Raw genomic sequence first — 64,736 nt, 5'->3', positions numbered from 1 at the left:
TGGACATCCTCCCAATCCTGCAGTTTCAGATTGTACAATTTGAAAAAGTGAGAATTTGCAGGTTTACCCATGAAAATTTCTGAATGAGGGGGTTTCAAACATGGTTCAGGTCCTGTTTCAGGAACCCCCAATTCACAAAATCAGGGCATTGCAGGTGCCCTGCCAATTTTACCCAAAAAACATACAGAAATAATCTGGAAATTCATTTTGCAGGAACTTTTTTTTCCTGAATTGGGGTTCCTCAACTGGGACCTGCACCATGTTTGAAACCCCCTATTGTTGTTGAGAAGCTGCTTAATGACCTGTTTTGATTTTACTTGCATTTAGTTATCAGCTTTGTTGGGGCAGAACAACAGGATTAATTTGGTAGATTGAGGCTGACCCTCCTGCCCTCATAAGCTCGCTGTAAACTGTTGTACGCGATATTCCATTGGATACCATATCCCGAACTTAGCTAAGTCCCTCGATTGGAGGCGCGGTGTGGAACTCTCAAGCAAGGCGTAAGCAGAGCTTGGAGGGGAAATGCAAAATATCACAGAAATGACAAATTACACAAGTGCTTGAAGGGCTGCCCTTCTGTAAATAAGCTCTAGGAGATACACTATTAATTTAGTGTGGCACAATCTTCCTGAATTAAGCTATTTAAGTCTTGTTACTATTTTAAACCTTGTAATATGTAATTTTGATGTAATGTTATAATTTAGAAGAGTTTGGCGTGATGAGTACTCTGTGAGATTCCTGAGCTTAAATTAACTAGAGTCCAAGGCGGCTGCGCCACTGCAACCCCCCAGAGCATGCTTTCACAGTTTGATTTTTATTTTAGCTAGGTAAATTATTGTATCTTGTTGTTTGAAACAACTCAATTTCTACTCCTGATCTGTCAAACAAAAAATTCATGGAAAATGAATTAATCTGGATGTGTTAGTGTTGTCACTTTGGATTCTCAAAGTTGAAAACATATAAACTTCTCACATTGTGGCATAATCCTAATGTAATCACTTTCTCTGCAGGAAAGTAAACAGATTAAATAAGCAGATAGTTTACAGTTGCTAAAAAGAAGATCTTTTTTTTTGAAATGTGCTTGTATTGATGAGCTAAACTCAGACTGATGGAAGCGGGCACGAGGCGATGGTGAGTGACGATGAGTGTGAAAGGATGATGATCATTGAGCACATGAAGAGAAGAAGAAAAAGGACAAAAGAAAAGAAAAAGAAAGAAACAAAGAAAGGACTCTACCTGATGGAAGCGGGCACGAGGCAATGGTGAGTGACGATGAGTGTGAAAGGATGAGGGAGAAGTCCTTCCACGCCCGCTGCATCAGGTAGACTAACTACAATGTGTGAAATGTGAGTGACATGGAGACAACATGTATGAAGCAGAAAAAGAGAAGGAAATGTAGACAACATTGACTAGCTCAACATGTATGTCAAAACTTTGAAAAACCCTAACTTTAAGGTACTTGACCTGTCAAATGGTTTCTTCAACGAACTGCATGGATTTATCACATTCAACAGATTGCTTCCAACACCATTTTATCAATCATATTCATTCACAGTCTTGTGCAGATACAAGGCTTTTTGTGGGTACTCAGTCTTGTGCTGCAGTGGAGCATTCAAAATTTGATCAGTAGCAGCGTCAATATGGTTAGATCCATATTGAATTTTTGGGAATGGATGGCTTGTGGCAGCCTACAATGTGTTTGTTACTTCTACTCAGATATAAAACAAGAGGAATCTACCTTTGCGGGGCCGCCATGATCCACCAAAGGGAAATACAACCAGCAAAGTAACAGAGAAAAAACCCACATAAAAATACATCTGAGGGTAGGGATGCAGAGATCATACAAAACACGGGCTGTGTATAGCATTTGGCACGAGATGGTGTTGTTTTTTGGAGGGAGGAAGGGGGGACTATGTGATGAGTCTGATGGAGGACCTATTGAGGGACAGCAGCGGGGAAGAGTCAGAGCCAGACAATTGTATTCTGACAATCCTTCATCCATCCATTTCGTGACCTGGATAGACATGAGGAGAAAGGGATTCCTCTGAGTATTAGATGGTGAGGAGGTAGATGGAAGAGTAAGGCATTGCTTACCTGGGCAATCAGCAGCGGCAACGGTGTGTAGTTACGGTACATTTATTGGTAAACTACCGATATTGTAACAGTTTTTCTCTTTTTACTGTTACCGTTAACCGTAACGGAAGTGCATTACAATATCACACACCCAGGATGTTTGAAATTTGACATCCGTTACAATATCTGCCCGCACGGAGGGGCAGATATTGGACTGAATATGATCCAGAGGGGGCCATTTGCCCCTCTTTATCTTGTTAACCGGTGGTTAACGTGTTACGCTACTAGTAACGCGAGTAACACACCAAAAAAATCAGGCCCGTTGCGATATGGGCCCGGGGTTACAACTGGTTGTTACTATTAGCGCTAACGCCTGAGCGCAGTAACGGCAAGCGTTACGCTATGCAGATAACGGCGGTTATTGTAGCGTATTGCAACTACCCACCGCTGGCAGCGGGTAGTGGGCAATTCTCCTCTACATAGGCTGGAGCAATTAATGCTTGAATTCGAGGCCCTTAACTTTGAGACCATTGAGCCGGTCAAAGACGGAGATTCGGAGTCTCAAGTTGGCAAGGGAGTGCCTGGGTGCCGGCCGTCTGGGCCTGGCAGCCCTCCAGCGCGCTCACAAAGGGCTTCCCAAACAGCACAATCTCCTCGATCAACGTTTGCAAAGATGATCGGCACCCCCCGCACGCCAATCAGCAGCTCAAGCTCCCGGTAAAACACTTACGAGAGGATCTTGTAGATGTCGACGAAGTCCACCTCTGTCTGGATCAGATTGTATATCGCTTCCTGGCGGTTCTGCTCCTTCTCGGAATATGTAGAGCAACCAGGCAGATCCATCAAGCTAGACGAAGTCTGATCATTAGGTCCACAGAAGGTACAGGTAGGTTTATTAGTCTTGGGGAGGTGTGGATGGTTGGGCCAAGGAGTGAGGAGGACACTATCTTGAGAGCCGTAGTGCTGGATCTTCTATAAAACAGGCTTTGACTTGCTTGTTTGGGTCCCCCAGGGGGTCCTCTGCCGCTGTACTTGCAGCATGTGGTTTGTCCTCAACCCCCTCCGCTGTTGCACTTGCACAGTTTGAGGGGCTAAATAGTTGGCCCCCCCGGGTTCTGCAGCCTTTGCTGCGGGATGGGGGCCTTCAACGCCCTTCCTTTTTGACCTTTGCGCTTGTCGCGGGCTGGAGGTTGGCCCAGACACAACAGCCATTGCTGTTCACAACACCTTTGGTGTTGTTTGGGGGCATTTGAGATTTCTTTTTTTTCAGTTCTGTTGTATGTGTATGAAACCTTGTATTTTTTTTTTGTTTTATAATAAGGGGAAACCCTTGATGTTTTTTTCCCTATTTTGACAAAATGTAAGGGGAAACCCTTGATTTTTTTTTTTCAACTTTTTACAAAGCTGTGTCTTTAATAAACTTGAATAAGTCAGATTTTCAAGTCAAAGTGAGATGTGAGGCAATTTTTGATAAGGGGCAACTTTATAAGACAATGTTGGATGGGGGCAATTTTTCAAGTGATGTCTGCTGAATAATATCAATTATCATTCACTAGTGCAAGCATGAGGGGGAAATAAAACAAGAAGGGGCAAGAGAGGCCTCCTTTTATAGGAAAAATCATGTCTGAGAATGATTTACAATGTAGTGAAATAAATGTACTAATGGAGAAAGCTGTACAATATAATGTGAAATAAACGTACCTTTTGGGAATGATGTACACTTGTAATGAAATAATTTACCCCTTTGGGTTATGATCACTTGACTTATTCTAAATTGGGAAAGAAAATCACGCCTGAGAAGGAATTCAATATGTGTGATTGTAAATCAAAGTGGGGAAATTTCCTATTGGGGAAAACTTGGCCCAATACAGGTGATTGCCAAGACATAAGTGATTTCTAAGTGTATTTGTGATAAAAGAAACACTGTGCAAAAACAAAAATGTATACATGTGATTTCAAGGGTGTTCAGCGCTTTTGAGCACATTAAGATAAACAGTTCTTGTGTATTTTGTATGTAATAGCCTTATAAATTTTAAACTAGATTCATCCATGCTTTTTGATGGTGTGTACATGAATTCAATGTATGTAAAATGTATTTTAACCTATTTTCAAGGGTTTTGGTTTTGATTGGTCTTACCACAGCGGGAGCGCTGTCGCGAAGCAACCCTCTGAAGGAGGGACTTACACCCTACCTCGCAAAAGAGTAGGCAGCAGAAATCCAATTTGGCTGGGGAAAACTTTCAAAATTTTCAACTCTTTATATCTTGACTCAGCTATAGACTATCAAAATTCTGAGTAGACAGCTTTGTCTGCCTACATCAGCACTTGCACCTGCCACCTTCCTGAGGTTGGATCCCTCCAAAACCTCTCTTGAATCCCAAATGAAACAAAAAGGGGTTCATGGGTTTTGGGAGGGCATTGTTCAAACAGGCCTTGGTCAAAGCCATACTTTTGATGCCTGAACTTAGCAGCTCTTAATTTTTTTTTAAAAAATCAAGTTCAACTGTTACAGATAAAAGAAATATACCAGCAGAGAGCCATGCTTCTTGGCTATCTCTTGAAGCAGCTGACTTGGCACCACCTGTCCTTGCGTAGCTTCAACTGTGGGACAAGCAAAAAAGGCTGAAAACAGATGTCTGCTGCCTACTCTTTTGCGAGGTAGGGCGTAAGTCCCTCCTTTGGAGGATCACTTCGCAACAGCGCTCCCGCGCCTCTGATTGAGGGACTTACAGTGCCTCCCACGACTTCTTGACTACCCCTCCCCCGCAAAAAACATGGAACTTTGAACAATGAGTTCAAAGTCACCAGACATGTAACCTTTGTAAACTACATATTTTTGAGCCCTACAGAAGTAGGAGAACTCAAAAGTATATACTTGAGGTCTGTAAAATGCCTCAAAAAAGAGTTTCCTTTGTTTTGAGGCATTGTACAGACCTCAAGTATATATTTTTGAGTTCTCCTACTTCTGTAGGTGTCAGCCACTGAGACAATTGTCCATGTGTCTACAATGATATTTACAAGTCATGTAACCCAATGGTTAAAGGCTACCTTGAGGTTGATTGTGATCTTGTGTAAGATCCTGAGTTCAACCCCTCCTGTTGTCTTGTAATATTACTTTTGTTGCAATCATTGATTTATATGTACTAAACTATATGATTTCACATTTATTATGTGTTTACCTTGATTCAGAATAATAATGTACCAATGAAGTATATCTCTCTATGGATTTACCATACATAGAGAGATTACATAATTATTCATGTAATTCCTCCTCTGAATTCCGTAGACCTCTTCCCCCTCCTTGGAGTTAAGGATCCCTCTGGGGCCTTGACTCAAAGGAGGATCAGGTCCCTGTAATAGGGGGGTTCACAATAGGATAAAAATAAAACTTGAGAGCTAATTTTAAGGCCTTTATGAACAATTTTTTTAAAAATGAAGAACTTGCACTGGTTCTCAGGGGACACCCAGTCCTGTACAACTTGCCAGATTTTTAGAAATTTGTTGATAAAGGCCTTAAAATTGACTCTAAAATTTTATTTTTATCCTATTGTGAACCCCCCTAACATAAAAGGGTGGGATCTTTCCCCCAAGATTATTACTATACAAACCCGTGCACCTTACTAGAATCATAGTGATTGGGGTTTTACAATAATCAACTAACCTTTCTTCTTTTACAGCCTCAGTCCCTTTCGTGTATTTTCCTAGGTACAGGTGGGTGTTATAACACCTGTAACCTAGAAGATAAGAAGCTCATTCCTTATAAGCTACGGCGCCTGGCTCGAGTTATCGCCGTGTCCCCTTACATTTGTAAGGGAGCTAGCCCCTCCGCTGTTCAGTGTTGAGGTGTGGTTTCTTCCCATTGGCCTTTAAGGTTATAGTGTGGCCCATCCTTCCACTGGCCGCTACTCAGCCACTACAGCGCGCATAAAAACTCATCAACTTCGTGTCACCTAAGAGACCGGAGCTGACAGTAGGGCTCAAAAATATGTAGTTTACATATGATACATGTCTGGTGACTTTGAACACATTGTTCAAAGTTCCATGTTTTTTGCGGGGGAGGGGTAGTCAAGAAGTCGTGGGGGGCACTGTAGCTAAGCTTGACCATATCCTCCAATGAGACCACGGCCTTTGAAGCCCAACTTCAATGCCCATAACTTCCACTCCGCTTGCTTTTGCAGCAACGATGAAATTCTGCAACAGATGTAGTCAATCTAGGAGTTTGGGAAATTCAGTGTTGCTTTTGTGTATTGCCAACGGTGCAACAAGTACAATACATATAATTGTATTTCACTGTATTGTATTGGAAAAATATCAAAATAAATGTATCTGTATCGTAATTTTTTCCAAAAACTGTACATATGTATCATTGGAATTGTTTGGTGAAACCAATACAAAACGTATTTATTGTAATTGAATGTATCTGCATGAAAATACAATACAATGTATAGCCTATACAATACATGTATCGTAATTGTTGCAGCATTGGTATTGCAGAAGATTGTAGAAGTGGGACAGGCAGATTGAAGTAACTGTTAGGGGTTAGGGGTTAGGGCAGTTTTTTTAAAAAAAACTTGGCAAGGTGTATAGTACACTGTATTGGATATGTATTGGTATGTATTGGATACGTATTGGATACGTATTGGTATGTATCGGTATGTATCAGATGTGTATTGGTATGTATTGGATACGTACCAAATTCAAACTTATTTTTATGTATTGGATACGTATCAGATATGTATCAGATACATATTGCTATGTATTGGATACATATCGCTATGTATTGGATATGTATTGGTAACTAGCGGATACGTATTGGTATGTAAATTGTATTGGTATGTTTCAGCACCAGCTCCAGTGGAGCTGGCCCGGCCAGCTCCACTGTCCTTTGGCTTTTAGCCGAAGAAAAATGCATTATTTTCTTTGGCTAATAGCCAAAGGAAAAAAGGGACAAAACTCATGTAACAGTTTTTAAGCCGTTATCGTTACAGTTAATTGTAACAGTGGTGTGCTACGTTATGGCGCCACTGCTCGCACCATTTTTTTCTGCTTGTTACGTTATCGGGGCCCGCGGCGCGCCAGATAATGCGCTGATTTCAGCGCCAAAACAGCCCTTAAGGGCTCGTTATTGCGTTATCCAAGCAATAACGTAGTGTAACGGCGTCGGAAAAAGACCCGTTACGCTAACCATATGGCGCTTAAAAAGGCCCGTTGCTCGTAACGTAACGGGGCGCGGTGGATAACGGAGGTAGTTACGTTACGCAAATAGCGCGGATAACGCAACGTAACGTAACTACCCACCGTTGGACTACAGGCCCTAAATTTAGGGGCAGGCTAAATTCACACCAAAGATTTAGGCCCCGTTTGGCAGCAGTGATTGTTGTAGCTCGGTTACGTAATCTTAGGTACAGATTACGTCTCGCTACAGTATACGTCATGACCGACGCATACAATGGTCTCGACGAGACGTCCGACATTCTCACGTCTCTCATTTCCCATGTTTTCCTTTCTTTTTTCTTACATAATGTGACCTATAAATACCTTGTATTTCCAGCCACATTATGCTTTTCTCTCTATGCAATCTACCGATTATGGTTTGTCATCCTCGTACTACGTACTCGTGCCTCTACAGGTTATGAGCCTTTCTCGTTCTTTTCTTCAGTTTCTTGGTACGAGTCTTTTTATTTATCTCCATTTTTTCTGGACTATTAGTTTGCAAGACCTAGTTTTTTCTCTCAAGTATCAAGTCGTGTCGTGTTGTGAAGTCCCGTGTGTAGGGCAGTTTCTCTGTTATCATGAAGTCCTGCGTGTTGGGCAATTTCTCTCTAGTCTACGGAAGTCCTGTGTGTCAGGCAAGTTTCTCTCTACTCTACGGAAGTCCCATGTGTTGGGCAATTTTCTCTACTCTACGGAAGTCCTGTGTGTCAGGCAATTTTCTCTCTGATCTACGGAAGTCCCATGTGTTGGGCAATTTTTTTTCTCTTCTCTACGGAAGTCCCGGGTGTCGGGCAATTTTCTCTGTTATCGTGAAGACCCGTGTGTAGGGTGTATTTTTTTGCAAGTTTTGGTCTCCGCGTTTCCCTCCTGTCTTATTGCTTGGCGACATCCGGTACCGGCCTCCTCCGCTCACACTCCTTTCCGGTCTCAACCCATCACCTTTTCCTGACCAAAACTGCAGATCCGTAACTCCACTCCGTTCCTTGCGATCAGCGCCTCACATCTTGCTGCCCTGAACCCCGGTGACCAGCTTTGTCCTCTCTGCCAAACGGATTCGTGCGCTGACTCCTTGTGCCCAGCGGATGGATGCTGAAAACAACTTTCTCAAAATGGTTCAATAACCTGCGGCGACCGGGATGTTGTTTCTATCCCAAAGGGACCGTTTCTTGTCCCACTCTGGTCTCACATCTTAACTATGTCTGGTACCGGCCTCCGTCCGGCTTTCACTCATTTTTCATCCAACTCAAACCTTTTCAAAAAACACTCTTGGCCTTTTTAATGGAAGCTATTGGCATAGACTCAACTCGATTAGCACAGACGTCTTTGCTCTATCGGCTGCTTCCTCTGCTATCGCCAAACGCCGCTGGAGTATTCTGGCTGTTTTGGTGCTTATTTCGGGACATAGGTCTTGGCGACATCTGGACGACCCCGCCTGCGGTCCCAAACCTGCTAGAACACGCGGACGGCTCCGGCATACTTGCAACATTCTTGGAGAGGGATTTATGTGTCCTGTTGGGTCCAACCACCACGATACGTCAAACAGCACAGGCGAGACCAACAGCAGTGGACAACACCTTACATTGTTTCCTTGGGCGTATACCATATTGACATCTTTGAATAACGAATGCCTTTGAGGTTCTGGTCTGGGTTCTGCTGTTGTGATGTCTTTTTGTGCCCCGGGACATCAATTTTTTGTCGACATCTGGGCAGCCTCGCCTGTTCATTTTTTGCTGCTTCAATCGCCCTCCGCGTCACATTTCGGCGAAAATCGGAGCATCACCTGGTCCGCTTGTGCTTCTTGGACTAAGGACGGACTTCATCTGGCTGTCTGCGACCTGGTTTTTTTTCGGCGATGTTCATGATCTGCCCTTTGGCGCCTGATTCGACCTCTGTCACGGGGTTATGCAGACAGCAACGGTCTGAAGAATACCCGGACCCATTGCTTAACACAATCTAATCCAATTGGCGAGATCTTGATTTCTAGCCACTCCATCACATCGCGTCTTTGCAGCAACTCCCTAGCCCTGGACCGAGGCCGAGCTGAGGAAGCTAAAGCATTATACTGGGTCCTTACCACCGCAATCAGATGCACCCAATTATTTTCTCGCCGTCTCGAACCTTTGATCCCTTAAAGGTTATCTTTTGTGTCCATATTTCAACTCGGCCTGACCGATACCGGACATCCCAGCGTTGCAATTCAGGCTTATAATTCACAATCACGAGGCTGATATAACTTTGAACGCCTCCTGCTGCTCGGTCACTTCAACTGAGGCTTGCGTACAACACTCGAGATTGTCCCCTCCCATCAAATTACCACCAAAGCTCGAAATCATTGGATCTGGGGGGGTTTGGCATGTATCACCGAGTGCCCCTTCTTTGTCTTGTAACCATCAACAAATCCGGTCTCACAAGGTACCGCAATCGGATATTCGCAGTGCTCCTAGTTTCCTGTTTGCTCTTGATAGACACATGCACCGGCTTGATTCTTTGGCCGCCACCGTTCACCCTTTGTATATCATTTGTGGACATTGGTTCAGCAGGGCCCCCGAACTCCTATTCCGTCTTTTCTGTGCAGTTTACGGTCTCGTCGAGTGGGGGGGTGTTGTAGCTCGGTTACGTAATCTTAGGTACAGATTACGTCTCGCTACAGTATACGTCATGACCGACGCATACAATGGTCTCGACGAGACGTCCGACATTCTCACGTCTCTCATTTCCCATGTTTTCCTTTCTTTTTTCTTACATAATGTGACCTATAAATACCTTGTATTTCCAGCCACATTATGCTTTTCTCTCTATGCAATCTACCGATTATGGTTTGTCATCCTCGTACTACGTACTCGTGCCTCTACAGTGATGTTATGTAATAACTACTGCTTTTCTATAACCGGGCCTCACTGAGGCCCAAATCATATCACTCGCGCGTTTGGCAGATTTGAGAAGTGATGAAGGTCATCACGACTTTCGTCATCACCACTCATCATCCCCGCCATTTCCCACATAGTACCCCTGGGGGTGTATTTGGGATGATATTGGCACACTTACACAACACATCCCCAACCATACCCTCCCACCAGTACATTTGTTCCGGTACTCCCCTCAATGGCCGGTACAGACTTTGTACCGGCCATCGAACTTAGTCCACACTCCACTCCCATTGATTCCAACACACCCGCTCATCAAGAGAATATGCCCCCTGCAAGGTTGGATCTACCAACCATCCTCGTTAGCGACCAACTGTATCGGCCATTATCGGGAGTGGATGATCCCTTGATGACCGATACAGTCATTCATCAAAGGGAGATGACCTTGTATTCCCTTTGGTGACCAATTCTATCGTTCATCAAAGAGTCTACATGTATGTATATGTACTCCCTGATCTCAATGAACGATCAAGTTGGTCATTGAAACGACCTTGAACTTGCCTCGATGAGCATTTCTACCGGCCATTGAATACACAATCCAATGGCCGGTATGTACCGGCCATGCAGCTTGTTATGTAGATCAAAGTACATGACTCGAGTGTCTGCCAAACACTCGAGTTATGTAGAAATATATGAAATACACAAGTGATGTGTATCACATTAGGTAAGTGCATGTCATCACATGACATTACTGCTGCCAAACGGGGCCTTACTTCATGCACACCAAAAATGGAGTGAACAGTAGTTCACACCAAAATTTTTGGTGTGCACATGTGTCCCCTCCAAAATTTTTGGGGTGGATGATGGTACACTCCAAAAATCCCCAAAAATTGGAGTGCCCAACCATGCACTCCAAAATTTTTGGAGTGAACACCGTGGCACTCCAAAACCAGCACTCCTCCCATCATGAATGGCCGGTCTGGACTCTGCGCCGCCCACAGAGGGCAGTACATATCCCTCTCAATGACCGGCACAGACCGGTCATCAAGAGGACACACCCCTCTCAATGACCGGCACAGACCGGTCATCAAGAGGACAGACAAAGCAATCTCAATGACCGGGAAAGACCGGCCATTGAGAGGACACACCCCTCTCAATGACCGGGACTGAACGGTCATCAAGAGGGGTTGTGTCCTCTTGCTCGATGGCCGGTCCGTCTGTGGGCGGCGCAGAGTCCAGACCGGCCATTCATGATGGGAGGAGTGCTGGTTTTGGAGTGCCCCGGTGTTCACTCCAAAAATTTTGGAGTGCATGGTTGGGCACTCCAATTTTTGGGGATTTTTGGAGTATACCATCATCCACCCCAAAAATTTTGGAGGGGACACATGTGCACACCAAAAATTTTGGAGTGAACTTACTGTTCACTCCATTTTTGATGTGCATGAAGTAAATCTTTGGTGTGCATTTAGCCTGCCCCTATATTTTGAACACCATATTTGTAGTTAAGTTTGGACCTGACCTGATATGATGACCCGGAAGAGAGGCCGGGGGATGACATCATGTCAGAGCCCGAGACATCAGTGTTGGATATCCAATGATCCAATACTTCGTGAACAACAACTTCGGAGAAGAAGAAGACTTGCAGTCGAAGAAAACCACAACCAAACGGAAAACTGGGTTCAACAACAACAAAACCACCCAACCTGTCACATCAACGAGGCTCGACTTCGACTCGATCAGGTTCCCAAAGCCGAAGGTCCGTTGTCATTTGATTGCTGCAAGACCCAAAACTGATGTCCACAGATTGAAATACGCAGACCCGTATTACCCCCACTTATCATGGCCTCCACGATCTTCCCAAACTCGAACCACCAGCCAAGGGTACACCCGTACTCTCCTTCGAAGAGGGACACATTCGCATTCCACTCGGTCACCACCCGCTGGCCGAAGATACTCACTCAGGTCATCGATCATCTGGTCGACCAAAACAACCAACTACTAGATCGACTGGCCTCCGATCCTGATTCCCCATCGCTCAAACCCAAACTGTCCCAGGGTAAAGCTATCATCAGTCTGATTTCAGAACTCAAGTATGAGGCAGCCAGAGATAAAGAGCTATCGTCAGTCCCTCATTCATCCACATGACACACTCCTTCTTGCTTAACTGACTTGCTTCATATTACTTGTCCGATCAACCCGATCATCAGCCCCTTGCAATCCAACCAAGATTTTACCCAACAAGAAAATCAGATCATTAATCTATACAACCAAGAGCTCTCAAAATCTAAAGCGGCCGGTAAATCAACTTGGTTCTCCGCATCTTGGCTTGTTAAGTCGCCCCTATACTCATTTTTACGAATATCTTTTTTCAAAAAAAATGCTGTAATCCCAAGCTTTCATCTTATCTGGCATGGTGTGGCTAACATTTCGCCGTGTACACTCTGTTTTTTGTTACTGGTTCGCAGTTAACCGAATGCTATTTGTAAGTGGCCAATTAATGATTTTGGAGGGAGTGTAAAGACTGACCTGACCTGATATATCAAGATATCAGCGATTACATGGTTTCTTTAATCAACATGAACACTGGAGAAACTTCGATCCATTCGAGCACCAAAAACTATCTAGCTTCCGATCCTCTTGGAGTGCGGTGTCGAACCTCTGTTTAATCCTGGATCGGCTTACCCAACAAAAACAGCAATCCTCTTCCACCGGAAATGATGTTCTTGAGCTCCGGGCTCAGTTTAACGAGCTGTTGAGTGCTTGTCTGTGGGGTAACGCAACTGTAAGAAACACGCTTATCATGTCTCTCGAAGTACTATCCCTATCCAAACTCACCTTTCCTTTGAGCTGATCCTCAACTTCATCGTTATGTCTATCCAGGACCTGTCTTTACTTCCCAACATGACCCACGAAGAAATCCAACATCTTCAAACTAGCGGATCAAGGAAGCCGGAATCGGTCCTCCGAGATGACTCTGCTCAAGTTTGGCAAACTTGTTTCGACTATAGCAGCAGTGAGCCCGGCCAGACACGGCCTTGCCCCAGTAGAATCGACTTCGTCTTAGATAATGCAGGGTTCGAGTTGTTCACTGATCTAGTGTTGGCTGACTGTCAGTACATTTTACTTGTACTTATAAGACAACCCCGTCAATTGTTTTATCGTAATCGCCAAAGCCTGATTGCATTTGATCTTTTGCAGGGATGATTTCAAACTCCAAAGCTACCCAAATAGTCTTCCATCCAAAGTTGATCCCTTGGTAAGTTTTACGATGATCCATAAACCTCATCCAGACCTCAAAAGTTTATATCTGCATCATCCACCGGTTGATTCTTGACGTGTGCTGATAAAACTCTCGGGTTCATTAATTGTTACAACAAATTTAGGTTTGTAAGCGATGTGATGAAAAAAGATATTGTCCAACTGCTTGATTCGATGCTCGACCCTCGCAAGTTCTTTACCCCGACGGACCCCGACCCATCATTGACTACCGCAGATCAGGATCCTTCGACTTCTTCCTCAGATCAAACACTCGATTCACATTTTCTCGTTGTTCAGCAGATCGGCACCAGGTGGAAGAGTTACTTCGACTCCGGTGTGTGGAAAGTCATGGATTCGTCACTCTTATCCTGTTGAGTTTCAGCTCTTCTTCATCGCCTTAATCCTGTTTGCTTCTTGACAGGTTTTTTTATATTTTGCTATCCACTTCCCAAATATGATTTTTCTGACCATTTCGCTATTGACAATCGATCTGCTGCGTGGCTTTTGGGTGCATAGTTTGGACCAATCCGTTACCGTTTTGGGATATTCCATCTCGAGATCGAAACTTATTAGAGGAGCTACAAGCGGCTGACCTAGTGATTTTCAAGGTGGATGTCTGATCCTCCTTCTCTCAGTCGGATCTGGAAGCTCAAAGACTTGTGTTTTCTTATGGGACTAGGGCGACTTAAATTACCGAAAGTTGACGGGCGATGCTCAGTGGGAAACAGAGACAAAGATTGAAGAAGCGGTCGGACCCTTAAACGGGTTGTTCAATCTTCTCTCGCTTAGGTTCGCTTCATTTCTCTCTCATAACTCTCTTTGTCTCGATCACCTCTCCGTCTTCTTCTCCTGATCACCCACATCGCCCCGTTTCCTCATCTCTTTCTTTCTTTGTAGGACTTGCAAAGCAGATGTCTGTGCCGGATTGCCCGCTGGCAAAGAGGCATGGGTGTCTCAGATTGATCAGGATTGGAGAATCAACGGAAAGTACGTCGGCTGTGTTTTCTGTATGTCATGAGAATAGGTGTCCTTATTGACCATTCTTCTTCCTCACCCCTACTTGTTTGGATATCTTTGTTTCTAAAACATAAGATTTGGCTTGATCACATTTGTACCTAAAATGCAAAACCCATAACTTGTTTGACTCTTTTGCCATGTAAAACCCGTTGAATATGCAGATTTCTTGTTGGTTGTCAATGTGATGAATAGCTGGTTCCTAGATACTCTTTTGGTCATTTGGATAGTACATAGAGAGTTCCGTTGGGTCATTATTGTTGTCAGCTTGGTTTTTTGGTACTGAGACAGAAAAAACACACGGGAGTTCTGGGACTTTGTACAGATTTGGGATGTTCAAGGTTGATATTGGAGGACTTCCCGTCAACTTTGAATAAATCTGGAATTCCAGATTTCGCAGGGGAATCTGGAATCTGGAACTCTGGATCCCTTCGGGGAGCTTCGGGGACCAAGATTTCCCTGCGAAATCTGAAATCTGGCGGCTCAGATCTGGATTTCCAGATCGACGGGAAGTCCTCCATTAGAACCATTTTCTGCATAAAATCATAAAATCTGCATATCTGAAAATATCATATAGTGAAAGGTGAGAGTTTTCTTCATCTTGAACACCTCTCAAAACTTTGTTAAATCGTATGGTTTTAAGTAAATTGATGTTCAAAAGTCAATTTTGAACACCCTACATATTTGCATATTTGTCCAACTTCAACAAAATTGGAAATTGTACTTTTTTGGTGGGGTTGATCATTATTTGGGCCTAAACTGCTGGGATATATGTTGCATAGACGTGTGACTAGGGAGTCGGGTTGGGCTGTTGATTGCTCCTGTTGTGAATACATGGAACTTTTGGTTGACTGAAGGAAGTTGGACCACATTTTGATGTTTATAAATTAGATCAACAGATTTTCAACATTGAAAGTGGGTTAAAGAAGAGCTTGAGAGCATTCCTCCTGTAATGACATCCTACAAGTCAACTTGGTAATATAATGTCTGCTTTTGGAGAAACTTATGCTTCCTTCCCCCCCGCCTGCTTTTTCATCATGTACTTTGCGCGTAGTCTGCATAAAGTAGCCTAGATACAAGCAATCTATCACCATTGGTCTTTCTCCTTCTTTGCCCACCCTTGAGCTAATCCGGTGATTATCTCACTCCTCCTGTTCACTCTTTCTTTTGCTTTCCTCTTTGATATCTATGCCTAAAGAACAACTGGGTTTGACAGATTCTAGGCTAAGAAATTTAAAACCTGTTGGTATTCTCAAGATAGCTTTCTATCTCGTGATAGGCGGATAAATTGGTAGTGGTACATATATGTACGTGTAACTGGTTATTGGATGTAGCCAGGCCGGGGAGAATAGCCTCAAGTGGCAACATGTTTACTGTGTGTAAAAAACATATACCTTTTAAGTTTTTACTAGGCCATTTATGGTATTCAAAATTGCATAAGATTTTTTTACATAAAATCATAAACTGCAATTTTGGCTGGGAGATGTCAGTTTAAGTTTTATGCACGCTGACATCTCCCAGCCAAAATGGGCTTTATGATTTTATGTAAACAGTGGCATATGCAATTTTGAATACCATAATTCTTTGCTAAGACAGAAGTATTTTTTTTCCTACTGCGGATTGAGGGTTTTGGGAGGCTGAAAATGTAGGTGAGAACAAGATGAAGCTGATGGACCAGACCAGCTTGCGCATGCTTTCAGATCTGCGGACTTGAAGTTTCCGAATGGTGCTCTTAAAAAGACTTGGTGTGAGGCTCTGTACAGGGCACGATGAAGCCAGTGCAGTTTTTTGCTATTTTCTGTAGAGGAAGAAGTGCATAAATATGTTTGTCGTGGGCGTGACCCGGCTGAGACGACCAATCGCCGGTCTTAGCAGGTCAGCAGCCGATGCTTACCTAAACCCATCTGCTGTGTCCGCTTGCTGCATATCTCGCCCCGCCACCTCTGTTCTACCACTCACCTCTTCTCCTTGCCACCTTCTCACTCAAACAGACACAGAACACCCACCCAACGCAAATCGACAGACTCAAGATGGTGGAAGAAGCTGGCTCGGGCTCTCTTCCCTCAGGTTCTGCCCCGCCGATCGGAAATAGCATCTCTCCTGGTGGCCCTGGATTCGTCATGGCAGTCAGTTCTTCCCCAGAGCGTAATTCATATGCAATAGATATCTGATCTTGTTTCTTTTCAATATGCAATCGTATCAACAAAACCCGCATCCCCAATTAGGACTTCGCAAAACTCTCGATCTTTGTAAGCGTTCCCCTATCCGTGTTTTCGAGACCGGCCGGATATATCACTCATCTCTGCCGGGGGGTTTCAACATACATCGATTGTAGGGCACTGTTTTCGAGGTCACGACAAGGTATACTGACCTTCAACCGGTGGGAATGGGCGCATTCGGATTGGTGTGTTCGGCCAATGACCAGTTAACAGCTACAAATGTGGCGATCAAGAAGATCATGAAACCATTCTCAACGTAAATATATACATCAACCGATAGCCTGCCTCATCATCATCATCAGCGCTCGGTCGACCCAAGAATAATTAAAGAACTGACCAATGGTTTCATTTTTCTCTCTATACTCCACAACAGGCCCGTCTTGGCTAAAAGAACCTATAGGGAATTGAAGTTATTAAAGCATATCAGACACGAAAATATCATCAGTCTCTCAGATATCTTTATTTCCCCCTTGGAAGATATCTACTTCGTCACCGAGTTATTAGGTACCGATCTGCATAGGTTGTTAACCTCTCGCCCCTTGGAAAAACAGTTCATTCAATATTTTCTTTACCAAATCTTGGTCGGTCCATCCTTCCTAGTTCCTACTCTAGATTGATCAGTTTATTAGGATGGCAAGAGAAGATTACAATCCTCATCGTTACTGACTTCGCCTCTCTTTATTCCAAACCATACTCCAATTGACCGGTGAAATAACCCATCTATTCATATCTTCAGCGTGGCTTAAAATACGTCCATTCAGCCGGCGTAGTTCATCGTGACTTGGTATGTCTGATTTCGACTTGCCAAATCGGCCAACTGTCGCATCCCTAGCCCGCTTAAGTTCTGAACAATGCGCTTTGTCTGTAACCAACACCCTTTAAAAAAAAGAAACCATCCAACATATTAGTCAACGAAAACTGCGATCTGAAGATATGCGATTTTGGATTGGCAAGATTACAAGATCCTCAGATGACTGGATATGTTTCGACACGATATTATCGCGCGCCTGAGATCATGCTGACCTGGCAGAAATACGACGTAGCTGGTTAGTGCTTTTATAATCAAATCACCCGATTCAGAACAATCTGAAGTAAGAATTGATCTGGTCTTTTTCTCACATTTAGTCGATATATGGAGTGCTGGTTGCATTTTTGCTGAAATGTTGGAAGGCAAACCTCTATTCCCTGGGAAAGATCGTCAGTTTTTTTGTTCTAATTTTCATTCCAAGCGGGATTATACCCACAGCCCGTTCACCTCCTTCCTGACAATCGGTGAAGTAAGCTCATTACGCCAATCGTTTTTTCCCGTTGGTCAATAGATGTTAATCAATTCTCTATCATTACCGAGTTGCTTGGAACTCCTCCTGATGACGTCATTGCCACAATCTGTTCAGAAAATGTTTGTATATCCCCTTTTAAAAACTCAAAATCAAGCAATCTGGATTTGACCGATCTTAATGAGATCATCGAACCGCAAACATGCACTGACCAGTCGAACGATATGTAGACGCTTCGATTTGTTCAATCATTACCAAAGCGAGACCGGATCCCATTCAGCAGCAAGTTCAAGAACGCCGATCCGCTTGCGTTGGACTTGCTTGAAAGGATGCTGGTATTTGATCCCCGAAAGCGGATCAATGCCACCGAGGCTTTAGCCAACGAATACTTATCTCCCTATCATGATCCGACTGATGAGCCCATCGCCAATGAGCCTTTTGACTGGTCCTTCAACGATGCTGATTTGCCCGTCGACACTTGGCGGGTCATGATGTATTCCGAGATTTTAGGTCGGTTCCCTCTATTTTAACTTATTCATACATCTTCTTTAGCCCCCTAATTATGTTTTGATGATGGCTCTTTTTTTGGATTTTTTAACCTTAAGACTTCCATGATGTCAAAGAACCGCCAGCAGGACATGAACAAGTTCAGCCAGCTCATGAACAAGCGCAACCCATTGAAACCAATTGAGGCCTGATTCTCGGAACCTTTCTCTTACTCGCACATCATCAATCCACAAATATTGCCGTTAAGTCCAAACAGAAACAAAACATTAACACCTTTTATTTTGTAACTTGTCTTGCTTTCTTTTCTTCTTCCTAGTTTGAGTGTGTTAAGTTTAAAAGAGTACTGATCATCAAATAGATAAATGCACATTCATCTTCCGCTATTGTTTCTGAAAAACTCTTATATGTGTTGTAATATGATCTATTTACTCATTCCATAGATACGATCATCATCTTTCAAAAAGTACTGTAATATATCTTTATTTATATTTACACTGTCCTGCCCTGCCTCCTCTTTTTTCCTTTGAAAAGAGCCACATTTCCTTCAGCTTTTGATTTATTAATTTCCTCTTCTTGTTGAATACCAATCATTTGGAGCCGAGGAAAAATCTGAAAATTTGTTTCATTGTTTAACAGACATTTTGGCTGCTTGACTTGAGAAATTTCATCCTCTTCTTTTTGCTCACTGTCTTGTGAGCTTGGCTTTTGTTCTCTTATAAAAGTGTAGTGGTACTGGCATTTGCCAGGTATATTGTCATTGAGCTGGCATTTGAGGGTGATTTTCAAGAATTGATTTGAGCCTCCCAATTTGATTGCCTAGGCTGGCAAGCATCTAAGCACCTTCAGGTGTGGATGGGGAGCACCAGTGGCAAGGGGCTGAGGCAGGCCATGTGTAGAGACAGCAGAGGCAGAAGTGTCAGTGAAGATGTCACCATGTGCATACGGCAGACCAGGGCTGGGTGGGAACATACCTAGTGGTGGCATGTGGAAACTGTGGTCAACTTGTACTATGTGTACAACAGGGGCTGGGGCCAAGCAATAAGCAATATATAGCGTCTGTGTGTATGATGTACAAAGGGCTGAAGACAGGTGCTCAAGGACTCATAATGGGGGAGGGGGGGATTGTGTGATACCATTTGGTATATACAGGTTTATGAGGGATTTCCAAATTAGTTATCATCATTATTTGACTCATTTGTCAGGATCTGTTTGAACACACCATCAAGGTAGGTGTTATATTGCAAAAATCATTAAATTTAACAAAAAAACTATTCAAAATGTGGTACCTTTTTTTGGGTCTGCCTTTTTTGCACACCAAAACATTCCCCCGCGCACCCCAAAAAAGGTGTGCACTCCAAGGTTTTTTGGAGTACACAAGGGTGCACTCCAGCATTTCTTAGAGTGACAATAGTTCACTCCAAAAAGGAGTGGTTTTGGAGTAAACCATTTTCACTCCAGGAAATATTGGAGTGTGCAGAAGCGCACTCCAAAAAGCCTTCTAGTGAACCCTGCCACACTCCCCCCTTGATGGCTGGTGCAGACCAGCCATCAAGGGCAGCACATCAATACATACATACAAAGACCATTCATCAGGCAGAAACAGCCTCAACAACCACTCAGTGCCAATCATTGAGAGAATAGAAGCATACACTAAGTATATGGCTCCTCCCCAGCCTCTTCACAGGTATGTACCATGTCTGCATTGTGTGAACTCTTTTCATTTAGAGAGCTCTGGATGCACTTCTAAATCCCAAACTAACACTTCTGTTAAAAAAGAAGGACATATTTTCCTTTTCAAGTAGCAATATCTGCCAGGGCATAAATCACACCTTGGGCATGAACCTTAGCAAGCAGGTGATGAAACTGGGGTGCATGTGATGACCTAAATTTAGCACCCAAGGTGGACATTCTCTTAGTTTGCCACAATTCTGGTCTCTGGTCTACATGTATCTTGTCAAATGGATGGAAGGGGGCTTTTGTGGTGCAAAAGTGCATGTAGCCTAAATGTAGCAGAGAAAGAGGGTTTTTGTGCTGCACTTTGTTTTTTTGGCAGCAAAAGGGGGGATTTTTCAGCTGAGCTCCCCTTTTCTTTGCCTGGGGAAAAACATGCATCTGTTGCTGTTGCCAGTGCCCACTCAGGCTGTACCAGGTACAGCTTTTTGATATAGTGGGTAATTGGTGCCAAACCCCCCTCTCCCCCCAGTAAAACAACCTGAGAAACACCAGAGACAGCTGTGAGCTTAAGGAGGCTGGATGGGAGGCCAACAAGAAACACAAAGAAGGAAAGAAACAACAAAGTACCTAGTTAGGTGCAAGGAAGATAATGAAAAGATGAATGTAGAAAAAGAAGACAGAGAAGAAAGAGAGAAGCAGAAATACAATGAAGTGATAGACTATGACTAGGTACAAGATCTAAACCTAAACTAATGATACACTGTTTCATCTGGTCCTTGCCCTTCTCACCTGCCTTGCCGCAGTCAATCTCCTTTTCTGCCCTGATGCACCACATACCCTTGTAGTTATGTCTCTTCAATCTCAGAGCAGAATGGACCCATTTTTATCATGTCACATTTTCACTCTCACTTGGGTGCACACTTCCCAATCACACTGGGGGATCTCAAGATAGGCATGTGAGTGTTCCAAATTATACCACATTTTGTTTCGCAGTTGATAGACATTTTGGGATGAAGATAGGTAGCACTGGGCAGCTACAATCTTTGAAAAAAGTGTTCGCGTATCAGCAGGTTTTCTATTGACCGCTAAGCCCATGGTGTTAGCAGCACCGAGCTAGCGCATTCTCGCCAACTTGCGCTGCAGCATGTTTAGCAGGGAAACACCGACAAGCTAGGCCTCAACACAGTGTGCCAGCTACATGTTATAAGCCTGTTTGAGTAGGGGTAGCGTAAAACAGTACAAAGCAGCTAACAGCTGACAGTTAGCTGTTAGCGGAATTGCGCTACGCCGACTCTCAAGTTAGCATGGCTGCTCCAGCATTGAGAGGGAGAGGTTGGAAGTCAGACGAAATATAAGTAAAAATGTAGCTGTTAACTCTGGGTTTTTCAGCCAATCATTGCTGATGAATAGAAGCTACAGATGATGCAACACTTAACGCCACCGGCCTACGCGAGCACTGGCGTATGCGCAGCTGTTGGTGAATCGTCCGAAATATCACTTTATAACGTCCAGCAAAGATGTTGTATTTCGTTCGGGCTCAGCCAAACGAAGTGGAACCAATGGTCACATGGAGGTGTTTACAGATCAAATATTTTATTCAATTAACTCGATTGTGGTGGGGTCTTAGTTACAAATTATCACAAGCCATTGTAGTCGAATAATGTCATCGAAAGCTCGAGAGCTTTGGGGTCTCTAGTTCTTGGCCTTTTGCTGAAGTAAGTGAAGCAGTTACAGATGAAAAGTCAGTATCGAGTGTCTAGCAAACAAGAAGAAAAAGGACAAACCTTGTTAACTTCGGCAGAAGCGCTGTCAGTCATTTCGCCGACTTTGTCACCGATAGCGTCCTGCAAACAAATGAGCACAATTTAGCATGCATGTACCTCAGCAGCGGAAAGTGGGGTGGCGGCGTACCTTGGCGGCGGTTGCTCGAGTGCTAATGCTGGCGTCGGAGTCCTTGGCAACAGTCTTGTTGGCCTCCTTGGAAGTGGCGTTAGTTAGCTCAGAGGCTTTGTCGGAAACGTACTACATCACAAGAAATCAATGCGTCAGACGCCTGTAACACTGGGGAAATAGCTGGGCAGCGTGGACAAAAACTGACGTTAACGGCGTCTTTGGCGGTTTGCATTTTGGAGTGTTCTTATAAGGGTTTTGGACGATTGGCTAGAAGGAAGAATTACAAAGAATAATACTCGGTCAGTTTTTAAGTGACGAAAAAGGGTTGGGTCGCGACAGAGAGACGCTTGAGTCGCGAGGGGAAGGCGATGTCTCAGGGGTAGGGGAAGGGGAAGGGGAAGGGGAAGGGGAACGTACGATTAGTGGAGTAAAATGCTTTTTTTTTGTTAACCTTTCAGATGAGTGATGGCTGGTGGGGGGGAGCGATACGACGAGAGGACAGATGCTCTTATGTTGCGTTCAGACGATACGGCAGCTGCATGGCTGGCTGAGCCACAGGCCATGAAAATTAACTTTCCGAACGGTTTTGGCAGATTCAAGCGCCTCGCTAAGGCTATTGCGGGCATGAAAATTGATGGATCGCTTGCAAGAGAGCGACATTGGTTGATTCCGCGGTTGGGTCTCAGTCTGCTGACTTACCCGGAAGCTGGAATTGCAGGAATCGGAGGTGCGCGTACCAATCGCGAGAAGAGTGCTCGGGTTGTTTTGTTTGTGTTTGCTTAATCCGAGAGCAGCTTTGTAGTGCTTAATTGATCGCATAAGGGAATTTCAGTGATTGACCCGGATACAGAAAGTCAGCAGTGTAGAAATTAACCCTCCACAGCCGAGGCTAAGCTTAAGCGGAACAACAAACCGTGCGGGGCCAGCGGCTCCACCTGTTCGACCTAGCCCAACGGATATGGCTGCGAGTCCAATCATCAATGTGGAGCGACACACTGCTCGCAGAAAAGAGTTCAACACATTGGATACGCAGAACAGAGTCAGTTCCTGAATTATTAGTGCTTGAACTCAACACAAGTCCCTCCTCCGGGAAGCGTAGCGACCTCCAAAAGTGCGCCACGAGCAACTTTGTCGAGTTCCTTGATATACCCGTAGTTGCTACAGCTTGTACATACCTTGAGTCACATAAGGAAAAGAATCCGGTGCCGAAGCGTGCCACTGGGAGATTGACTGGTGGCGAAGCCACCCTGGGGCGGCACTCTGCTCACCACTCACCCCACAGAGGGACTTTCTTGAGTTAGTAAATTAACATCCACAGTGTGCGTTGAACTATACTCATACGCGCTGAGACGCGCTGTTCTCTCCAACGCTTCCAGTGCTTAAATTTATTGGCATATCTCAAAAATGGATGTTCATGGATTCATCTGACGGAGATCATAAAGCAAGGCAGTGACTATTCTCCTACACTCGCTACATTTATATGATCTTGGTACTCTGGTCGAGACATGCGGCAGCTTGATTGCTTGAAACAAGCATTATAAGGGGTAAATAATGCTAACTGAGCCAATTGCCTCCTCCTCGGGGGAGCGAAGCGACCTCCGATGGAGGTCCCTTCACTCCCCGGAGGGTCCCATCGGGGCGGCGTCCCCCCCCACAAAGAGAGGAACTGTAAGTTAGAAATATGTAACTAGAAAACCAAGTGAGCTATCCGCAAATAGTTTGATGATTGCCCTCGGCTGGTTACAAGAGACCCGACCGGAATAATTGGGTTTGAGCACAAATCAAGTCCCTGGCAGCTGCTGCGGGCGTGTGTCGCACGAAGTCACACGCCCGCAGCAGGTTTGAGCTGAACTTGCACTGCCATGTCGGAGGGTCGCTTCGCGACAACGCTCGCGCGCCTCCGATGGATGGACTTGGCCAAGGTCGTGTCGAACCCTCAAGGCACACGGTACGACATGAAACGGTCTGTAATGAGCTTGTGAAGAATTGCCGCACGCTCACCGCACAGAAAATCAAGAGCGATCACGGGCGACAAAACCAGTCGCCCGTGAGACAAGTACTTTGAACGCAGATTCGGATCAAATTCTTATGATCACTATTTGCGATAACGAGTATGATGAGCTACAACAGATGGGATGCTGCATTGTGCAGAGGCTCCGAGTCTCGACAAAGCAATCTTACCCCAGGAGATGGCTTTTTTAGTGCTGAGCCTTTTGCTGAATGTCAGAAAAAGATATCGAAGTCAGCATAGACAAGCGAGAAATACAGGCGATGGCAAGGCAAACTGCACAAACCTTGTGGGCTTCAGCAGACGCGCCGTCTTTCATCTCACTGGCCTTGTCGCCCAACGCGTCCTACAGATGATTGAGAAAGTAAGCATAAAATTACTCTGGTGGGTTGGATCTACGTGATAATCTACCACTTACTTTAGCAGCACCAGCCCGAGAAGAGAGACTGGCATCCGAGTCCTTCGCGACATCCTTGTTGGCTTCCTTGGAGGCTGTGTTGGTGAGCTCAGAGGCCTTTTCTTGGACGTACTGTGGCGGTAAGAGAGACGGCACGTCAACAACTGCTAACTTTTCGAACGGAACACAATCAATTGGTAATAGGTATCGATATTACTCACGGTCATGGCGTCTTTGGCAGTTTGCATTTTGGAGTTTTACGGATGGGACTGGTACGCAAACTGCTGGATTGAGAACGATTGATCAAGTCAACAGAGTCAGGCTACTATCCCTTCATAGCGACACAGAATTATGAATGCACAGAAGTGTTAAGGGAAGAGCTACTAAGTGGTCGAGATAGTCGAGACAATAAGGGGATGCATGTCGCTACTTGGACAGGCGAGAGGTGGAAGGTTCGCAGAACGCTCGGCAGTGTTGGCAATGGCCGCAGGCAGAGGAAGGGGAACTTACGATGGGTGCTGAATGTTTTAGATGAGCTGTCGAGTTGAGATTTGCTGATGGCTGGAGGAGGAGGAAAAGGGACCTTGGGTTGGGAGAGATGAGTTTTTGTAGACGAGCGGCCAGGAGAACAGCACGAAGAGTCATCGATCCAGGTCGTGCATCGGCATACGGCTGGGGCTGATGACGACTATGACGTATGTGAAAATCATTAAATGGATCATTTCTTGTCTTTCACATTAATCCCTGAAATCATTGGTTCCTGGCCGTGGCTTACACGCTCTTGCAGGGTCACCCATCAGTAAGCCGTTTTTTTTTTTTTTTTTTTTTTTTTTTTTTTTCGATTCAGTGGAAAATCCGCTTTGACCGATCAGCTTGACTGGCATATCGCGATCTCATAACCGGTATAATCAAACTTGAATCAAACAGAGGCAGCGGTGACCTGCATGTGGTCATCACGAGGTTGCTCTGAAATTGAGCCAAGGCACCCGATGGTTTTCCTCGCATGACGTGGTTCAAAAAAAATGCGCATGTTTATCGGCCGGGTCAGGAACAACTGCCGTAGAATGCCGTCGGCTTGGCTTGCCGCCGCTCCCCTTCCGGAGCAGGATGACCCGCGGCCATGCCCCAGCGGTGGAGGCTCTGCAGTTATTACGTCAAGTCCCGGGCTCGGGGGCTCCATTCGCGATGGGACTTGTGCCGGCTGGCTGAGTGGGCTTGGTCGACTTCGTTCACCGGAGGAGGGAGTCCGGCAGGGACTTGGTTAGTTGATGCCATCAAGCAGCCACAACATAGTGCAGGGATAGATGGAAGAGCCTTTGCTATTACCCAGAGGCATCCAAGCGGATGAAACGAGGAAAAGTGACAAGGTGATTTTACAAAAAAACAAACCAAACGATTTCATGTTGGTATTTTCTATACATATGTAGGTATCTTGTTCGCCTCGGCTGGCTAGCGCTCTTGGCATTGTCAATGGAGAGCTTCAATCAAGATGTTCTTATCTCATCCACCTAGAACCTCCTTGATGGCCATGGGCGAGGATTCCAGCCCTTAGGAAAAACCAAAAAAGGAGTCAACGAGGGGGCAGGATTCTTGTGATCACCGTAAAGAAATCCATCATAATTAGAAAACCTTTCCGTGTCCAGCATGACGGTGGGTTTGGCATGGTGGTCGTGGAATGAAGCCAGTCGAGATGGCCACCCGTTGGGCATCAATCATACCCCAGTATCGTCAATTTTGTCAACACATTAACTCCTCTACAGAAAAACAGCAAATGAAGTTGTTTTGCATGTAAAAGAAAACAGCCAAACACAATGCTGGTATGTTAAACGTACAAAGGATAACAAACGGGCAAGGAGGAATGAAAATACAGTATTGATATGCAGAAAGAAAAACAAGATACATCGGGCGAGTGAGAATGAGGCAAAAAAAATGTTGCACTATCTGTGTATAAACAAACATGCTATCTCTCTCTATCCTTTCCGAACAAAAAAAAGCCCTTCCCAATAGAATCAAGAAGATGATCTAACTGTCACCGAAGTTCAAGCAACCTTTAAGCAAGTCGTCTAATTTCTTCTTTTGAATCTGATTGATTTCAAGGGAATTCAACTGAGATTCAAGTTCTTTCCATTTAGATTTTTCGACAAATGTGAACTGATTGAGTTGAGGGAGACTCTCGTGATTATTATTAAGTTGACGGCCGAAGATATTATTACTACTATTGGTATCCTGTAGGTGTTGGTCGACAAGACTAGAGGAGGTGGTACTAGGCGGGAAGAGTTCCGAAAATTTCGAGCTGAGCATCGTGGGAGTTGAGGTCGAGGTCGGCAGGGCGTGAGTTTCAGCAGGGGCGTAAGAGATCACCGGGCTCCCGTTGACACTCAACAGACTCTCGTTCCGTCGGGCCAATCTGACCGGCTTAAATTCCGACATCTGCGGTGTCAAGGGTAGTCTAGGATTCAAATCGGTCGGCTCGAGCGACGAGTTGGACTGTTTCCTTGCTTGTCCTCCTTGGTTCGAACGTGATGTCGGTGGTTTCGAGCGCGATAGTGGACGCCCAGTACTTGTTCCGCCGGACGGGTCTTGTGGATCTATCAAAAAAAAAAAAAACCCCCGATCATCTTGGTCAGAGCATTTAAATAAAAAAAAAAGTGATTGCGGGTATATATCTTAGCGGTGGTACTCACCGACGGTTTGTTTGCTCGATTTGGAGGATATAGATCCGGTGTTATCTGTCAGCTGCCGTTGACTGGAAGGAAACGAGCGAGAGGTGGATGAGTGACGAATGGAATAGGATGATCTGATAGATTTTCTGGGCACCGTTTACGATGATGGCTTTTCTCCTTCTCGTCCCAGATTTGTTCTTGCTGACTCTGACTGCGTTTCATACCGATCGAGATGGTCTTCTGCTCGATAGCCAGACGAGCGACGTGTTCCATCGTATGTCTCAAGAAGCCTTGATCACGCTGATGGTAGTCAAGCGCCGTGACGTGGGCGATGCTTGGAGTGATTCGAGATAGTTCGAAGTCTAGTCGCCGTCTTAATGCCGGTCTGAAGTGTGCTTGGATCCGATTTCGTAGGAGATTGGTTCGTGTCGAGGCTGAATCCGATACAAAAAAAAACAAGTCTGAAATGAGAACATTTTCGCGGTGTATCTGGCGACGATTGACTTTACTTTCGAGAAGATAGTTTTCCATGATTGCTTTGCATTGTTCATCGCCAAGGGGGTCTTCCTCTTCGCTTTCAGTTACAACTTCTTGCTCGGTCTCCTCTTCACCTTGATCATCTTCATCCTCCTCCTGCGCCGAATCCGATTCTTCTTCTGATTCGGTATGCTGATGATCTTGAGGCGATGGTGGAGAGATCTCCTTGGATGGACTGGTGATTTGCATGGGAAATTTCATGAATAATCCGAATAGCCTCCCCGACATTTCTTGAGTGGGTGCGGGTAATGGACTGGATGGTTCAGTGACTGTTGTTGTGGAGTGAGCTCAGAAGAATCAAAAGGATGGCTATTGGGCGGGCTCGGGCCGCCCGTGGGCCGGCCCGCTCTAGCCCGCGAAGTTAGCGGACAGGCAGTGCAGCTAAAAATGCTGCCCGGCCCAAACCCGTTTACTAAACGGGTGGGTCGCGGGCACGGGCTTTTGTCTTGTGGGCCGCCCGCGGGCCGCCTGCTTGCCCACCTACAATTTCAGCAGTCATGTTGCAACAACTTTTCAGGGGGAACGGATTGGCCCACCCAGTAACAACAGTGGAAAAGTGATATTTTAAGAGAAAGAGGACCTGTCCTTGGCCCTGGATGCTTTGATCCAAGCGCACAACAAAGCGTCCACTGTCTTGTCCATTTGATAATTGTCCAGCACACATCCACTAGTAGAGGATGCCGACTTGGACACCACAGATGTCATCGGAATCATGAGCATGATTCTTGCAAACTTGGACAATGATGGGAATCAAGCTGCATTTCCCTCCCACCAGCCAAGAATGTTGAACTGATTGTTGTTGCTATAATCTATTGGGGTTGCAGATGATGTTTTGTTCTTTGAGATATAAATCCAATTTGGCTGCAGGAGCATTGAATTGATATCCAGACATGGTACCAGCCATGTATTTGTTGAACCCCCATAGATCTTCCTTCAATCTTCTTGACCTTGACAGTTGGGGTGGCTTGAGTGGATTGTTTGGAGACAGGTGATTGAGGGGGTACATATTGGTTCCAGAGTGATAGGATGGCAGGCCTAACCTGTCCCAAGAAAGTGTCAATCTCAGATGGTGGGAGGTGGGATTGCTGCTCAAGGCTGTAGCGGAGATAGCAAATCTTATATTGGTGGTCTAGAGCAAGTCCAATAGCAACAAGCTCCTTTGCCGGATCCCAGTACTTATTGAAATTCTCAATCATTGGCTTGACCACATCAAAGAGGCAAACTTCTACTTCACTTGGGCTGGTGCAAGGTTTGGCGTAATAAGCAAGTTTCTTCTGAATGGTGGTCATTGCACGGTTGGCATGGTTGATGGTTGGATACTTTTTTCCACTTAAGACAACAGTAGAGAAATTAGACAAGTCAGCAATTTCTCAGCAGACTAAGAGTAAAATAAGCTTGCCTTGGTAGAAAGGCTCAAGTAAATCTTGGATAATGCTGAGTTCCTCCCATGTTTCACTTGGGCAAGATTTGAATTTGTCTTCTTCAAGTTTGATTTGCTGGAAGGCCAGCCTGCATGGCATTGACAAATCAATCATTAAAAATGGAGAATTCCTTTTGAGTTGGTACATCCTTTGAGGGGTGTTTCATGTTTTCATTCAGAGTTAAAGAAACAAGCTGAGCCTTGTTGAAGGAATCAATCCGTGATAAAGATCCGTGGATGTAATGCACACGAGTTCAGAGTAGCTCAACTGTGGTACCTACAACTTGGAGCCCATCCTTGAACACAAGGTTGATAACATGGGCCAAACAACGGACATGGAAGTATTTCTATGTCTTAGGAGTTGAGGTGGGGACAGAGCAATCCTTTATCAATTTATGTAGTTGGATCATAGCTACAGTGTTATTGGCAGCATTGTTGAGTGTGAAAAATCCAAGCTTTTTCAAGCTTTTCCATTTAATTGAGATGTCTGGGGATGATACTCGGACATGTGGACTGGTTTTTTCCTGGCGGCAGCCAGGAGCTTCTGGAAACCTGTGGATAAATAATTAGATTTTTGATCACCTGATCAAATATGTATTGCACCAGTTCTTCTGCTGAAGCTTCCTTGAGCAGTAGAGATCACCCCTGGGTACCCGGTATCCGTGGGCGGGTGCTGTGTGCGGGTCCGGGTATGTAAATTTTGGATGCCAGGTACCCGTCCAGGTACCCGCTGCAAAAGGTCTGGAGACAAGAAGTTGCGGAAAAACTTTTGCAGCGCAATCATGGCCCCCGCTAACCTAATGTATGCCCTCTCAATGTCCGGTATGTGCTGGACACCAAGGGGGCATACACTCTTGATTTCCAGCCCAGAGAGGACATCAGGAGGGTCGTACAGTTGCAAGGGGCATATTACTGTACGGCCTTGCCTGCAAAATCAGATCTGAGACGCGGGCCAAATTAAGCCCATGCATATGGGCTTGATATAACATGTAAATGATAGTTTTGGGCCTTTTGGAGGCTGTAGATTCTAGTTCTATCCGGGCTAAGGTTTCTGACCAGCCAGTTTTTTTTTTTGGCCCCTACATTACAAACCCAATGCTAAGTACATGCCATAAAACCATAATTATGGGTTTATAACCTGTAACTCCATGAATATGGATCTCATAAACCCATAGCCATGGGATCCAAGCCTGTCCGAGCACTCATCAGCCCATAGCTACAGAGTCCGAGTGCCCACTTCACCTCTCCGCACCCTTCACACAATTTTGATCCACACACGGCCATCGCCAACTGCTTCTCTTCAAGACTCAAGACCATCCAAGAGGTTGTTCATTCAGAAAATCAGTGTCAGATCCTGCCAAATTAGGCTGAATCTCCTTTTTTTTTTTTTCCCTCCCAGATCCCAAAATTCCAAACCAGGGACCCCTGGGGGTTTAATCTGTACAGTAATATGCCCCTTGCAACTGTATGCCCTCTCAATGTCCGGTATGTGCTGGACACCAAGAGGGCATACACTCTCAATGTCCGGCCAAGACCGGACATCAAGAATTCACACGCAGACATACCATCTCAATATCCGGCCTAGACCGGGCACCAAGAGGGTATATACATCCTTGATGATGGTCTCTGACGGCTTCAAGGGTGGTGTAAACTCTTGATGACCGGCACAGACCGGACATTGGGAGGGTATGTATACACACACCCTCTCAATGTCCAGTTTGTGCAGGTCATCAAGACTGTAAGCCCTCTCGGTGTCCAGCACAGACCGGACATTGAGAGGGTATACATACACCCTCTTGACACCCAGCCCAGGTCAGGCATTGAGAGGGTATATACACCCTTGATTACCGGTCTGTGTCAGTCATCAAGAGGTTACACCACCCTCAAAGCCGGCATAGACCGGCTAGAGGGTTGAATCATAGGTGGTACCCGTGATACCCACCACGGGTACTGCCGGTGCCTGCCCCACGGGTACCGCCGGTGCCTGCCCCACAGGTGCTGTGTCCGAGTCTGAGTCCGCGTATCTAAATATGCCCAAAATGACCGCAGGTACCCGTACCCGCCACGGGTACCCGGGTCCACTCGGCGATCTCTAAGGCTGATTTTTTGGTTGGTATGTGGTGTTTTGGGTATTTGGAACAACTCAAAGGTACAGGTGTAACTTTGAACCTCATTTTATCTCCTTGGCCACCAACAGGACCCTGGCAACCCCCTATGAATGGGTGGCAATGAATTTCCCAGCCAAATTGCAAAATGGTACACACAAAAATTGTATGAATGGCCTTTTTTGCCATTAAGGGTAGGCACCTCAAATGTATTAAAATTTCCTCAGGGTAGGGAGGGTAGTAACCAAAAATGTATGAATTTATGCAGCTAGCCGTTTCTAATAGCTTTAGGGGCACCAGTACACATGAAAGAATAACTAAGAATGAAAATGTCTTGAATTACTGTAATAAGATTGAATAAATATCTTGAACAATGCTATTGGCTGGCATCCTTAAAAATGATGAACCGGATTCTTTTGATGAGTTCTCAGTTGGGTTTGAGCTGGGATAGGCTTGAGGAGTCTAAACTTTCCACAGGTGTGCGCAGGTTCACACATCCATGCGCTATGCATGCAAAAAGATCAAAAGATGCAGGAATTCAATGCAAGCAAAACCCAGGTATCATATTGGTAAATACATATCAAGGGAATCCAGGGTAAACTGGTACAAAAATATTCACCTGCGTGTTGGCTCCACTGCTGGGGGGGGAGGAGAGAGTGCAGTTGTGGACTCATGGCTCCCCTCAAAAAAAAAGGCTTTGCCCCCCCTTCCACAAAAAAAATGGTAGGCACAAAAAATGTATGAAAATTTTGGAAATCCTCTGAGGGTATGCACAAAACGTGTATGAATGGGCTATGCAAATGCATGAATTTTTGCAAAATTTGGGATTTTTGGTGCCACCCATTTATAGGGGGTTTCCAGGGTCAAAGGATCTGCAGGGTAAAGTCTCTGCTGCAGTGGCCAAGTTCATTGTGAACTGCCCTGAGAGGATCAAATTGATATGCCAACACCACAAACAGCAACTTCTTCAACCCCCAGTGGCCCAGATACATCAAGGTCTTGTTGGCTGGATTGTACTCACAATACTCCTGATTTTCCTTTGCTTGGGCTTTCAGGTGATCTGTGATCCCGTCTGTTAATTCACAAACCTCTATCAAATAAGGTATGATCAGCAGCCAGTCAGACTCTTGAAGGGTATCTGTTACTTCTTCTAGCAACAGAAGGTCTCTCCTTTGCAAAAGCACATTGAGCACAACATTATTGGCACCCTTCTTGTACTGGATGTCAATGTCCATCTTGGTGAATTCTTCTATCCAGCAGAGAAGGTGCTTTGTTGGTAGTAGCTGAGTCTTCAAGTAAGCCAACAAAGTGGGATTGGTGTAAACAACTGTTGTTAAAACTGTACCACTAAGCATGGATGATTGCTAACAACTCACTTTCCTGAGCAGGGTAGTTCATCTTGGCCTTATTCAGCTTACTTAACTCAAACACTACTGGGTGGATTAGTGAGTCATCTCCATCTTGCAACAGGGGAAATATTTGGCCGGTAATCATGAATAAATAGTGTTTAAAATGTGTGGTCCAAGCTCAAAATTAATTCTCAGTCATCAACATATAAGGGGGAAAAGGATAGTAATCACACAAAAAGCTATCACAATCCTTGTCATGACAGACACCATCTAATCCACATACTGGGAGAAAGATCTGGGTCTGTAATGGTAGCTTGGAAGTGGCATGTGTGTAAATCTCTCATGAGTCATAGGGGCAGGTCTTGTTGTTGTTCTTACCTACCTCTTATCATTGGAGGACTTCCTGTTGGCTATGCTCAATCTAGAGGGCAGGCTAAACTTTACTGGCTGGTGAAAGTTGATTGAGATCATCAGCCAACAAGGTACAGTGCCTTTAAATCAAGCCATTTAGGCAACAGGAAGTGGAGGACTTCCCGTCAAGATCTGCAGGTCTCCCAGAAGTGATCAAGAGCCCAAAAAGCTAGATTTCCCTGCAAAAATCTAGACTGTTTGGGTCTAAACCGACATCTGCAAGGGTCCCAGATTACACGGGAAGTGCTCCAGTCCTCCATTAATTTCCTCAAATCACAACGCTACAACTCTATATTCCTTCGCGCCAGTTGTTGTGAAGTTATCACCTCTACGAGGCCTCATCCGAGTGTAATACAGCTCATGAGCAAAACGATCTCAAGAATTCAGCCACTCAGTTTGCACATGGTTGGCAAGCTCAAGGACCCATCTTGACCGGCCGCAGCCAGGCGTCGAGGATCCTAAATCAAAAGCCATAGTTGGGGTAAAAACAAGTTCGGTATTTCAAGTTTACAGAAGCTTTTGACCTGTTCAGTTGGCATCATTTTAACAGAAGCCACATTGGCCGTCACAATTGTGTAGGAGTCAAGACGGAGTTAGACTGATTCATCGGAAGCATATCGATTTGATTTTGGAGCGGGTTGTTGAGCTTGGTAAGAGCGGGCCGGGCTTAACAGCCGGAAGCCTCCTTGAATCGCTTCTCGGCTTCGGTAAAATTCATGACCTTCCAGATGTTGGTCAAGTAGTCCGCTTTTCGGTTTTGGTGCTGCAAGTAGAAGGCATGCTCCCTGGATAACAGGTCGACTCAGAGCTCATGAGTCTATCGTCTGTATGTAATTAGCCGAAGTGCACAAATAGCAAAACACGTACCACATGTCAATACCAAGGATAGGAATTTGTGGGTCCAACGGGTCTTGGTTACCGGTGTTGGCAATGATCAACTTCTTCATTTTGGTATCATAGCCCTGAAGCGACCAATCAAAGACCATTTAGAACGTTGCCAACTGATGACAACATGCAGTAAGAATCTGAGATGAGACATCAGAAACACGACTTACAAGCCAAGCCCAACCAGAGCCTTGGATGCTCATAGCAGAGGCGTTCATGGCTGACTTCAACTGATCCAAGCCACCAAAGTCTTGTTGAACCGCCTTGGAAAACGAACCTGTAGAACGAGAAAAAGGGCATGAGTAAGCAAAGTTCAGAGGGGGGAAACGAAACAAGACATTACTGACCTTCGACCATCTTACCGCCTCCCGACTTCTCAGGCTGGAGGTTCTTCCAAAAGAGCGAATGCTGATGGTCGGCACAAATGATGAGGTGGAACCAAAACATCATTGAATTTCAGATCAGAAGCGTGTCTAGGGTGACCAAGACCACTTACGTTGAGATGTCCACCGCCGTTGAATTTGATCACAGCTTGCAAGCCAATCATTTTCTGGACATCGCTCGCTTTCAACGCATTTGCCATGCTCTCTTCTGCGGCATTGAGTCCGTTGACATAGCTGTGAATGACGAATATCAATCGAGCGTCGACGGGATGGAGTCGAGGAGGACGGAAATACTCACGCGGCATGATGTTTAGAGTGATGCAACTTCATGATCTCCTCGGAGATCGCAGGCTCCAGCGCCTATGGGTTGACGGGTCCATCAACAACGCCAGAATGACTCGGAGCAGATGTAATCAAGAAAAAAGGTAAAAAAACGAAACATACGTCGTAAGAGTACGGAAGGTCTGGTAGAGTGTGATTTCCCCTGTTATCATGAGCCCAAGCAGAGACACGATTAATGGAATGTGAAGCGACAGTTGCACGTCGAAGAGTGATCGACGAGCCCGTTCGAAGAGATCGAGTGAGAACCGAGCCAATCATTTTTATTGGTCACAAAAGGGAGGATGTGATGTGTGCGGTTAGCTTGGGTTACAAAAAGGTAAGGGGAGGTTGAAGCAAGAGACTTGAGTCAGGATGTGTTAAAATATCTTAGAGCCAGACGAAATCAGAAGAACATATCGGTTGCTTTTTAGCAGTTTCCCCTGAGTCATGTGGCGGGATGACGAGCTCTGGCCGAGTGGACATTGGATTGGAGAGTCTGGAACTTACATCTTGGTTCTTCTGGCCAGTTGACTGCACTGATGACGATGTTGCTGGAAGAGGGCGAGCTTGAGGAATGCGATGAGGCTGCTGCTGGGAGGATAAATGTAATAAATATGTATCCGGCTGCACAGCCGACGGATCCCGATGACGTCAGCCTTCGGTCATCAAATCGCGACGTGGGCTTGCGTCCGACCCCTCTCAGAATCAAAACGGAGATGTCCGAAATTTCAAGCAACAAAAACAGCTCATATGCTCTGCTCATCGCCTCAGACTACATTAAAGCTTGAGGAATGGGCTATGGCTTGATAATCTAACTATTCAAGTCTTTGAATTTCTGCTGGGTGCCTGGGATTATGCTCAAGGGACAAACCAACTTCAACACCACGACTTGTTGCAATCAAGCTGATGCACCGAAAAAACTTGATTTAATCGAAGAATACGCTGCATAATCAGTGATGAAATTTGAGAAAAATCCCATTTTTATGGGATCCTCAAGTGAGAATTAAGGATGGGCTATGAGACCAGTCAATGGAATGTAGAAGAAAGAAAACAATTGCCAGAAGGCCACATGAGCCAGTGACCCATGCCGCTTTGTGCAGCAAACTATAATCTATAGGTTGACCTATGAGTTCTTCGACCTTTTCCCCAGACACGTCTGCCCGGCACATAGGACAGTTGCGCTTTTTACTGAGCCACGACGCCAGGCAAACGTTGTGAAGTTGATGCTGGCAGGCAAGCTTTGCTGTTTCAATCTGGCCGAATTCGTCGTAGCATATTGGACAAACGTCTGGTGATATTTTTTTTAGTAGCACAGTTTTCTCCGAATTTTCGATGCTAATCCTGTGTTCGTCTGGCTTGTGTTACCGTGACCGGTGACCCATACAGATAAGTGCTCATCGCTCGAGCCTTTGAAAAGTGTGGACTGGTTTTGCTCACTAGTTGATTTGGGAGATGATTTTCAGCCTGGAAGGAATCGACAGCCTTCGAAGATTCTGAAGTCCCCTGGTGTTTGTTGGGATCATTGAAATGAAATGAGAGAGGTAACTCCTCCAAGTCCTCAGAAGAGTCCATTGGCAGCATTGCAATCAACCGATGTGGTCCTCGAGGGGATGCCATCCCGAGATTCACGTGCGCCAGCTTCGTGCGGAAAACAGAAACCCATGCGCTTAAGATCAGGTTTTCGTTCTTCCTCTCATGAAACGGGGTAATAGATGCTAACCATGAGCACCAACCAAGAAGCCATTGGCAAAGGTGGAAACCTATGAAAATACCGAACAAAAAATTGGCACTTCTTAGATATATATATAGCAGGCACAGAATTGTAATTCAACACGTACATTACTGTTTTTTTTTCTGCGAAGTTGACCAAGTAGCTTCAATGCGGGTAAAAGCAAACACTTTCAGCTGGCTGGTAGTCGATCCACCGGACCACTGGTGGCTAGATTGAAGTTCAGAATCAGAAGGAGGAAGTACCTTCTTTCTTCGAATCTGTTGAACTCAATGAGAAATATAGAATTTTGTAACTCACGATGATACAAAACCTGTAATGTCACATATTATTCCTTCATGGTCCGCTGGATTTTTTTTTGGCTTGGCTTGGCTGTAGGTTACAAAGTCCCCCCCCCCCTCCGTGGTGAAACACTTGTTGCATTGCGCCGACCGGAACACGGAGGGTCACTGCCGCCCTGGGCGGCAGCATCCCTCCACAAATACATAGAAGGACTTGTTCAAGTCAGTAGGGTACATTGTACCTAGAGACCCGTGGTACATGCACATGCAGAAGATTCCCAAAGAGGGTTGAAACCAGTCTCGTTTTGCTATGTGGGAAGAACATCCGATTCCGGCCGAAGATCCTTCGGAGGGTCCCTGAGGGACGGCGCCCCCCCTCCAATTAGAGGGACTTAGTCAAGTTAGGGCTAAAGAGTCCTTCTACATATGACTGATCAGCGAACCTGCTTCGTTTATTTGATAGATTTAACTTGTGTACAAGGTTTAACTTATAAGCTGATGGCAACGTCACTGGCGCGTTCCTAACCTAAGTCCCTCTGTAATTGGAGGAGGGACGCGGTCCCGCAGGGTCCAGCAGCCTCCCTCCGGTTGGCGCAATGTGACAAGCGTTTACAACTGCACCCGGGGAGGGAGGGATTTAGTCTAAGTTAGGTTCCTGGGACCGTTCACTGTTGCCCTTGCGTGGTGAATGGGGCGAACAGTCCCCATTTAACGGGCTATGCCATCCAAGCGTTTTTTATTTCTATGTCTATTCGCATTTCGCCTGTTCGCTGGGAGAGGGGTGGGGAAGTTATTTGCGATTACCGCAGTTGAATAACTTTTTTTAACAAGAGGTTACTTTATCACCTCCGTGCCAAACCCATGCCAAATTTTAAAGACCAATAAATAATTTTATCATGTGTCCGGATTTCGAATCCATTTGGAAACTATTGCCTCTTCCTTACTCTATAATTTCCTCAAATCTGGAAACGTGGCGTTTGGAGGAAGGCAATCGGTGGCATAACCTCTTTCACAAACGTAGCTCTGCCAAGAGATAACCAATCATGTAATAAATGATCAGTCCTCAGCTTGGATTCTATTTCCGAGGTTTCTGGAGTTTCATCTACACATGTTCCCGAAGAATGACTGTGGTTTTTCCAAATACTCAACTTGTAATCCCGGCTCCTTCACGACTCGCTGATGATTACAATTCAAGTTACCCGCGTTCATCAAAGTTTGTTCAGGAATTCAGTGAAAAGTTCAGTGGCTAGCTTCAGCAAAGATTCATACTGACTAAGATTTTGTTACTAACCAAGTGTGCATACTGATGAAACAGTTTGTGCATTCTGGCCGGACCAATCACAAAATTGATCCCCACTTTTAAGACGTATTGCCATCTCGAAATCAAGTGGAGCCATAGTCCGGCTAGATTTTTGGGATGAATCAAAAACTGGGATAAGTGACTCGCAAGAGTAAGGCCGGAGCGTGAATTCTAATGTAATGCATCTTCAACCAAACTTACCAAGGTGTCGACAGCTTGACTCTGTAATTCATGTGTTGCAAAACAAGGGTCATTATATATCTTTGTCATGGGGATTTACGTGTAATGCAGCACTGTAAAAAAATTCACTGTCGAAGCTGTCCAATTCATTGCTGATCGGATTGCTGGAAGGAATAATTGCTTCTATTATCTTCAATACCGCCAGGTCCTCCGCAATACCTCTAATCAAGCGGAAAAATTAGCATAGATCGATTCCTGTGAGTTTTACCAATACAAAGCTCACAGATGGCCGACAACGTGGCCCTTTCCGCAAAGTTTTCCAGATTGGACGCTTAACATGGTTGCACCCTTAAGGTAGGATGTTTTCTGGTAAGATTTTCAATATCATTAGCATAATCAAGAGTTAGTTATACTTGAATGCATGTATATGATTGCCAAGCTATCGTTGAGATCAAAGAGCTCTGCCTGAAAGAAAAATGAATAATCTCATTCATCTAAACCTACACCCTCACTGCCTTCCCATTGAAGTACCTGGTCATATATTGAGAAAATAGATATTGTTTTTACTTGAGCGTATGCGCCACTGTGCTTGTCCAACTCTGAATTCTGCGCCTTGGTGTACTTGGAGTTCTGTAGGCCTCAAAAACAATGCTTCAGAACTGATGAGCAAGAAGCCCTTGCGAAAATAAGCAATTGAGAATCACTCAACGGGTTTGAGTTGCAAGGGACTAGGCATACAGCCTCCCCATAGGTTTTCCAATATGCACATTGGAATAGCTTCAATTGTTCCTCGAAAAGTCCCACCAATTGCGAAGAAGTTCAAAACTAAAGGTTGTATTGATGGCCAAAAGGCTTTTCAAATAAATTTCGGTAAGAATGAGATGATCTGACTCTTGAGCAACAGAACATTGATTATCACTGCCTTACTCAAAGCCCACTGGAGCTGATTGTTGATGAAACTTTGAACGCGTGAATTTCCAGTCGATTGCAGTTTTTCTCGATGGATGATTCATATCAGAGGGACTTACACTCGAGCCAGCCCCTTGGCTATGTCCAATCACGTTGATTTTGTTCCCTGATGCGTGTGACAACGACGAAAAATACTTGATACCAAATGCAACGTATTCGGCTGTTTGTTGAATATCACCTAACCCTTTCCAGGGTAAGTTAACCCAGCAAATGTCATACCCGGGCCCCGAATTCGCCAGTGGCTCGTTGAAAGGCGACTGGGAAAAAAGCAACAGTCAGAACTTCAAACTGCTACTGTTTTCACTTAGTCACATTTCTTACCCCACTCCAGGTGTTTGTACCCGTAGTTGCTTAAGTTTTCGGAGTATCGTGCTACAGCTCAGCATTTACGCCTTCGGATTGATGGAAGTGTTCGCTTACAAGCCCCATGTACTAAAAACACGATTCCTGGTTGAAAATTTGGAAGAAAGTGGCTAAGCTTAGCATCTGGACGATAAAATCCGCAGCTTGGATAAAATGCAATTGAGCCTACCTCCGGCCTTATTTGAGATTCCTGGACCAATCCATGAAGAAAGGAAAATAAAAAACATGAACAAGCCTGAGATTGAATTCGACGAGTAAAGTTTAACTTACCTCTTGGACACACCATGGCATCTCTATAAACTCTTTCGGAACTTTTCTGAAAACCAGAAGTCCCATCATCTGACTTCTGTTCTTTTTCTTGGATTTCAAGCCTGAAAGTCACCTACAAAAGGCGCATCTTGAAGTGACTGGATTCCTTTGCACAGAATCGATAAGAGAACTGCCAATGTAAATGCTGGAACCATCGTGTTGAAGTGTGGCCATGTTCTTATCATTATTCTGGGCAAAAGTTACTGAGTGGGCTTTGTTCGAAAGGTACGGAATAAGGTAGGGATTCAGATTATTATTTGGATTATTATCTCAGTGTTATTAGTTTTTATTCGGTGTAAGAAAGATCAAATCTGAATTTATGAATCAGCGTATTGTACTAGTAGATTAGGAGATCTTGTTGTTTCGTTGTGTCGAAATCCCCTCATATTCATGAAGTTGACCAAAATCCCGTTAAAACTCCCGATATGAGCTTTTCAGGGAAAATAAACGAAGAATGAGGAGTGGTTGACTATTTGTGATCAAATATACGTGGTCAAAGGAGTAAATTTTTCTCTCGTCAACGATCACCTAAAGAATGATAGCTGATACGCCAGGACGAGTACTCCAGGTGGCCATTCTCGAATTTTTACATCGTAATCGGTCAGACGTTCAAGAATAATCTCTTACAGATCAGGAACACCCAAGGTACGAGGAGGAAGCTTTGTATTAGATTGCCTTTCGAATTTGCAATCTTTCTCAGTATAGACACTTGGAGCTTTCCCCCGGATCTAGGAGCTGCGTGCTTGCCTCAAATACAGTGCCCCCCACGACTTCTCAACTACCCCTACAGGGGGGTTCCAAATTTTGGAGATTTTTTTTTCAATTTTTTTTTAAAAGTGGGCCAATGCTGAGCTTTTTTTTGGCATTTTTTGACGCAAATGTCACATTTCACCAACCATACCTGCAAACATAGTACATATGAATAAGTACATAGCAATTTCAATGAACCTCATCAAGTCCTGGATCTATGTAGAGAGGAAAAACTACTTTCCAACCATCAAAGATGTCTGTCAGTAAAGCTGTCCAAGCCCAAATAGCATGTAAAGATCATGAGTCATCCATGAAGAAGAAGCCGGCTTAAAGTCCTAAACAGGCCAAGAAGAAACCCAAAATTCAAAAACAAAGTCAACTTCTTTGGTCCAAAGTTATTGGAATATTTCTCTCAGAGAGCTGAAATTTGACCAACTTGCCAGGAAAAACATCCAAGGTGAGCTGTTCAAAGAGCTTGCCAAGAGGTATGTATTCCTTCCCGGCAAGAAACATTTACCTCTCCATCTCGCCAAGAGCTCTCCAGGCAAGGAACACACCCCTATCCAGCCCGCTGAGAGCTCTTGACCAGCTGGACTTTTACCAGCGCGCTGGCATTTGCTGTGCCCAGCTGGTATACACCAGCATTTCTTGGGGGATTGGTATCTCCTTTCCCTTATGCCTGCAGACTTGGCATATGGGAGTTCCCACGCCATGCTTGTTGGCGTATTTGAGCTGCACACCATTCCAAACACCTTTTTGGTGTGCTCTGAGTAAGATTCTGGCGTGCCTTTAGGCTGACCTTTTTTTAAACGCGGATTGGACTGCATAATCTGTTGTCCCAACATCTAAATTCTGCATTTTACTTTCAACTCAAGTGCATTATGTAGTACTCTGTCATTTAGGGTGTTCAAAGTTGACTTGCATAAAATCATAACACCATAAAATCATAAAATTCTAAGCTGAAAAAAATATGATGCACCCAAGCACTCAAATTAGAGCAACATTTCTAGAATGATACATATGAAATCATCACTTGAAAGTTTTATGATTTTATGATTTTATGCATTGAAAATTTTATGATTTCAACTTTGTATGGAAACACAATTATGCTTGCCCATTACCACCAGTAGCATTCAAACTTTAATCATCAAACTCTTCTTCATGGGGTATTAATGCAAATATTTATTCATTTGGGCTCTAATTATAATGTTGGTTCACATTGGGGTTTTGAGGCCATTTTTATCACACAAAATTTCTATGAAATTTTGCTGATAAAATTTGATAAAAATTGCCCTAATGTGTTCTACGTGAACTGTGCTATTGAAACCTCTGAATATAAATAGATTAAATTTGGCTGGCTGAGCAAGAGACAGTGTGAAGTTACAAGTAGGTGTCCATAAAATAAGCTCCTTGAGTAAGATATGGATTTCTTCAAATCAGGAGAGAAGCTATGATCAGTAATGCATGGAATGAAATTTAGATTTTGGTTTCGTGAGGTATGCTATTGAACAATCAAATGAGAAGATGCAAAGAGTGGGCTCCTCATTCATAATTTGACCCAAACTCGAACTTCCAAGTGAATTTGTCCTTCCTTGTTTCCGATGATCACTCGGTTCTAGATATTTAGGGCGAGCCCCCTTCTACATGCCACAACAGTCGATTTATGTTTCTTGCGTAACTTGGCAACCTCTGATGACCGGAAAGAAAAATTGTATGAATAGGGCGATGACCTCTTATCAACCCTTTAATTTTAAAATTGAGATCGAAACAAGCAAGAAACCCACCTGGAATCCGCGTATCGCAAACAGGTAGGTCAAATGTACAGCCGACTTTACTGTCAGGTTTGAGACCCCTTTTTTTGTGGCAAAGACAAAGTGGTTAGATTCCAATATTCAATTTTTTGACGCATAAGGCACAGGTATACGTACTCTGGGCTCGGTCTTCCTGCTATTTTCAGATTGTGCTCCTGACAGGACCATGCTGACTGGGCTAGAAATTCCACTGTGTACCCATATTTTTCGGTGATGAGATGGGCGTTGACAATTTTGTTTACGGATTTATCTTTTGATGCTCGAATTAAATTCATCATCCTGCGTTTAAAGTTTGCCTCAGTATAGCGCCATCAGATCGCTTCCAATGCAATGAACATCACTCACAGGCCTTCCGGACTGCAAAATGATAACTTATCCTTTCCTTTCCATGCTCCATTTGGGCCTTTTCCTTTGCACTTGTCCTAATGAATAAAGTGGGGCGCATTAGAGCTGCATTTTACTCACGAGGAAGCTGGAAGAAAAGGCTAAACGCAAGGTCAGGTTGCTTACACTACCGATAGTTACGAACACATTCTACAAAGTTGAATCAGAATATCAGTTTAATGATTTGGTACTAACTGGCTGAGAAGAAAAGCAGACTTACCATCGATTTCAGAACTTGAGCGAGGGCGCTCAGTCTCATTGTCTCTCTTAGTTTATCTTGGAGTTGTGACATATTTGGATTGGGTGATAGGAATTTCCCTCCCTTGATGATACCCCAAACCCCCTCATCTGAAGAGATTGGAGCGGTAACACCAATCTGCGAAGTCACCGCGATTACAGATTTGAGATGATCACAGAAGCTTGTCAAATAAGTGTTGATGACGTTCCACTTAATGGAGAAAGAAATCGAATAAATCAGCGTCCAACTTTTGCCCTTCAACTTCCTAAGGGTATCGTTCACTTACTGTTGCAAAATGGTCCGATGGTATATCTTGGGGAGCAGAGCGCCTCACCAATCGCTGTTCCTCGTTGGTTTCATATGCGGCTACCACATTAGTTTTGATTCTGTTGAATGCCTCCTCATCGCCGGATAAAACGCTGACAACTAATTCGGACCAAATACTCTTTTTTGTCAAATAATACAGCGCCTTGTTCATTTGTTTTAGATCGGAAGTCCCCGCTGTCGAGGAAGTGCCAAAGTCTCCTGGCAAGCCTTGAAGCTCGCTCGCAAGTGTCTTCTGACTCTCATTCACTGCGTCAAGAGAGAGTTGATTTTCCGGTGGGAGCGACCTTTTCGCGAGAGATCTTGGCTCCAATTTGATTGTTGACTGAAACAATGTATCTACTCCTACTTGTTCTTCTAAGAGCTCAGCTTCTGTCGCAACGCCCCAAGCTGGAAAACAAACTGGTCCAAAAAGGCCGGCAGCAAACGCCAAAACTACAGAACCAGTAACCATTGTAAGCAGTATGGCCAGTCTTGTGACTTGCTTCTCATGTAAGTCCGGAGAGATAAGACTGGGAATTATTTGATCGGGACAGAAATTTAGTCAGTAATTTGTGTAGCAGGGGTCTTCATGGAAAATGCAAAAGATAATCACAAGTCGGTTATCATCGATGAGGAGATTTCTACGGATTTTTTTGTTTGGAAAACCCAAGCAGTTCGAATCAGCATCATTTCTCAATGGAATGGGAAGTAGTTGAAGGGAGGCTTACCTTTAATCTGCGCAACTGCTCCTGTGGTGGCATCATACAAGGAGTTCACATAGAGGTTCCATTCTTGCAGGGAGTAAAGCATAAACCAGAGGGATCCTTGAAAAGGTAAACATTGCTACAACAAAAAATAAGGACAGTATATTATTGAAATTTGCCTTGAGTCCATGTATTTGAAGTGCCACTTACTTGCCCTGCCAGGCAGTTTTCACCCAAGCCACAGACAAAGTTTGTGATGCGATTTCCAAAAATAAAATCATCCAATGGCGTGTCTTTACCTCCGGGGAAATCAGAGAGGAATTGGTCGACTCCTAGTTGGTTCCAGCTTTCGATGGTGTTGGGATATATTTGACATGTTGTGTTGTTGGTGTTTGGCGATGGACCGGGTAGAATTGCTTGTGGAGCAGGAATTGAGGCAAAAGTGTTCTTCAAGAAGCTGAGAGATAGCCAGCCGATCAGGGCCTGGTATCGATTCATCTTGATCAAAGCCAAGCAAAGGGGCGCTGAGGGTTGTAGCTGTCGATTTTCAGTGGCGCAGAAGTGGCCAACGAGATGAACTTTCCCTCTGACATAGAGCGCTAAGCAGCGATCCGGAATACAATTCTGAGCCCCTTCGAGAGTGAAACCACAACATGACACAAACAAGCTAATCCCGAGGCCGAGGGTTCAACTCGAAGACTCACTGATTTGTTTCAGTTTCGGTATTAGAATCCAGCAAATATCAAGTACAAAATTTGTGACGCTACCTCGAACCTTCTCTCTCAAACTCCAAGAGGCAAAGAGGCCTGACCACGTCAGACCCGAGCAAGGATCGTTTTGTCAACAACTGATTGACTGTCCAATCCACGCCCGGAGTACAATAATGGCATGTCCCTAGTAAACATGTCAGGCACAAATCAAGGGTCAGGGCCCGCGCGAAGCGCTCTTCTCGGGAGGGGCGGCGGTGCCGCCGGCGTCAGTATTACAAAGCAAGCCTTTCATGATCAGGGGCTTTCTATTTGAAAAGTAAACTGCAAACCCTTTTACGCCCCCAGCAACAGCAACCCTGTTTGTTCTGGAGCGCCTGCTATAGAGCCCGCCCATGCAGGACTTCCCGTCGAATCCGCAGCCCCGTACTTACAGCCCCGAAAATATAAATTTTGGAGCAAATTGGTAGATGACTCATACTTATCGGGAAAACAAATCCCAAACACAGACAACCCCGCGCCACTGTTGCAAGACATCCTGCGACGGTCGCAGGGACGAAATTGTTGGACGGCATGTTTTTAGGAGTGACCCTAGGCTTGGGATCTGGGCTTGATTTGTGTTTCCATTTAATGATATACATATTAGCATTCTTGAATCATTGATCCTATAATCAGCCCGAACTTAACTAAGTCCCGCCTGAGGCTTCGCCGGTTAGGCGGGGGAGGGACTTAGTTAAGTTCGTAATCAGCCGTGGCTTGAGCGACCGTGCTTGATTCACGACCCTCCCGGAAGCAGGAACCGGACCCGGTCCCGATTTGACAAAAATTCGGCGTACATGGGCCCGGGCGCGTTAATTGACTCTTGCCGTATAGCCTTTGATTTCGTCGGTCTGATGATCAGATTTGGCCGAAATCAAACTGGTCAAAGTCAGCCGATCCATGACTAAGAACCTTGAAAGCAAAATTGTGAATGATTTTCGACAGTTCAACCGTTCCACAGCTGGAGCCCCGCGAGGCCTCGGCATGAGCTTCCATGATTAATTAGCGGCCTTCGATGGCCAAATGGAGCATCAACCATTCACGATCGATCGCTGACGTCATCCACCCATGACGATGTGGGCAGGACACAGATGGCCCGGATTTCATGCCATTTTCGGGGTTTTGTGACGTTCATGAGCTCGATTGTTTCCCGAGAGTCGAACAAAAGCAAAGTTGCTCTCGGTCTTCCACATCGAGCAGCCATTACCATTCTCGTACTTGCTGTACTCGCCTTTCGCTGATCTTGGTCAAGGCGGAATTCATTCAGTCCGGCATAGTCTCTGCCCCAGCGGCTGTTCTCGTCTCATTCCATCTCAAAAACAAACCGCATTCTAAACGGTTTCCCCAAACTTATATATTTCATTTTTTTTTTAAAAAACCAGTCACCTTTCCTAGCTGAAGAACTCACACGGGTCCAATCTGTTGACCAGTATCTTAACAGCAAACCCCCACTTCCTTCGTCCAATCCATCTCTTGATCGTTGGATCTTCCGTTCGAGATGTCTCCGTGCTTCGGAGCTTTGGTTCTCATGCTTCTTTTGGCACCAAGGCCAGCAGTTGCTCTGTTTGATAAGAGTGAGTTTCTTGGAAAAACTTCTTCCGCCTTGGTTCTGATGCTTCGGCCAAACTAAGCTGGTTCTTGTACCCCCGAAAGAGCCTTCCTACAACGATTGGAGGTGAGCAAATATTTCCAATGAGTGTCAAAACCGTCTAAAAAGATCGAGTTTGGAATCGGTACTAACTCGCACAACCGCGTTGAATTTCCAGCGACTCTAAGGTCGAAAAATGGCTCACTGACCACCACATTCCCAATCCGGGAAACCTCGACAGTCATGCGTTGCGTGAATTGATTCAAGAAAATTACGACTCTGCTTACGACCATTGGTAAGCTCTCCCTAGTCATCGATCAATCTGCCGATATGTGCTCATTCAGGCTTGTTTGTGTGTTACAGGAGTGATGCCGACTTGCAAGAATATGCGAACAAATATTCCTTGCCCCTCCAAGCTGATAAACCTCGTGAAGGTATAATCGACACGATTCGGCGTAGCTATCATGGAGCTGTAGACGCCTGGAGTGACTCTGACTTGAAGGGTTTGCAGTTATTCCAATATATCGTTACGTTGACCCGAACCCACAGTTGATGTAGATACATGTTCGAATTTGCCGTCCTCTACACAGCGTGGATGGACGAACATGGTTTTCCAAGTCCCCCCGGTTCGACACGTGAACAATTAGTCGATATCGTCAAAGAAAATTACCAAGATTCGACGCAATATTTGAGTGACTCCGCCAGCTCAGCTCAGCAAGTACTGCAAGATAAAACGAACTCAATTTTCTCTCTATGGACTGATAGCCAACTGAGGGACTTCTTGTTGGAACATGGGGTCGTAAGTCCCAACAGCAAACGCGAAGAACTGGTTAGAGCAGCGAAGAAATACTTGAATGCTGGTGAGTAAATACATCAAACTTACCTTCAGGTTTTCGCTGAAATATGTACTTCTATGTGTTAGGCACCCAATCGGCGAGAAACCTCGCTTCCTCGGCAACTGGCGCTGCTGCCGATGCTGGATCGGCTGCCAAGAAGGCTGCCGCCGACGCCAGCTCTGCTACTTACGAGAAAGTCTCTAAAGCCAGTCACGCTACCGGTTCGAAAGTATATGACGCCGGGGCCTCCGTGGGCGAGGCAGCATCCGACACTGGAAATGCTGCTTACAACAGGGTCACACAGGCTGGAAAGGCCGCTGGCTCCGCCGCCTATCGCAAGGGAGCCTCGGCTGCTGACGCTGCGTACGACAAAGTCTCCCAGGCCAGCAGTACCGCTGGATCGGCTGCGTACAATGCAGGAAGTGCTGCGACTGAAGCAGTGAAGGATGCTCCAGGTGTTGCTTACGATTATTTGTCGGATAAATACGACGATGCTAAAGATTACGTCTACAGCTCTTGGTCCGACAATCAATTGAGAGACTACTTGATTGCGAAGGGTGCTATTAAGTCGAGCACTCGTTTCAGCAGAGATGATCTTCTTCGAGCGATTAAAGACACGTACAACGATGCCGCCCAGAATGCGTACGAAACCTGTGAGTTTGGTCTGATAACGTATTCCAGCCACATGGCGCCAACCCATCATCTTTTTGTTAGGGTCTGATACTCGGATTCGCAAATGGCTTGCGGATCATGGAGTTGTCTCAAGCAACGCTAGCACTCGCGAACAATTAGTCAATTTGATTTCGCAATACTACTATGGCGCCAAAGACACAACCTACGAGACCTGGAACTCGAATGAGCTGCGCAGCTGGTTGGAGAGAAAGGGGATTATCAAACCAGGTACCCAGAAGAAAAAAGACGAGTTGAGTCCCAGCAGTGTCAACCAACCGTATACTCGCGAGACGAAGTTAATCCTCTTTGGAACGTTTTGTAGTTATCTGTCCTTGGTCGCGGACAACTACTACAGCGCTCGCGACAAAGCTTACAGCAGCTGGAACGAATCCGCTCTTCGATCTTGGTTGGAAAGTCATGGTATTGCTAGACCTCCGGGACAAGCGCGAGATGATTTATTGAAAGCTGTGCAAGAAAACTTTTATGGAGACACCGACAAGATATGGGACGCTTGGAGCAACGCTGAGATAAAGGCTTATCTGTTGAAAAACAAGCTCGCCGAAAAGAGTCATATCCAAAACATGCGCCGGGACGGATTGGAAAAGATCTTAAACGAGAAGTATTACTCTATCAAGGAGAACATCATTGATGGATGGAGCGAAAGCCAAATGAGACAGGTTTGCCTTTAACAACCCTGGTGTTCATTGATGGTGACTGACGACTATTTTCTCTGCATTCAAAGTGGTTAATCGATAATGGATTCCTGAAGTCCGACTACCAGGCCAAGAAAGAGGAAATCTTCGACTTGTTTTCAAAGAAGTATTCCGATTTTGCCTCGAAGTCGAGCGAATACGTCAGTTGGTCAGACAATCGAGTGCGCGGGTGGCTGCGTATGCATGGGGTGGAGGTCCCAATGAGCACCAATCGCGAAGAACTACTTCAGTTAATGCACGAAAATTGTAAGTGCTTGCTTCAAGTTACATCGACGTTATTCCTTTGTGCTTGGAGCTCATTAACCGACTGCGTAATAATTATGGTCAAGACGTCGAGTCGAAAGGTAAAATGCGTAATATCCTTTCCTCGGTTACCAATGCATTTTCTTCGAGCGAGCAGGCTCTCGAAGACACTATCAAAAGGCTCAAGGAGGCTGTTGGGGCTGGAGGTATCAAACAAGACGCTGCCGGTTATAAGGACGCGATCTACGATAACACCGCACAGGCTGCCGATCGAGCTAAACGCGAGCTCTAAAAAATGAATCCTATCTGAAAATGTGACTAGCCCTGTTTTGTTAGCTTGGTCGAGTGGTTGACCAGTATTCATCGAAGCTTTTATTTATTTGTAATCCTAAGTAGTGCAGATCTCAATTTTCATATACTGTAACCGATTGGCTCAATTGCATTTTTTGTTGTGCACACGTGAAGGACTATTATAACTTTTGCATCGCGTTTTTCGCCGGACTTAACATTCATGACTACATCCTCATCTTATAGACGCCCTGCCAATGAGCGGTCCTCTCGCGAGGGCTTTGTTTTCCACCTAATTGCTCCAGTACTTATCGTACTGCTCTCACGTTTGCGAGCCCCGTCCATTCTCACGCTGCTCTAAATCTGAACAGATTCGGGGAGCGCACCACTAGTAGTACTAGCCAAGGGCTACAGTGCCCCCCACGACTTCTCTACTACCCCTCCCCCGCAAAAAACACGGAAATTTGAACAATGTGTTCACAGTCACCAGACATGTATCATATGTAAACTACATATTTTTGAGCCCTACAGAAGTAGGAGAACTCAAAAATATATACTTGAGGTCTGTACAATGCCTCAAAACAAAGGAAGGGGGAGGGGTAGTAGAGAAGTCGTGGGGGGCACTGTAGCCAGCGTCGCGTCCCCTAGCCTAGACCGCGCGCCCCACTTTCAGCGGGGGGTTTGGCCTAGGCGCTGTGTGGGCTGGGGGGGGGGGGGGAGGGGGGGGGGGCTACCACCTGGGGCCGGGGGTGTCTTTGGGTGTGGCACCATCCAAAGATGGTTCCCAAAGACCCCATCAGACCCAAGCTTAACCAAGCCTCTCTGGAGGAGAGCCCTGCAGGGTCTCTGTCTCACAGAGAGGCTTGCCCCCAAGCCACCAATTTTGGTGTGAGAGCTGACAAGCCTGGAGCCCAACCAACCCCCATTTTTATTTTGATCCATATATCTCACACCCATTTTTTGCTCAATAGGGACATGAGTGGTGTGACCTTGTAGGCTAGCTTCTTGCGCAGGCAGCCAGCCACTAATCAGCTTTTTATCCCCCCAGCTGGCCACTGGACATCCTTGCAAAATCACTGCTGAGCTTGCTCCAACAAATCAAGGTTTTTTTCCAACTCCTGTACATCAAGCATACCAATATAAATATTATTCATTGATCATGAATTGAGAAGTAAACTTGTTCAAAGATATGCATTTTCATTTAATTACAAGCAGAAAATACTGCTTCCATGCACTCACTTTAAATGCAAAAGTGTACAATCATTCCCAGAATCTTGGAAGCTTGATTTTACAAGCTTTGTAACTTCAAGACCATTCAAGATAAAAATATGTGGCATATGTAGGTTTGAAGGCCAGATGAAGGGCTTCAATTTGGCACCTAGGCGGCCCATTTGGCTCACGGGATGCTATGGTGGTGTGGTGTCAAAGTTTGACACCAGCCAAATGGGTTGAGGCGGTCCTCAGCGCTCACTCCAAATTTCCCGGCTTACTCCCAAGTCCCTCCTTTGGAGGCGCGCGCTTCGCGCGAGAGGCGCCAGCCTGCCAACTCAGAATGGAGGACTGACTAAGTTCACATCAGACCGAGTGGGGATCAAAGATCCCCCCAAGCAGAAACAGAGTAGAGGAATGCACAGGGAAGAAGGGGGGTCCGTACAGACCCAGATGCTCAGACTGAGAAGCCTGAGCCCACCCTACACCCCTTTTTTATTTTTTCAAGTGCAGATTTAATGATTTAACATTGCACACTATGCATATTCATCTGGCTGACAAAAACCTGCCGTGGAGTTACAACAGTATTCATGTAAATAGAAGGGAGGAGTGATAACTAACTTTCTGTGGGGTGTTATATGTTTTTTTTTTTTTTCTTTTTTTTTTTTTTTTTTTTTTTTTTTTTTTTTCTTTTGAGAGAAAGAAGAAGATAAGGGGAAGAGGGGAGGCAGGAGAGCAAAAAAAAGGAAGGAAGGAAGGGATTCAGGGACTCAATGAGGTTGCAGTGTTGTGGAGGTCATTGATGGGTTCCCTTGGCGTCCTCTACCCGGCGGAACTGGGGTAGTCTGGCCAAGATTCAGATGAAAGCTTCTGTAGCTTTAAAGGCCCTTGCGTTGTGGAGGAGGGTCCGGTTCAATATTTCATTGATCCTTTTGTTGCGGAGAAACCTTTGTGCTGCTGTCCTTGCTTTGCGAAAAAACATGATAATGATCTACTGATTCAATGACCCCACACGTCCAGGTATGGATCCTTTTTGCATTTAAACTGAAAAGCGTTATGTAAGTGGGACGTGACCTGATTGTAGCTGGTGCAAAGCGGCCTGAACAGCAAAGACCGTGCACGGTGATCCCCTCCATATCTTCTCCTTTTGTATCAGCGAAGCCTTTGCCGCTGCCGCACTGCCCTTGATGGAATTGTTGAGAAAGGCAGGGTTACGGGCTTCCACCGCCTTTCTGTCCGCTAATTTGTTGCCCTCCACCCCAACGTGTCCTGGGCACCACTGGATCACCACCTGTGTCAAAGATGGAATAGTGTCAGCAACCTCCTGGATCTGGGATAGAATGTATTGGCCTGGTTTGGGGGCCTTAGGATAATTCAGCCGGTCTATTGCGGCTTGGCTGTCCATTAGTATGATGATCCGGGCGCCTGAGATTGGAAGTCGTGCCTTGCTTCCCATCTCCAGTCCAAGCCAAATTCCAACCAACTCGCATTTGAAGTTGGAAGCCGTGTCTTGTGAGCCCAAAAAGGCAAGCCTGGACAAAATTCCGTAGCCCATCACCGCCGCCGCCCCTAGTCCCTCCTCCGGATGGGCTGACCCATCTGTGAAAATTACCAAGTCAGATACAGGATTAAGTGAATTAAGGAAAGAGGAAACCTCTCTTTTAGCCTTCTGTTTGTTGACCCTGTTGACCACCAACTCCAACTCGCTCCTTTGTCTCCAAGCAACGCTGCAACAAATACAATACATTGAGCGTATTGGGTAAACATTTTTCATTGAAGATGCATACCTACATGTCCAATTTTTTGTTTTTAGCCGTGATCATGTGTCAAACTTTTTTCATGGCACAAATGCCGGTCACTCTAGATTTCTGTTGAGTTGTCTGTTAGTCTGCTACCATGATGTATCACCACAGTATGGAGGGCTGTCAGATTGACCCATGAGCACTACCAACCAACCACCCAGCTGGCAGCCACAAGCGTCTGTAGCCTAGTTGGTAAAGGCAGCACTCTAGTATGTGTCTCAGCATAGCTGAGGTTGTGAGTTTGACTCTCACCAGACACATCTTCATTTTACAGTCTCTACAATTTCTTAGTAAATAAAGAAAAAAAAGATACCCTTTCAAGGGTTAATCAACTCTTCCCAGCCCTTTCCTTGCCCTTTTGCTTTGTTTCATTCTTCTTTTGCAGCTTCCATTCGCGTAACATGCCACTTGTTACCTTTCCATTCCTCAAGTAAAAAGCAAGTGCCATCCCTCTGGTGACCAAGGATGCACTCAACCGATGTCTTTGGAAGGAGACATAATCCCTTCCAAAAGAGAATGATCGCTCAACATCAACGGTTGTTGCTGTTGAAGGCCAAGGTGTAAGTGACGTCTAAATCAAATTTAATTTAGAATAAAAAAAACACCTACCCGGGCAGCTTAGCACATCAAGTGCCATCTTCAGCAGCCCCCCATGGGTGTTGCCGCATCCACCACTTGAGGGGGTTCACCAGTCCTCCTTTGTCATCTAATATAAACCCCCCCGCAAGCCATGTAGTGAGCGGATCAGTAGGGGCACTACTGCCCCGGGCTTCAGATGCGGTTATCAAACCAGCTAGCACACCTATGTAAGGCTTCTGTGCGAAATGTACATGATTTGTAAGCTCAGAAGTGTCCTTAAAAACCAAACAAAAGTTACTCACCTTTGGAGCAACAGTGGGTGGTTGTGAATTTGGTGGATGAGGTGAAGGCTGGTAGTGGGCTTCCCACATCTCGCGGGTGAGCCTGATTGATTCCTGGATCCATTTGGGTTTCCATTTTGCCAGTTTAAAATATTCATCTTTGAACAAAGGATGAAGAACTAGCAAATTACAATCAGTTATTGCTTGCCCTGTTGAACTAATCAATTGAAAGCTTACCCATTGCAACTTGGTAAAATGGTGAGCAGTTGGTCAAAGTATAATACTTATTGGTGAGCTGAAGGCCAGGGCAACAGGCATTCCTGAGAGCTGGCAGATACTATTCTTTCTTATCAGATATGGCGGTGGAGAGGTGACTGGTGATCTGATTGATGAAGACAGCTATTTCTGCTATTCAAGCTGCGCCACGGGCTGAGACAAGCAGAGTAATATTGTAGAAAGGTTGGAGGACCTCAATGAGGTCACGAGCTAAGCTGATATCATCGCTGTTGATGTGATTATCTCGGGAAGGGCCATGTTGTCTATCTTTCTGCCACTCAAGGCTTCAAATTTCAAACAGAAGGTTATCAACGTTCTGGGTGAGCATTATCAGCATCATCAATCTGACTTACATTGCCTTTGAGCATTGCACAATGCTCATTAACTGCAACAAAGTAGAATTCCACCTAGTACAGACATTGCATCCAATGTTATGCGGCCTTGAGCAATTGAGATAGCTACAGATGCCCAAAAAGTGTGCCTTTGAGTTGGGTGATTTGTTCAGCTTCCTAGAAATAGCACAAAACTGGAAAATGTACGTTAGCAATCACTGTTCCTGTCTAGTAAAAGAGGTATTTCTTAATTTGGCTAGTGTTGCCTTGCATGAGTTGGACGTATATCTATCATCATTGTCTTCATCACTTAGGTCATTGATATTGTCATCCTCAAGCTCTACCTCATCATCCCCAATCATCTTGGCCGCCAGTGGCAGGACCGAATCGTTGATATATGATGGATCATCGCTTTCATCTGCTTCATCTTCAGAAACACCAGAGACCCTTTTAAACAAGTGTAGATTTGAACCAGTTGTGAATTGGGTGAGGAAGAATTCGTTTGAAACCCACTTACAATCAAATCTGATCATCTGGTTCCTCCACCTCATCTTGTTCTGAGTCCTCGTCATCAAAATCATTTGATCTGTAGTAATTTGAGTTGGTATGCTTCTTTTTGTGGCTTCCAAAAGGTCGCAAAATGACCTGAGCGATCAAATTTAATACATGAGCAAAACATCGAATCCACTGAGATTTGCCTTTGAAGTGAGGCCATCGGCTTTGATCTCCTCAATCATTGTCTGATTGTTTGTAGCGTTGTCTGTGACAATACCACAGATCTATACTTGCAAATAGATCAGTAATTGAATGGGAGAAAGTGATCAGAAGTGTGAGCTTACTTTTTCCTTCAATCAAATTTTTCAACAATAAGATTCACAATTTTGGCCAGGTAAAAACCAGTGTGGCTTTTCTGCAACTGGAAAAATTCCAGAGGCATGGCCTCCAAGTTGAATTCACCGTTGCTGTCTTCAATCAAACAATAAATAACTGTTCCTAGGATATCAAAGCCATTTGGATATTGCCAAGCGTCAAGCCCCAAATACATGGCACCTTTATGATTCTAATAGATTATGAACAGGTCAGTTTGAAACAATCCAAAAAGAAATGAGACCAAGATCAAAATGAGGCAAAGAATGAAAAAAGGCTCAAACTTGAACAATTCAATGAGCGACTCTTGCACAGCTGTATATAATTGAGCGATGCCATTTGAAATCACTTTCCTTGAGGGTAGATTCTTGACAGCTCTGTTTATGAAACTTAGGGCAAAAAACCCGTCAAAATAAGGGTTTTGGGCCCTAGTACTATAACTGTACTCACTGCCAGAAAAACTCTAGAAACTGCTTTCAGTTGAGATGCAAGAGCTCCAACCAAACCCCCGCTCAAGCTTTACCCAAGCACTGGTTTTTGTGATCAGGAATTTCAAGTGGTGGCACATCCTGATTGAGCACTAAGGCAACTCAATGCCTGTGTGGCCCTGTGCACCATGACTCAGAATGCTGATCCCTCTGCTGAGGATAAGCCAGCCTCCCTCGAAAAACCTTGATGACAGGCATTCTTCCTGGCCAACAAAGGCTACACAATCTGGATGTCCATGAGGCACTCCTCCTGGCCACAAGAGCTGGCACACGATGGCCAGCAACACATACATAGCGGCTGTCGAACGACGTAGGCTGGTGACGCGATGGCCAATACATATCGGCCATCAAATCAAGCCAGCTCCACCTGATGGCGTTCGTACAGACCGGCCTCACGCAATGGGCGGCACATACCAGCCATCAAGTTGGGCACACATCACGTGATCAGGCCATCGAGGGCCAGCAGGCACCAGCCTACCGGCCATTGAGTAGAGCACACACCACGCAATGGCCAATACATATTGGCCATCAAGTGGAGTACACACCACGCGATGGCCAATACATATTGGCCATCAAGGGGAGCACACACCACGCAATGGCTGATACATATTGGCCATCAAATCAAGCCAGCTCCACCTGATGGCCGGTACAGTCCGGCCATCTAGTGGAGCACAAATGGCCGGTATTATAGCCGGGTACATAGAGGCATAATCTGCAAGACAAACATTTCTATGAAGGCCGACAACGGGCTCTATTACCAAACCACCATTGTACGAGAAAATCACACTCGACAGAAGATCGACTTGATGCTGCGGAATCGTCCCTTGCCCGTCATCATCAACGGTCTTGTTCAAGTGGGCCGATGTAGTCAATCCAACCCCCCAATCGCGCAGGATTGGGTGTAACACCAAGAGTTTGGGTGCGTGGCTGATATCCCAAATACCTTTCGGCCCTAGGTTCAAAAGGATGGGCTGATGTTGCGTAAGATCGGGTCGGAGGACACCCACCAGGTTGATAGTGCGCAGCAACAGGCTGATGAGGTCACGTGATCTCTGGAACTGTTGCAAGAGGTCGATGACGGCGAGCATGCCATGGGAGCGGACGAAATGGGTGCGGATCTCGGGGGTGTCTTCGAACAGCCCAATCTATCGATCCCCACATCCCCACCCGCCCAAAAAATTCAGCATTGTCCTCGTCTCCCAACTATCTTGCAGACAAACCTCAGCACTCCAATCATTAAAAGGAAATGAGGGGGGGGAGGAATTGCTTACCCAGGATTTGCTGGACATGTTGGACAGTCGGGTTTGCAGTTTTAACGTCTCCGAGGACGCAAATGGACGGTTGTTGGTCTGGTGTGGCTGGGGCTTGCCAAATAGGTCCTTGTAGTTCTCGCCTGCCTGTTCGGAGAACCGGTTGAGAGTGGCGTCGGTGGACTGGACCCGGGCCATTCCGGAGGAAGACGTGCCTTCAGAGCGAGTGAAGGAGGGCGCGGGGGACTCTGCGCGTTGCAAGCTCGACGACGAGTCAGAGGTACCGGGCTCCAGCAATGCTTGAGAGGCGCGTCTTCAGGCCAGGCACGGCATCAACTCCCGTCGCTGAAGCAGGCAGACTGATGTCCCTTGGGTGCAGGATCTTCTGTTGTTGGTTGAGTTCCTGTATGGGGAATGAATGGTCAGTTCCAGTCAGTTCGGATGGGGCAAGAGGTGGGGAATGGACCTTGAGGCTGGCGACTTTGCCTTCAAAAGGGTCGCGCTGATCATCGGCCACCATTGAGGGAGCGATTTGGAGAGTGGTCGCGGAGGACCAGCGAGGGTAACTGGACGGTGCTAGGACTCGGCTGGAGTGCGTGCTGTTCCGCGCGTTCATGATGCAGATCGATTGCAACGTTTGTCTTGCAGATTATGCCTCTATGTACCCGGCTATAATACCGGCCATTTGTGCTCCACTAGATGGCCGGTCTGTACCGGCCATCAGGTGGAGCTGGCTTGATTTGATGGCCGATATGTATCGGCCATTGCGTGGTGTGTGCTCCCCTTGATGGCCGATATGTATTGGCCATCACGTGGTGTGTGCTCTACTCGATGGCCGGTAGGCTGGTGCCTGCCGTCCCTCGATGGCCGGATCACGTGATGTGTGCTCAACTTGATGGCTGGTATGTGCCGCCCATCGCGTGAGGCCGGTCTGTACAAACGCCATCAGGTGGAGCTGGCTTTATTTGATGGCCGATATGTATCGGCCATCGCGTCACCAGCCTACGTCGTTCGACAGCCGTTATGTATTGTGTTTTGAATAATTCTTGGACATTTGGTTAATCCCCCCCTCCATCACAAAAACACCAACTTCACTTGATGTACGCCAAAAATGGGGTTCACTCACAGATTCTACTCATATCCAGCTACCAGTGCCTCCCAGACCCCATAAGTGTAGCTTTTGGACTTTCCGGTGCAGAACTGATTTTGGAAAAGTGTCCAAGCTTTTTTCAAAACACAAGATGTGTTGCTGGCCATCGTGTGCCAGCTCTTGTGGCCAGGAGGAGTGGATGACTTCCCGTGGGATCTGGCACCCTCCCAGATGCCGCTTTAGACCAAGTCTAGATTTTTGCAGGGAAATCTAGCTTTTTGGGCTTTAGATTGTTTCTGGGAGACTCCCAGATCTTGACGGGAAGTCATCCAGTGCCTCATGGACATCCAGATTGTGTAGCCTTTGTTGGCCAGGAAGAATGCCTGTCATCAAGGTTTTTCGAGGGAGGCTGGCTTATCCTCAGCAGAGGGATCAGCATTCTGAGTCATGGTGCACAGGGCCGCACAGGCATTGAGTTGCCTTAGTGCTCAATCAGGATGTTCCACCACTTGGAACCCCTGAGCACAAAAACCAGTGCTTGGGTAAAGCTTGAGCGGGGGTTTGATTTGAGCTTGCTGCATCTCAACTGCAAGCAGTTTCTAGAGTTTTTCTGGCAGTGACTGATATAAACACTGGTAATTTAAATTACCAAACTTGTTACGTGGCAAATATGGCCACTACAAGGGTTTTAACACTCTGTAACAGAGGAAAGATTAATTATGTAATTAATAATATGTAATTATCAATTACAGGGAATTAATTTGGCGTAAAAGTAGGTGGTAAGCGCTTAAACTGATTGGCTGCTTGACAGAGGCGGAGGTCTTACGGCAACTACTTATAAGGATAAAGCTTTAAATATACTAATAAGGGATTTTTGATGATTTAAAGAGTTTAATCCAGTGGATTTTACGTGCTGGGGATGGTTTATGAGGAAAAGGGGCTACAATAGTAGCAGAAGAGAATATTCATGGTAACTTACAGTTTATTGGCGGTGAATGGTCTGGGTGATCTTTTCCTGAGGGCCAAATAGGCCTCTATTTATAGAGGGGACTCCAGTGGGCGTAAACACTGAGTCCTTTTCTCCCTATGGGAGTATCCTGGGGTGTAGTTGTGAAAAGGGCTTGGCTGTGGGCAATTTATTTGTATTAAAATAGACTAATTTCCCTGACTCTATCACATGACATATTTATAACCAATTGTCATGTGAAAGAGCTTCAGTAGAAGTCTACATAATACTTTCACGGGGTATTTTTACACGAGTAATATTACTCATTAATGTACAACAGTTTAATTTTATGTACATTGTTTGTTTTACTAAATTTATGTATGTAATACTATTTTTGGGCGCTTTCTGGGGCCAATTCTTATTTATACAATCAGTACATGAAGGAATAGGAATAAGGGGGTTCTTTAAGTGGGTGACCCCCCTTAATTTATGATGAGGAATATGATTCTGCAATAATAATTTAATAATTATTATTATTTACTAAGTTATTGCAGTCTTTTGGATACTTGATGTATCTCTAAGGCTGACAATTCTTGACCACGATCAGATGTATGATGTCTTGATGCAACTGTTTGCTAATAAAATTGAACAATTGAGCTCCTTGCGCACAATACACAGCACACAGCTGGGTAACCTACAGGATAATGTAAGTTTCCTGAATGGGAAGAAAGAGAAAGGTTGAGATTTAATTCACCTCTCGTGGGTCAATATCACCGGTGCCCAATACCCCAAGTGCAGCCAAATTTTGGGTACCTTTTGAATCCCTTTCTTTCTTGAGGCAACTGGCGACATGCTTTGACAAATTAGTTGGAGAAGTCTTGTAAATAGGTCAGTTAGTTTTGTTGCCGCAGCTAAGAAACAATAAGACAATAGGTTTAAATGATGCAATAAAGGTTTTGAAATACGGACTTACTTCGCGCAACTGCGAGAAACTCTTCGCGCACTGTGGGGGTCGTTGTCTCGACGTCCTGCCCCCAGTGCGCGCTTTCGCCACGGCTGTTCGCGCACTGTGCATTCCCCCCAAAAAACGGCTTGCATTTCTTGAGATATTTTTTGATGAATCAATAGAATGACTTTTTATGATCCCCCTAAAAAATAATCAAGTCATTTAGGGGTCTCCTTGAGCCTAGAGAAAATTGACATGAAAAAATCATATTTTAACGCGGCAGGGACCTGTAATACCGCTTCCTGTGCCCCAGTAGCCCCAAATATTTCACAGTATCATGGTACATGTGCAAATTCATGACCTGATAATTTTCAGAATTTTCACCAGCTTTCCTTTAGCCCAAATAGGTATTGCGTTTATTATTTTGCGTATATGTATAACTTTTTTGTTACACACAACAAAGGTACAAAATTTTGAGAGCACAGAGAAATATGCTTCAAATTAATTCCCTGAAATTCCTAGCAATAGTGTGTCATTATAAAATGAGATATAAGGGGTGCGCAGCAGGCTTAGTAGGAAAATTACTGCTAACTGTATAGCTTTTTTGTTACGCACCCAAACAGTCCCAAAATTTCAGAAATGTTTTAATTGTGGATATTCTCCGCGCCATAAATTTCTTGGCAATAGTGTGTCATGATAACATGAGATATAAGGGGTGCGCGGCGGGCTTAGTAGGAAAATGGCGGCTACATGTATAGATTTTTTGTTACACGCTGAAACAGTCTGAAATTTTCAGGAATGTTTCAATTTTGCGTATTCTCCGCGCCATAAAGCTCTTAGCAATAGTGTGTCATTAAAACATGAGATAAGTTAGCAGTCATTTTCCAACTAAGCCCGCTGCACTACATCTCATGTTATCATGACACACTATTGCCAAGAAATTTATGGCGCGGAGAATATCCACAATGAAAACATTTCTGAAATTTTGGGACTGTTTGGGTGTGTAACAAAAAAGCTATACAGTTAGCAGTAATTTTCCTACTAAGCCTGCCGCGCACCCATTATATCTCTGGGAAAAATTCTGAAAATTATCAGATCATGAATTTGCACATGTGCCATGATACTGTGAAATTTTTGGGGCTACTGGGGCACAGGAAGCGATATTACAGGTCCCTGCTGCGTTAAAATATGATTTTTTTCATGTCAATTTTCTCTAGGCTCAAGGAGACCCCTAAATGACTTGATTATTTTTTAGGGGGATCATAAAAAGCCATTCTATTGATTCATCAAAAAATATCTCAAGAAATGCAAGCTGTTTTTTTGGCGGAAAATGCAGTGCGCGAAGAGCCGTGGTAGAAGTGCGCACTGGGGGCTGGACATCGAGACGACAACCCCCACAGTGCGCAAAGTAAGTCCGTTGAAATAAGACCCACTCACGTTTTACATGGATACGTGATCATCCTACGTCCATTCTTATCTTTCTGCTCCAAAAGTATAGGAGGGTTGTAAGCGGCATAGCACAAGCTCATCTGATTTTTATGTACTCTTCACGCCTTTTCTGGAAGATGAGTGTCAATTTCAAAGTCAGCATTTTGTTCAAGATATCAACTCTGCTTAACTGAGTGGACCTACTTAGCTCTTCCTTGTCTGAAAGCTCATAAACCTTTGGATTTTGAGTGCTTCCAGGAGTTGTGGTGTCAATGATTTGTTTGCCTTCTGAATCAGGTTCCAGGTTGATTACTCGGCGGGTTTGTTTCTTGCGAGGAGGTTGTTTGGATGGGGCAGGGGAGCTGGTGACCAAAGATGTTGGTGATATGGTCCCTTTGTGTTGCTTTGTTCCTCTCGCCATTGCGGAGGGGGTGGGTAGTGGGTTGTTGAGTTGTCTGTTAGTCTGCTACCATGATGTATCACCACAGTATGGAGGGCTGTCGGATCGACCCATGAGCACTACCAACCAAACACCCAGCTGGCAGCCACAAGCGTCTGTAGCCTAGTTGGTAAAGGCAGCACTCTAGTATGTGTCTCAGCATAGCTGAGGTTGTGAGTTTTGTTGGATTTTCAAATCTTCCCTCTGCCTTCTTTTCACTGAGCTACTTGTTGCCTACATCATTATCTCTACTTATGCTCATACCACCTGTGTTTCCTTTTAGTTTGGTCATGCTATCTTGCCGTACTAGCCTTGTGACTTTGATCCCTGCCTAGATTAGCTGTATTGCTTTCCTTCTACTGTGTTCTCTGGTGCGGGCGCTCTGTTAGTGATTGGTTGTATGTCACCTGTTTGCTCATCCTGAGTTTCCATCAGGTTCTATTGTCTTCTTTCATATTCAATATTCTCTCAACCACAAGTTGGTCCTTGTATTGTAGCCTACTTAAAACATAGCCTACAAACCTGAAATCAATCATTGGTTCTTCCTCCATTCTTTCCGCGCCACACATCCAAGCCGATCCGGTGAGCTTCTCCTCCTCACTGTCCCCTCTCGAGCCCAAAGGCTCATCTCTGTTCCTTCATTCGTGCTGCGGTCTTCCTGTGAAATCCCTTCAAGTTTGACTCTCACCAGACACATCTTCATTTTACAGTCTGATCTACAGGTTATGAGCCCAGAGCTACCTGAGCGCTACTCGCTTACAATAGAGACTTGATGAATTTGTGAATGCTTACTTGTAAGACCACGCAAACCCCTATAAGCCTACATCTAGATCACGGGTTCAATCCCTACGCTGATCATCTTTCCTGGGTCTCATTCCCACTCTCTCTTGGGGTCAATCCCCACTTCCCATCATGTAGCAAGGGGGGGTGTTGAGCTGTCTGTTAGTCTGCTACCATGATGTATCACCACAGTATGGAGGGCTGTCGGATCGACCCATGAGCACTACCAACCAACCACCCAGCTGGCAGCCACAAGCGTCTGTAGCCTAGTTGGTAAAGGCAGCACTCTAGTATGTGTCTCAGCATAGCTGAGGTCATGAGTTTGACTCTCACCAGACACATCTTCATTTTACAGTCTCTACATGGGTGAGTGATGTCTATGAAAGCAATATCTGCGGCCCTTGGTTGGAGCTTAGGCCAGGAACCAGGCCGGGGTCTGGGATGACAGGATATCCCTGACAGACCCCCCGCAGGTTGTACTGGGGGATTACGTGTCATCCGCCGACTGCCAGTACGCCCTGCAGGGGGTTGGTTGCGGGTACCCGCTGCACAAAATGGTGGACACCCGCACCCGCACCTGTATCCGCCAACGGGTACCTGTTGAAGTCAAGCAGGTACCCGCCGACGGACACCAGGTACCCGCAAAGGGGTACCTGATACCATATCTACTTTTGGAGGAGCCCGGCGCTCATTGTGCATCACCAAATGATGGTTCTGGAGCAGCTGCACCTTCTCAGTGCCAGGTTTGGCAATCTGAGCATTAGGCTGCAAGTCATAGGATTGTCAGCCATGGTGATAAGACTGAAAGAGGAAGAAAACCGCTCACATTTGCCGCAAGCCAAGCTCGTTGATGTTCAAGAGGAGCCCTCTCCGCATCCGTGCTGTGTTGCATGATCAGGCGTGTATTAACCTCAGCGTTCTGGAAGGAAGAGTTGGAGGTCAGCCCACATATGAGAGACACAAGAATCTTAAGCAAGAGCTCACCTGAGACTCTTCCCGGGCCACCACGCGGGGGTCCACTTGGGAGAGGTTGATGCACACTGCTTTTGAAGGGTAAGCTTGCTCCGCAGCCAATGCAAAAGGTGCCCAGGTGTTGTTGTCCTTGATTAAGTACTTTTTGCTGCACCCTTAGACCCAATTGCTGGTGATGATTCCTTGCCATGTGATTAATCCATCTCAATCAGAGACAGTTAATTCTTCCGCAAGGTACCGTTGATCCGGGCCGAGAATCTCAATGATCTCCACCTTGGCCATGCCCCAGTCCCAGTAATTTGGGACACACTTCCAGATGGGGAAGGGAACCTTTGAGGTTGCCTGGGCGTCTAACTTAACCAAGTCCCTCTGTTTGTGGAGTGGGGACGCCGTCCCGCAGGGACTCTCCAAAGGAGGGACTTATACATTACATCCTAGTACTTGGCCTACACTTCTTCATTTTTTTGTGTTTTTTTATGTTATTGCTTGTACCTCCTCACTCTTAAGAAATACAATGAAGCTTTGGGGGAGCCATATGACCACCTGCTTCTCCTGCATCTTGTAGTATATGTATCATATAGTATATGTATCATAGATGCTGGATTTTTTCCCCATTTTTTATCTTCAAAATGATAGATTTTAAAGCACTCAAGTCTCATGATACCACCTCCTGTACTGTGACCGGTGGCTTTCCACTATGCCCATAGGCAATGATGTACAAATATTGCAAGCCTTATCTGAATGCCACCGGGGGTGAATGTCTGTTTGTGTCATCCAGTTCCCCAGAAGTTTAACAAAAGCTTTTTCCAGTAAAGAGATAAGCTTATGACACAATCTTCATGAAAGTTGACCGGCCAAAGCCGGATGGAAGCATTGTACCAGACCCACTAGACATGAGACCCAAATTTCACTCTGAGGAGGGTGCGGAAGCAATAAGGGGGCACACCCAATGGGTTTGATGCTATCCCACTGCCGGTGCAGTATGCTGCAAAACTTCAAGGCCATAGCCAGGTGGATGCAATAGGAAAGCATCGGGTGTATGTGTAGGCTCATGAACACACCCAGTGCTCCAAGACCAGGAGTGATGCAAATGGCCTGTACTTTTTAAGACCCAAAGTTTGAGACTATCTTATTGGCCCAGATTGGGTGAGAAGATTGTGGAGTTCACGTGCTCTGTATCTCAGGTGTGTATTGGAAGGGGGTAAGTCTAATTCACCCCAAAAATTTACTTCATGTACACCAACATTTTGGTGTACCCACATGTGCACCCCAATGTTACTGGGGTGCACTTCTGGAGTATCCCAATTTATTGGTGTGTAGACATGCTTAACCCAAAAACATTGGGGTGCAGGTGTTAAAACCCCCAGACTGCTTCAATTTTTGGGGTGAAATCTATTGTACACCAAATGAAATTGTGTACATGAGTAGTGCACCCCATCAAGGCAAGTTACTCCCCCACCCACCCGAACGGCTTGTTAGACCTACACACATTGGTCATTGAGGGGAGTAGCACCCCTCAATGACCATTACAGACCGGTCATCAAGGGTGCTACTCCCCTTGATGACCGGCACAATTGTTCATTGAGGGGAGTAGCACCCCCCCTTGATGACCAACACAGACCAGTCATTGAGGGTGCTACTCCCCTCAATGACCGGCACAATTTTTCATTGAGGGGAGTAGCACCTCCCCTCGATGACCAACACAGACCGGTCATTGAGAAGGGTGCTACTCCCCTTGATGTCTGGCACAATAGTCCATCAAGGGGAGTAGCACCTCCCCACAATGGCCGGCACAGATTGGTCATTGAGGGGAGGAATTGATGACCGATCTGTGCCGGCCATTGAGGGGAGGGAGCGTAGCACCCCCCTTGATGACTGGTCTGTGTTGGTCATTGAGGGGAGGTGCTACTCCCCTCAATGACCAATCTGTGCCGGCCTTCAAGGGGAGATGCTACTCCCCTCAATGACCAATCTGTGCCGTTCATTGATGGGAGGTGCTATTCATCTCAAGAACCAATCTGTGCCAGTCATTGAGGAGAGAGCATTGAGAGAGCACTGCTCCTGCTGCAATGAAGCTGGAGTCCACCGCCAAAACGATAAGTCCTCTGTGTTCCGAGTAGTCCAACTTCTTCAGTGTAATGTCTTCTCCGATTATTTGCTTGAGCCGCT

The 64,736-nt window shown here is 45.3% G+C and overlaps 12 protein-coding genes across 12 annotated transcripts; 3 read left to right on the top strand and 9 right to left on the bottom strand.

Moving 5' to 3' along the window:
* Positions 1-11,745: 11,745 nt before the first annotated feature.
* On the top strand, positions 11,746-14,029 carry PtA15_11A671 (uncharacterized protein; the record flags this gene model as incomplete). Its single annotated transcript, XM_053161604.1, has 9 exons — positions 11,746-11,907; positions 11,955-12,271; positions 12,359-12,479; positions 12,617-12,633; positions 12,696-12,933; positions 13,032-13,260; positions 13,350-13,407; positions 13,535-13,779; positions 13,926-14,029. The coding sequence occupies 9 exons, from the start codon at positions 11,746-11,748 to the stop codon at positions 14,027-14,029; spliced, it is 1,491 nt and encodes a 496-aa protein (XP_053025534.1).
* A 2,216-nt stretch (positions 14,030-16,245) lies between these two features.
* On the top strand, positions 16,246-18,610 carry PtA15_11A670 (uncharacterized protein; the record flags this gene model as incomplete). Its single annotated transcript, XM_053161603.1, has 11 exons — positions 16,246-16,332; positions 16,415-16,549; positions 16,649-16,672; positions 16,759-16,898; positions 17,016-17,223; positions 17,379-17,426; positions 17,532-17,688; positions 17,768-17,839; positions 17,962-18,041; positions 18,150-18,429; positions 18,525-18,610. 11 exons carry the CDS (start codon positions 16,246-16,248, stop codon positions 18,608-18,610), a joined length of 1,317 nt encoding a protein of 438 aa, XP_053025533.1.
* Positions 18,611-21,792: 3,182 nt separating this feature from the next.
* On the bottom strand, positions 21,793-22,225 carry PtA15_11A669 (uncharacterized protein; the record flags this gene model as incomplete). Its single annotated transcript, XM_053161601.1, has 4 exons — positions 21,793-21,810; positions 21,885-21,944; positions 22,012-22,122; positions 22,199-22,225. The coding sequence occupies 4 exons, from the start codon at positions 22,223-22,225 to the stop codon at positions 21,793-21,795; spliced, it is 216 nt and encodes a 71-aa protein (XP_053025532.1).
* Positions 22,226-24,191: 1,966 nt separating this feature from the next.
* On the bottom strand, positions 24,192-24,646 carry PtA15_11A668 (uncharacterized protein; the record flags this gene model as incomplete). Its single annotated transcript, XM_053161600.1, has 4 exons — positions 24,192-24,209; positions 24,288-24,347; positions 24,420-24,530; positions 24,620-24,646. 4 exons carry the CDS (start codon positions 24,644-24,646, stop codon positions 24,192-24,194), a joined length of 216 nt encoding a protein of 71 aa, XP_053025531.1.
* Positions 24,647-26,420: 1,774 nt separating this feature from the next.
* PtA15_11A667 (uncharacterized protein) lies at positions 26,421-27,826 on the bottom strand (the record flags this gene model as incomplete). Its single annotated transcript, XM_053161599.1, has 4 exons — positions 26,421-26,986; positions 27,083-27,144; positions 27,216-27,495; positions 27,571-27,826. The coding sequence occupies 4 exons, from the start codon at positions 27,824-27,826 to the stop codon at positions 26,421-26,423; spliced, it is 1,164 nt and encodes a 387-aa protein (XP_053025530.1).
* Positions 27,827-33,550: 5,724 nt separating this feature from the next.
* Positions 33,551-34,751, bottom strand: PtA15_11A666 (uncharacterized protein; the record flags this gene model as incomplete). The annotated part of the gene is made up of 7 exons (XM_053161598.1): positions 33,551-33,668; positions 33,751-33,845; positions 33,939-34,045; positions 34,116-34,176; positions 34,265-34,385; positions 34,450-34,511; positions 34,596-34,751. The coding sequence occupies 7 exons, from the start codon at positions 34,749-34,751 to the stop codon at positions 33,551-33,553; spliced, it is 720 nt and encodes a 239-aa protein (XP_053025529.1).
* A 2,676-nt stretch (positions 34,752-37,427) lies between these two features.
* On the bottom strand, positions 37,428-39,788 carry PtA15_11A665 (uncharacterized protein; the record flags this gene model as incomplete). Its single annotated transcript, XM_053161597.1, has 15 exons — positions 37,428-37,505; positions 37,632-37,658; positions 37,774-37,886; positions 37,984-38,004; positions 38,092-38,183; positions 38,246-38,328; positions 38,467-38,592; positions 38,672-38,814; positions 38,890-38,905; positions 38,991-39,188; positions 39,253-39,281; positions 39,352-39,378; positions 39,464-39,484; positions 39,565-39,610; positions 39,681-39,788. 15 exons carry the CDS (start codon positions 39,786-39,788, stop codon positions 37,428-37,430), a joined length of 1,128 nt encoding a protein of 375 aa, XP_053025528.1.
* A 2,622-nt stretch (positions 39,789-42,410) lies between these two features.
* PtA15_11A664 (uncharacterized protein) lies at positions 42,411-44,294 on the bottom strand (the record flags this gene model as incomplete). Its single annotated transcript, XM_053161596.1, has 7 exons — positions 42,411-42,443; positions 42,510-42,521; positions 42,630-42,698; positions 42,769-42,996; positions 43,073-43,500; positions 43,821-43,935; positions 44,007-44,294. 7 exons carry the CDS (start codon positions 44,292-44,294, stop codon positions 42,411-42,413), a joined length of 1,173 nt encoding a protein of 390 aa, XP_053025527.1.
* Positions 44,295-46,040: 1,746 nt separating this feature from the next.
* PtA15_11A663 (uncharacterized protein) lies at positions 46,041-47,687 on the top strand (the record flags this gene model as incomplete). Its single annotated transcript, XM_053161595.1, has 6 exons — positions 46,041-46,116; positions 46,196-46,217; positions 46,309-46,425; positions 46,494-46,633; positions 46,721-46,990; positions 47,053-47,687. 6 exons carry the CDS (start codon positions 46,041-46,043, stop codon positions 47,685-47,687), a joined length of 1,260 nt encoding a protein of 419 aa, XP_053025526.1.
* A 7,810-nt stretch (positions 47,688-55,497) lies between these two features.
* Positions 55,498-56,164, bottom strand: PtA15_11A662 (uncharacterized protein; the record flags this gene model as incomplete). Its single annotated transcript, XM_053161594.1, has 3 exons — positions 55,498-55,561; positions 55,623-55,861; positions 55,988-56,164. 3 exons carry the CDS (start codon positions 56,162-56,164, stop codon positions 55,498-55,500), a joined length of 480 nt encoding a protein of 159 aa, XP_053025525.1.
* Positions 56,165-56,240: 76 nt separating this feature from the next.
* On the bottom strand, positions 56,241-56,582 carry PtA15_11A661 (uncharacterized protein; the record flags this gene model as incomplete). The annotated part of the gene is made up of 2 exons (XM_053161593.1): positions 56,241-56,369; positions 56,433-56,582. The coding sequence occupies 2 exons, from the start codon at positions 56,580-56,582 to the stop codon at positions 56,241-56,243; spliced, it is 279 nt and encodes a 92-aa protein (XP_053025524.1).
* Positions 56,583-62,007: 5,425 nt separating this feature from the next.
* PtA15_11A660 (uncharacterized protein) lies at positions 62,008-62,849 on the bottom strand (the record flags this gene model as incomplete). Its single annotated transcript, XM_053161592.1, has 5 exons — positions 62,008-62,031; positions 62,325-62,360; positions 62,422-62,514; positions 62,580-62,715; positions 62,806-62,849. The coding sequence occupies 5 exons, from the start codon at positions 62,847-62,849 to the stop codon at positions 62,008-62,010; spliced, it is 333 nt and encodes a 110-aa protein (XP_053025523.1).
* Between the last annotated feature and the right edge of the window lie 1,887 nt (positions 62,850-64,736).

Source organism: Puccinia triticina, chromosome 11A (assembly GCF_026914185.1).
Source record: "Puccinia triticina chromosome 11A, complete sequence".
NCBI classification, from domain to species: Eukaryota; Fungi; Basidiomycota; class Pucciniomycetes; order Pucciniales; family Pucciniaceae; genus Puccinia; species Puccinia triticina.
The sequence above is the reverse complement of the archived record's forward strand: the minus strand, read 5'-3'. Positions and strand labels throughout refer to the sequence as shown.